The sequence below is a fragment of the Hyperolius riggenbachi genome, chromosome 7, assembly GCF_040937935.1.
Source record: "Hyperolius riggenbachi isolate aHypRig1 chromosome 7, aHypRig1.pri, whole genome shotgun sequence".
NCBI lineage: Eukaryota > Metazoa > Chordata > Amphibia > Anura > Hyperoliidae > Hyperolius > Hyperolius riggenbachi.
In genome coordinates, this window is record NC_090652.1 from 217,385,953 (window position 1) to 217,458,041 (window position 72,089).

Consider the following 72,089-nt stretch of genomic DNA (forward strand, 5'->3'; position numbering starts at 1 on the left):
ATCTCCCCTACCCTTTTCCTACTTGGTCTTTGAGCCATGCTTGAGAAATTCTCCCCCCCCCCTCCCTCTCTCCATAGTCTGACTTCACCTAATTGCTCACTGCATGGCAATGCTATTTCCATTCTGCTAACAGGTAACCTTGGTTAGAAATGGCCTTATTTATTAGGACAATGTGAAGAGTAAGTTGCAAAAAGGGGTATCCCATGCAAGCCACCCAGATTATAGTTTACGGTCCTCGGATCAATTCAGACATGATTTCTAGTTGATGTCTATGAAGTCCTGCATTTCCCACATCTCATGTTGTTCATAGTGCATGTGAAAGGAGGGACACAAATCACACTGGAAGAGTGGTAGGTGACATAAAGGCACTAGATAATTAGGAGCCTGCTTTTAGACTCACATCTGTACATGTACATTGGGGACGAACCTTGGAGGCATTGTAATGCTGGGGAACAATATGTTGGGGGGGGGGGGGAGGGGCTAGAAAGCAGTGACACACAACTCTAAGCATTGAAAATCTGGGAAATAATACCAGGGTAACTAAAAATCTATGATAGAACTTTATAGGAACTGGAGAGCAGGGGAAAAAAGTATGACAGAAGAATGTGGAGGTAGGGTAGAGGTTTTGTGTGTGTGTGTGGTCGTGTGTGGTAGTGTGTGGTCCATACAACCTTGATGGCAGTCCTGTATCGATGATCAAAATCAATAAAAATAAATTTTCATTTCTTAATTTTCCCCTATACTGTATTTGCAATTACAATATGCATGTCCACAATTGTGATATTGTGCTTGGTTTTGCTGGCTCACTAAATCCCAATTTCCCTTCCTACCTACCTACCTACATGTTCTAGTAGCAAATGGCACAAGCACACAAAGTGGGATTAAACCCCTCCAACAGGGAAAGATATAGCAATAATAAAATAAAACATTGAGGAAATTGCATAACCTTATTGGAAAATTGGCAGTATTTAGCAGAGAGAAGATTCAGGGAAATCAAGTTTAAATTAAGGCAGTGAAAAGGATTGAAAGAGGACCTAAGCTCTTGCACAGCTCACAATGAAAAGTATTTATTCCTCCTATAGTTGCTAAAGAAATTCACTTTTCTGTGTTCGTTTAGGCAGATCAACCTGCTTAATTAGTTCCTATAAGGAACTATGAACAGACTGCAGGAGAGCTCTTCCTAGGCAGCTCTCCATATAGTAAACACTGAAGCTTAACTTCCTGTGGTACTGTACCCCCCCCCTCCCAAAAAAAAAAGTTTAACTTACCTGGTGCTTCTACTGGTCCCCCGCAGACGTCCTGTTCCCATGCCAGGACAAAACGATCCTCTGGTCCTCACCCTGGCTCACTTCCATTTTTTTGCAACTTTAATGTCGCAAACTACTGCGCCTGTGTCTTTGCTCACATCACCAAAATCATCATGCGTAGGCAAGTACACTCCCGGAAACATAAGCGGGAGCGAGGATGTGTGCGGCCAGGCGCAGTGGCTTGCGACATTAAAAACCGCAAGTGAGCTGCAGTGGGGGACTGGAGGATTGTTCTTTCCCGGCACAGGACGTCTGTGGGGGACAGGTAGAAGCCCCAGGTAAGTTAAACACTTTTTTGGGGGGGGGCGCCTTACAGTACTCATTTAACTCTTTTAGTGCCTTCTGCAACAGTGAAACTAAGTAGAATGTCATTTTTTTTCCTTAGGATGTCCATAAATTGTAAATGTTTTCCTATAAAGGCTATCATGCTGTGTCTAATCTTTTAGATCAGAGAGGAAGTTTTGAGTTTTACTTTGTGTTCTATAAATAGTCAGCACTGTAACCTATTACCATTATTTCAAAGACAAAATGACAAGAATAAGAAAACAGTGATTAGTCGGTCTTCTATTCCTCACCAGCCTTTAAATATAAGAAGCTGGTGATAACATTTAAAACCATTAAAACAACAATTAAACAGAAAAATATGCTCTGTGCCAGTTTATTTAAAATACTGTATAAATAGGCCTCTTAGTGTATGGCTAAAACTGGGTATTTTCCCTATATGTTAAGCAGCAACAAGGAACATTTATTTTGATTTAGCGATTTAACCATATTTACAACACAGTGCTGACAGTGTCAAAGTCTTTGGTTATCTGAGTGCTGGGTAGAGACTTCAGGTACTCCAAATGTCTCCTGGCATCCTCTTGGTTGTGTCTGACATAATAAACCACATAGGTTATAACCATGGTGAACCAGCCAAACATAGTAATGAACATGGCCACATCAGTCGTTCTGTGGTGAATGTTACAAAAGTTTATTCCAGAGTCCAAAACCTGGATCAGTGGTTTACCCACATATTCCTCCAGGACAGAAGTTTGGCAGGAAATGTCATTGACTGTATCTGGATCCAAGTTCAGCTCCCTCAACATTTCTTGAAGGCTGCAATCACAGTGCAGGGGATTATTAGACAGACGGATTTTGCCTTTCAAATTGGCCAAGGTTTCTTTGGGGATCGTGTGAATCTGATTTCCAGACAGATCTAACAACCTTAAACCATCAGCAACTCCTTTAAAAGCTGACTGCTCAATTTTCTCAATGGAGTTTCTGGAAAGATCCAGCTCTTGTAGATAGAAAAGGTCTTTAAAAGCATTGTTTGGTACCTGATTGATCCTGTTAGCATCTAGCTTCAGGGAGACTGTATCCATAGGAAGGTCTATAGGTATCTCTTCCAGGTTTCTGGAGCTGCAGGTGACAATCATGCCGGCACTACTTTCTGAGCACTGACAGCTCTTAGGGCAAGAAGCAATGACTTGAAAATGAACAAGAAGCAGCAGCAGTCCTTGGTGGAAAAGAAATTCTGAACACTTGTGTGAATGATCAGTTGGCTGCATCCTGGTGGGCTACAAATGCATTATGTTCAGTATTACACCCCGACTCTTCATCTGAGCCCAGCAGTTCACCCTTCTATGCAGCTAAGCCATTAGCTCAGCAGGTTTTCTTCCGTCTGCGAATGTGAAGAATAACTGTTTCTGCAACAGCCTGAAAAACAAACACAAAGGCAATGGATGTTTGTCTGAGGTTATGTTTCAAAATATTCTCAATGAATAATTCTGTGAAGAAAATATTAGTCACCTGAATCTGACTTTTCTCAATAAATAAGAAATACAAGTCTTGAATTCTATTTTTTTTTAGTAGTGAACCGTTTATCCATGATTGTAGATTTTTAAGAGGTTTTAAACACTTACATTCCACATCCCGAGAAAGATCCAGTACCAGAGATTGATAGCCACATCCTGCACTAAATACTGATAACTACATCCTGCACCTGAGATTGATAAATGGATCCTGTATTGAAGACTGACAGTTACATCATGGACCTGACACTGATATCTACATCTCATACCTGAGACTTATAACTACATCCTGCTGCTCCTGAAACTGACTGATAGCTATATCCTATACATGGGACTAAAAGCTCCTATCTGTATCAAAGACTGATAGCCAGTACTTGAGACTTATAGCTACGCACTGCACCTGAGAATGATAGTTGCATCCTGTACCCAAAACTGACAGCTGTGTCTGACAGCCACATCCTATACTCGAAACTGATAGCCACATCCAGCATTGAGACTGATAGCCGCAGGTCCGATTCTCTGATGAAGTAAGGTGAAACCTTTGCATAAGGTGCAGAGATTATAGGGGCAGCATTTTTGTACTGTGTTTACACTAAGAGCATGCAGTCAGAGTAGGAAGAGAAGCGAAAGGAGAGCGAGGTGAAGAGGTCAACATTGGGGAAAAGCAGCTTGTAGTGCTGTGTGAGGAGTCTGACAGTGAGTGAGGAGGAAGGAGAGCAGCAGTGTTTTATGTGACTTGCACAGCAGAAGGGAGGAGGTGGCACTGCTGTCCTGACTGAGGAGGAATGGAGTGGCTGAAGGTGAGCAGTTTGTGTGTCACAGACTCACAGCCAGCCAGTGTGCTATTGTGTTGAGCTGTAGCATGTCATGTAAGAACATTAAATGAAGCAGAGTAAATTATCGGGTGCTGCACGATAATTCCAAATTGGGAAGGGGGGGAGGCACATCCTTGCAAGTTTGCCTCAGGCAGCAAAAAGTCTAGAACTGGCCCTGGATAGCTGCATCCTGCATCTGAGCCTGATAACTAGATCCTGCAACCGAGACTGGTAGCCACATCCTGTAACTGAGACTGATAGGGACATCCTGCACCTAAGACTGATAGCCATGTCCTGTACTTGAGACCTATAACTACGCACTGCACCTGAGAATGATTGTTTCATCCTGTATCCAAGACTGACAGCTGTACCCTGCAGATATGTCTGATGGCCACATCCTGCACCTGAGACTCATAGCTACATCCTGTGCCCGAGGCTGATAACCACATCTTGCATCTGAGGATGTGCGCACACACAGTGCACTGCAGTGAAGAGCAGGGTGTGGCCACAATCAGAGCCGGGACAAGGTCCTCCTGCACCCAAGGCTGAGACCTCAAAGTGCACCCCTCCATCCCTCCCACCCCAGCCGTTACACACACTGATTGCTATTAGACTAAGAGGCGCCCCAGGGCCCCCAACACCTTAATCTTCAGTTATCTGGCTTGCAGACACTGTCATGCATCCCCTTTTTCTTATTTCTCTCTGCTTTAAACACAATAGGGGAATGACAGCTGAGTGAGCTGTGCGCCCCCTCCTACACTGCGCCCTGGGGCTGCAGCCTCTCTCACCTCTGCCTCGGCCCGGCCTTGACCACAATAGCTTGTGGATTGGGCTAAATACTGGGCATATGGTAATATAAATATTCGTGAATACAAATTACATTCTGTAGGCGCTGCATTATTGTCAATTATTAATTGTATCATTGATATTATTATAATTGTATTATTGTCATTATTATCAATGTGCCATACACTTTTTACCCATGCATTATGAGCCTGCAAGCATCTCTGCTCCTTATCCTTAGTGTCACACATCAAAATGTAACCATAAAAGGGAAGAAATAAAAGCGGATACAACGTATCGTGCTAAGCAAGCACAACAGGAAAATTCCAGTAATGTGCATATGTTAGTAATAAGCAAATGCATCAATTACAGTCGAGGAATATATACAGGAATAGTATTAGGCAGTTTATAGTAGCAGGCAAGTAACAATTAGTAGATTCCAGTGGTAGAAAAATCGTATCAGTTTGATTCTAGTGGCAGGCAATTAGTGACTGGTAGATACTTATGGCAGACAGTGGTGCAATAATGGGGGATAAAGATGTTGCGACTGCACCGGGGCCCTTGGACCAGAGGGCCCACTAGAGGCCCTCCCTCAACCCCAGTATTCGCTCTTCAATTGTGCTATTCTGGTAATGATCAATTCTATAAATAGTGGCAATCATTGATTGTTCCCCTCCTCTGCTTACTCCTCTCATACTGTGGATGTCCTTGGCAGGTTTTATGGTACCATATAATTTATGTATAACCTGCTTGGGGACCCAATATAAGACTTGCACTGGGGCTCAAAGCTCCTCAGCTATGCCACTGGTGGCAGGCGAGTAGTAGTAGCAATTGGTAGATGCAATTGCCAGTTGGTAGTCATAGTTAGTCTAGTGGAGAGTATGTATTGAGCAGTAGATGCCAGGCAGGCTGGTACTGGTAGCGATCGGTAGAATTTTAGTGGCAGGCAGTAGGTGGCAAGCAGTCATAGAAAGTGCTTTGACACATTCAAGGTACTAGGTATAAGCAGTTGGTGCTCGACAAGTAGTATTTGCTAAGTATGTGTGGGTGCCAAGTAGGAGTTATTGGAAAGCAGCAGGAAGTGGAAATTGGTAATGGATGCTACATTGCACTGGGTGCTGTAGGTGGTAAGCAATAAGTTGCTGTAAGTGCTAAGCTGTAGTGGTTACTAAGTCACTGTGGTTTTGCTAAAAGGTGCAACACCGAAATCAGCAATGTGGGCAGAAGGGCAGGCAATGTCAAAAGTCAGACAGTCCAGGTCACTTTAACAGTAAATATAAAAATGAGCAGAGCTTCATGTCCAAACAAGCTGGTCAGAACAATGCGCTTCTGCCATTGTTTGGAGGGGTTTAAAGGGAATCTGAACCAAGTAAAATTATTTAACCATTTCAGCCCGCGGGTGGTTTTCACCTTATGGACAAGAGGAATTTTCACATTTCAGTGTTTCTCCCATTCATTCCTCAATAACTTTATCAATACTTATCACAACAAAATGATCTATACCTTGGTTTTTTCCACTACCAATTAGGCTATCTTTGGGTGTTACATTATGCTAAGAATTATTTTATTCTAAATGCATTTTAACAGGAATAATAAGAAAAAAATAGAAAAAAAATAATTTCCCAGTTTTCGGCCATTATAGTTTTAACATGAAACATTCTTCTGTGGATAAAAGCTACATATTTTATTTGACCATTTGTTCTGATTATTGCAACATTTAAATTATATCCCTAGTACAATGTTTGGTGACAATGTTTTATTCGGAAATGAAGGTGCATTTTTTTTCAGTTTTACATTCATCCCTATCTACAAGCCCAAAATTAAAAAATGATATACCCTCTTGTCATACATATTAAAGAAAATTCAGTCCCTAATGCCTGTAGGTGTAATTTTACTATTTGGCCACAAAATGTCCTTTGGCATTACACAGGACTTCCTATAAGCGTACAATAAGTACTCTACATAGGAAGCAATTTGTTACTACGCAACTAAGGAAGTGACACAGGCATCCATTGATGCTGTGATCACGGTGGCCTGGAGGAGAGATGAATGATTCATTAATCTAACGATTGGCGGTGGTAAACGGTGGAAATCGTCAAGTGGGAGGCAGCGCGGTAGTTGTATTTAAGAATAATCACTGTTTTTGATCAAAAACTGTGATTATTCTCAGTGGACAAGAATGGATTGGCTCAGGGGACTTTGTTGCCGGCAACATCGCAATCGCGGGCTTCTGCCCGCACGTTTGCGCACACAGCCCCCCAAACTGCAGGGACGTGACTAGTGCATCCCTGTGGCTGTAGCAGCTGCTGCTGCGGACGCAAGGCTCATGTCCCCAGTAGCAGAAATGGTTAAAATAAACACATGATGTACCTGCAAATGAATATTACATACTCACCTAGCCGTAAGTTCCTCTCAGAAGCTCACCAAGATTTTTTCAGAACTGAAATATATCATTTCCTGTCAGTTATAACTGAATGGACAACTGATGAGCAAGGTAAAGTCCATGTTTCCCAGGAAGTTGTTATGGGGTAATGGACATTTTCAAAATGGAGGACGGAGAATTCCATGCATCAGTGGACAAACAGGACGCGGGTGAGGAGAAAGAAATTGATGAGTAGACTATATGGGAGGTATGTATGATGTGCGCATGCTAATTTTGACTTTTAATTTTCAGTACAGATTTGCTTTAAGTATTAGGGAATGCCTAGACATGATGTCATTTCTGGCACAGGGGCAGTCCATTACGCACCCTTGGGTTACTGGAAATGTGCAATGATATTAAATGCATGTGCATAACCCTTGCTAAGAGCATAAAGTTCTGAACAGGTACATGCACACTAGTGGAATCACACATATGGTTCAGGTGCTGATAAACAAATATTCTCTATTCATTTCAGTGGAGCTGATTGCAGCTCTTGATGAGCAGAGAGTCACGGTAGACTGCTATTCATTGAACGCTGCCCACAGGTTGCCCGCCGGGCAGGACACAGTAGTACCACTTAACCAGGCAGTCTCTGAGTGAAATGAGCTGAAGGATTACTGCATGTTATACTTTGGCTTACTAAATCAGGCCCAATGCACCTAATTTAGGCTTTAGCAAAGACTAATGTATTCTTGGTTCCTTTTTTAGCACATAGTATATAGAACTGGTGAGGGAAGAACCTGAAGACTTTTATGCAGCTGGACTCTGTATTCTTAGGCACACTATTCTAAATATAGATCCCTTTGGCTTTGAAAATCTGTATAGTACCAATTAAGGCCCTTTTGCCTTCTGCTGAGTTTTCTGGTCATTTGTATTCAATCTGATTCTTAGCAGCGCTCCGACTCTCTTACATCTGCTCTGCTGCCACAGCTCTGTACATAAAGTCTGTAGTTTTTGCCATGTAATGTGAAGCTTCTCTAACAAAATCCTGAAGCTGAAAGCAGCCTGTTTCATTAAGAAAGAGCGAAAGAAAATCTCTCGTCTGATGCTGCAAACTCATTATAGACACCAAAACAGTTACTGTTCTCTCTCCTTTCATGTTTATGATACCAAATCCTAGAATAATAATAAACCTGGATTAGCTACAGCATTCATTATTTCTTTCATCTTTGAATATAAATAGTTTATAATTTGAATAAGGAACGAAACCAGCAGAATGACTATTTACATGGATGATTGTCCTTAAAACAAGTTCTTCTCCTAATTAGACTTCAGGTTTATAAGAATACATACAATGTAATCCAGAACTCAGGCTCTTAGAATCATTCCAACCATATTAAGATAGCCTGGCCTTATGCGAGCCTTTCATGCAAGAGGAACTGCCCCAGAGCACTATGGGAGATCAGGTGTTGTTTCTGTTTATTTCACACCAAACACCCCACAATGAACCACCTTGCTAGCCATTAGAGCCCATTCACACTGGGGCGATTCGCAGGCATATACCGCCAAACGCCGGAGATCGCTAGCACTTTGAAAAGCGCTAGTGTAATTTAAAAGTATGTAGCACTGATCTCACTGTAGTAACTGCCAGTGATCCACGATTTGCAGTACACAAGCGTGGTGCATCGCTTTTTTTGCGGTTTTAGAGCAATGGCGATTGAAATGGTAAAAAAAAGTGAACCACGATAACTCAATAATCACAAAACTGTACAGTGAAAAATATGCAAAAACAGGAAATAATCCACGTCGCAAAACGCTAGTGATCCCCAGTGTGAATGGGCCCTAAGGATGCCGCCATCTGTGATAAAGTTAAGAATATAATTCAGGATCAGAAAAGATTTTACGATGGGTAAAAAATCACTGACTAAGTACTTTATAAGGTGAAAGTAAATAATAAGCAATTTTATTTATTAAAGTGAACCAAGTTAAAAAAAAAAATTGCCCGTTTTACTTGCCTGGAGCTTCTTCTATCCCCTGAAGTCTTCCTGGTCCCTCGCCATCTAACGCTTAGACAGTCCGCTGTATCCCTCTGTAATCCATCAGACTGACGGGTTGCATTTTTTTGCTTACTGTGCAAGCACAGAGCGATTCCGCCCATGTGAGAGCAATAGAGGACATGGGCATCACAGGGTCACACATCCAGCGTTGGTGGGGGACATCGGAGGAATGGCGGGATGACAGCGAGGGAATAGGAAGATTTCAGGGGTCTGAAAGAAGCCCCGGCTAAGTAAATAGGCATTTTTTTTTTTTTTGGTTCATTTTTTTTTAAATATAATTGCTTATTTACAATTTGACGTTATAAATTATTTAGTCAGTGTCTCTTTACCTATCCATTGCAAAAAAACAGATGGCAGCATCCTTACTGATGGCAAGGTGATTGTCTGTGGGGTGTTTTGGTAATATTTTTTTATTTCTTGGGCCGGTTTCTTTTAAGTTAAATTCAGTTGCTGTTGCACTAAATCTAAGAACCTGACTTACACAAGCCAATATTTTCTTACAGACAAACCATGAACCAGTCTTAACCTAAACAGTGGCAGGTGCTGTTGGTAATTCTAAGGGTTCTTTCACATCAAAGCTTGCGTTTGGAAAAGCTAAAAGCGTGCGTTTTGCTGTTTGCGTTTTTCTGCGTTTTTCATGCATTTTTAATGCGTTTTTAATCCGTTACAGCACATAGGAAAACGCAGGTGAAGTTACTGTTTTTTTGACTTCCAACTGTAACTGTGTGCGTTGAAACATTTTAAAAACGCATGCTCTTCTTGGAGCTTGCGTTTTACATTGAAACGCAAACACAAGCGTCGGATGATTAAAAGCTCCGGGGAGCGTCGAAACGCAACGCACAAAATTTCAGTGTTAGATGTGAAAGGTAAAATGAAAGTCTAATCAGTTTAGTTCCACTTGAGGCTCTGCTTATTATCGTATTTGCCATTGTTATTATTGTATTATTGTATTTACCCATTGATTGGACATGAGCTTTTCTACCAACTGATTGAAAGTGGACAACTTTGGCTGATTAAAAATGACCATGAAACAATCTTTCTATTGATCAAAGGGATTCAACACCATGGTAAATATCACCTGGTAAATTATGCTATACTATGTGGAAGTGCAAACAATCAATCAGTGTAATGTTACAGGAGCAGAAATACCGCCTGAATAAAAGTCTAAATGGAAGAGCCACCATTTGTGTATTTTGTATTATACTGTATTCTATGTATTCTACTTTCTGCGCCCAGCAGTATTCCCGCAGTTTCTATGAATCTGCCCATGATGATCACTTTTAACAGGCTCCTCTCACAAGGCTTTGAAAAAAAAAATGTAATTTAGAGACTGAGCATGTCGTATTACTAAGTATATACAGGTTTGCATTTTTTTTATATGTGTAGCATGACTTCTTATCACGTAAAGGGCCCTATTCATAATCCAAATTAAATCCTTTGGATAAATATTTCCCTATGATCATGATTGCAGGAAGTACCGTAATACAAATTTGAATAAGCTGCTGTGAGAGTTGTATTGGTTCACGGATTTGAACCAATGGGAATTGTTGTTGGGAATTGCTGGCTCTTCGCTTGGTGGTGGGAATGTGGAAAGAACAAATAGTGAGGTAATGGTCCTTCGGTGAAAAGCAGGAACATAAATGAAGGATGGAAAAGAGATGGGAAAAAAGAACACTTAGAACTATTTCAGGAAAAAATTTATACAATTTTTACTTATTTTGGTAATTATGTAATAGGTCATCGGGTCTGTGTGTGTGTGTGTTTGGGGGGTTGGGTTAGTTAGCTGTAGGCATCAGTGCAAAATCAGTTAGGGCTAGGCATTGGTGGGGGGAATCAATTTGCGTTAGGTATCGTGGGGGGGGATAAGTCGGTTAGGGATGGGCATCGATAGAGGGAGGGCTTTGTGTGAGAATTGGGTTTGGTCTAGCAATAGTAAAATATCAGTAACATTTTATTTACCTCTGTATGAAAGTAGAATATCAGTAGTTTTATATTCTACTAGTGGCTATTTACCAATGCCAAAATGTGTTCTTTTTTTTATGTACACATAATAAACACCCTGAGAGTCAGTACAGCAAGGTCTTGATTAACTATACAGTGTCTGGTAAACAACGCTATGTCAGTATATCACTGTAAACAGTGGATCGTGATCAGGTGATGAAGCAGTATTTCCATACTGCCTTCTTAACCCTCCTGGCGGTTTGGCAAAATCCGCCAGGGGGCAGCAAATAGGTTTTTTAAAAAAAATGTTTTTTTTTCATGTAGCGAGACGAGGTCTCGCTACATGATAGCCGCTGCTCAGCGGCATCCCCCCAGCCCCTCCGATCGCCGCCGGCGATCAGAGATCAGGAGATCCCGTTCAAAGAACGGGATCTCCTGGAGGGCTTCCCCCGTCGCCATGGCGACGGGGCGGGATGACGTCACCGACGTCGTGACGTCAAAGGGGACTCCGATCCACCCCACGGCGCTGCCTGGCACTGATTGGCCAGGCAGCGCACGGGGTCTGGGGGGGGGGCGGCTGCGGCGACGCGTATAGCGGCAGATCGGCGGGTAGCGGCGGCGATCGGGCACTGCACGCAGCTAGCAAAGTGCTAGCTGCGTGCAGCAAAAAAAAAATTATGCAAATCGGCCCAGCGGGGCCTGAGCGGTGCCTCCCGGCGACATAGCCCATGCTCAGCACGGGCTTACCGCCAGGGAGGTTAAAGGACTTCCAAGGCGAACATCAAAATCTATTCATTTTTTACTCACCTGTGGCTCCTTCTTGCCCCAAGGCTCATTTCCTCATCGCAGCCCCAGTTATCTTCGGTGTCCCTGCTGGCCGCCCGCAATGATGGTGACCAGCTAGCAGGGTCTGCTCTTCTGCGCCTCCGTGGGCACTCGTGCCCAAGTGTCCCCGTCATCTTTCTATTCCATGGTCCATTACAACACAGAGATGTGAATACACTCCTATGATGGCATGGGCTGTGTGTTCACATCCAGCAACACTGTACTCAGCAGCACAGGTCCTTATTCCATTCAAATTTTCTCCTAAGTTTTCTCCTAGGTGATATTTTTAAACTTGTCAATAGAGATGTGGCGAACGGTTCCCGTACCGTTCGCCGGCGAACATCTCTAAATCCATGGGCCATGAGTGACGTCACGCTCATGCGCAGAGAGTGCCCGGCAACGGGAGCGCGATCTAGGACGCGCTCCGCCGGGCAGCGCAGGCGTACTACTCCGGGTCATTGCGACCCGGAAGTAGTAAGAGGCCCAGAGAGGTTCGCCAGGCGAACTGTTCGGCCCAACACTACTTGTCAATAAAATGTCTTTTAAGCCACCAGAAAGCAAGAAAATATTGCAAATAATTTTGGCAGCATCTTTTCACCTATGTTTCAATATGTTTTCAGTTGAAAAGTGCTGGAAAGATATTTTAAATAGAGGATGAAAAATTATCTCCTAGGAGAAAACCTGGGTGAAAAAGTTACCGGTAATTGCATATGGGCCCTTGTCACTTAAATGCCTTTCAAGCCACCACCAAGCAAGATAGTACTTACTACATTTTAACAGTATTTTTTCACCTACTTTTTGGTAATTTTTGGAGTGCTGAAAAGTTTATTTTAAACAGGAGGTGAAAAATAATCCATATGAGGAAACTACAGAGGAATTTAGGATTGAACTTCAATCCAATCAATAGCTGATAACCCCTTTCCCATGAGAAATCTTTACCTTTTCTCAAACAGATCATCAAGGGGATTGTATGGCTAATATTGTGGTGAAACCCCTCTTACAGTGTGATGTCATGATCAAGGTCCGGACAGTTTTCTGTCTGTCAAGCTCATTGCATTGTGGGAAATAATGGCTTTTTCCAACTGCCAAGCAAGCAATATCCCCCTCTGTGCATATAACTCTTAGTAACGAACATTCCACACAGATCACCTGGCAGAACTAAAGATGTCACCACCCGTGGTAGATCAGGGAGAGTAAGGGCCCGTTCTCACTTGACAGGGAATCGCGCGATTCCCACTCTAGGCAAACCGCTAGCGGTTTTTAAAAAAACGCTACAACATGTAACACATGGCAGTGTTCTCACCGTTAACCGGCAACGTGTTACATGCAGCGCTTTGCTGGCGGTCAGCGATTAGCGTTTAGCAATCGCGAATAGCATGCACAGCACCCCTAATCGTGATCGCTACAAAACCGCCGCAGTGTCCAGTGATTTTTTTTTCCGTTAATCGTGGGAAAATCACTCCCGCAAAACTGCGGTTTTAGATGTGAGCGGGCCCTAAAGATTTTACAAGGGGCAAACAATGACTAATTAATATAGAAAATAATTTTGTAAAGAATAAGCAATTTTATTTATTATGTTAATTTAGCTACAGTTTCCTCTTAAGGAGGAAAAGTGAATTGGATAAGGGCCTATAATAATGCAAATGCAGTATAACTCCTTAAAAAATATTTTAAATTTTTTTTTTTTTTTTTATAAAACAAGGGTTAAATGAGGAACAGAACATAAAATACAAAGTTGAATAATGCACAGTAATCAAGATACCTTATGAAATAAATGGGCCTCAATCAGATGTTATATTTAATTTTGTACTTACACTAGAAATAGGTCAACAAGAAAAATATAGGCCCTCCACTTGATATTACTGTATTTTTTGGACTATAAGACTTTTTTTTTTTTCTCTTCCAAAAGTGGGGAGAAAAAGTCACTGCGTCTTATAGTCCAAATGCAGGGAGTTCCTGACCTGTGAACGCCTGCCAATACGAACCTCTAACCCGGCGCAATGTTGGGGACTCCCTGTACTGTGCCCATGCAGAGGAGGACGCGGGGACAAACTGAGGACAAAGGGGGACACAAAGGGGCCTAGAGGAGGACACAAGGAGGATAGAGGCAGACACATGGGGGAGGTACAAAGGGGGCATAATCAACAATATGCCCCTTCACCATGTATGCACCAGGTTTAGTATATATTTTTTTTCCCCTGGTTTATGTTCTCTAAACCTAGATGCGTCTTATGGTCAGGAGCATCTTATAGTCTGAAACATACAGTATTTGAAACTTTTCCATTACTAGGGACATGCTTATGCCTGTTTCTTAGGATTTACTGTACATCCAGCTTAAACCTGCAGCCCTCTACCAAACCCTAATCACTATTTGCTCTAATACTCTAATCTCTGCTCTGCCTGTTCAGTAAGCCAGGACTTTTTCAGTAGAAGACCTTGGGCAAGTCTCCCTAACACTGCTACTGCCTATAGAGTGCGTCCTAGTGGCTGCTGCTCTGGCGCTTTGAGTCCGCAAGGAGAAAAGCGCGATATAAATGTTCTGTGTTTGTTTGTTTGTTAATACAATATTTACCTACCCAAACCACCATGTGCTGCTAAGCTGTACCTTTCTAAGAGGTTGAACAAGTTTATTACCAATGCACAGAATCAATAAGATGAAATGTAGATGCTAGATATTGGCATCTTAGCCTACAAGCTCTTATCTTCAGGGAAAATCCTAAGACTTGTTTCCAAACAAGACCTCTTTAAAGAATGTATATCCCATAGGAATGAAAGTAAAAATAACATTGATCTGTGTAGATGCTGGTCTTTAATGCTTAAACGCCATTCATCTCAGCATTGGTGAAAACATTTAATGTTAAGCACTGGTTCAATAAATGTCACTTGTCATGGAATCTGCTGGAGGTTTTTGGCAATAAATACCCTGCAAATGCAGAATACACTGAGGACTTCAGCACAATGCACAGAGGATCCAGAAGTAATGCCGGCATTCTGTGGCTCTCATGTGTTCTTGTATTTTAGAACAGTTCAATTAATTCACCTTCAGCAGTGATGTTTATATTTCCTACACCTCAACTCTTACAAAACTCCACTTTGGCTCCTTTCACACTATGAACATTGCAATGCAACAGAGCAGAAAACCATACAGTGACACACAATGAAAGTGAGAGGAGTGAGTGAAATAAGAGAAGTGAGCACCCTCTCAGTCCGCTCGCTGGAAGAAGGTACCACTCTACTCCGTTCTATAATTGGAGGGGGGATCAGGAGAAGGCACAATAATGCATAGCGATGGGCGTGGGAGAGAAAAAGAGGGTAAGGTGGAAAGGGTTTTAGCAGGGGAGTCCATCTGGCAGAAGTTACACCCCTGGTCACTATGAGTCGAAGCAATTATGCTGTGCCCTCTTTAATGGCCCCTATGCTGTGCTTACCTTATAGTATCCCTTATGCTATGCCCCCTCATAGTGGAACCTATACCGTGCCCCCTTCTAGTGGCTGAGCACCCCTTAAGCCTCAAACTTGCCAGATGAAATTCAACCGAGGCAGTTGATAACAACTCATCTACAGCTTCTTCAGACACCCCTTGGCCAGCAATCCGCCTGGCGGATCTCTCTGGCTGAGGGATAGCCTGACGTCAAACCTGCTTTGCGCCGTCGGCCATCCGTCCTCCCATAGCAACAGAACACATGGTTAGTCAGTAGGCTAGTGATGTGTCTGCCCTGAAAAGTCACCCTAGGGATTGGATCCCAATCCCCTCTGGACAACATGTCTCCTGCATGTGTACAAGGCAATTACTGGTCCCTATGATGTGCCCCCTTTATGGTGGCCCCTATGCAGTGCATCCCTTATTGTAAGCCTCTGTGCTGACCTCTCAATCACTACAGACTGCAGATCCCTGGAGGAGGAGGGTGGACTGGACATCATGGAGCCATTCCCTGATTAGTCCTTCATTGATCCCTGGGGCACCATGGTCTTTGTGCTCATTAATTGATGAGGACATACATCTTCATCCCTGAGGCTTAGATGAAATTTCAGAGGACATAGATATATACTGTCCACTAAAAAGAAACTGATTAAAATCATTGATTTTATGGAGCTATGGACTGTGTCTTAACTGCAGAGGTAAATTAAAGGGCATATTTTACTATGAATTTGATTTTATTTTCCATAGGTTCTACAATTTTAAGCATTGCTTTCACTTTTACTCAGCAATGTATCAGTTCTGTTCATACATTTTGTTTTGTTCTCTTATCCCTTTGCCAGACATAAAGCCAGGCTTCCCTTGCGTGTGTGATCCATCAGGATGTCAGCAATTTTTTTTACAAGCTATACTTACACTCTTGTGTGGAGAGCGAACTGGTGAAAGGTGCTTCATATGATATAGGGTTCAAGCCTTTGACCAGGGTTCAAATCCTGGCTCAAGCCCATATGTAAAAACAATAAGGAGTCTGTCAGCAAGACTCCCCATTGCTCCTGGTTGTGCTTTGAGTCTGCAGGGAGAAAGGAGTGATATAAATGTCATATGTGTGGTCTATTGCTCGACTATTTCTAGAGTGGTTTTCCTTTCCTTTCTAGAGTGTTTTCCTTTGATCTGCAGGGTCTCTCCCCCCCTCTTGCTCTCTACAGGCTGTCTGCCCTCTCCCCCTACTGTGGCATTTTGCCGCTTACCCCACACCATATTGCTTTGCTTAGGTGAGATTGGAAAGGATTTTTATTCTATTACATTGAAAATATCAGACAATCATATTTGGTGAACGATGTTGATCAAACTTGCTAGCCAGTAATTGATTGCAGTTGGAGAGGTGACTGTGCAATGGAGATGAGTTCATCAGGGGGCGCTCCAACTAAGACAGAGGATGATTTTGTGAGGACCCAGATGGATAACAATAAGTGGAATGCCCATTACATGGATTGTGGAGCATTAAAGAAAGTATTTTAAGTCTTTGCGAGAATGGATAAGTTGTACTAATTGAAACCTAATATCTGTGTTTTCCTATTTTGCCCTGTGTCCCTTTCACGTCTATCTTCAGACACATGGAAGTGGAGACAATGCCCCTGTGCCATGATGTTGGCCAAGAGAACTTTTTGTTTTGGGTGGAAAAGGCTTGGCCAATGGCCACAACCTCCCTTCCTTCCTCTTGCAAGGTACCACCTGACACCTTTTCATGGTAGAGGAGAGTTGGGGAAGGCAGCTTGCTTGCTGCCCACAGTTTCATGGCTACTGATGATGGACACCTAGACAATGGTCTGGTTGGAAGCTAAATGGAAACCCAATGCCTTTTTTTTTCTGTAATGCCACATGCCCCGATATACTGTGTGTTGGGGGCTCATTTATATATTTGGTGATAACAAGCTGATGAGCAGCAAAGTTCAAACACCTACCTGCTTCATTAAATTTGCTTAATTATAGCTGTTTGCATTTCATTTCATGTTTCCTACAACACATATTTTACTTCACTTTTTTACTTGATATACAGATATTGACACTGATGAATAACAAAACAAACAAACCATCAAAAGTGGTGTGTGTGGAGATGGTGAACATGTCAAGTTGTAAGACAGAAAAAAATACATACATATGAAATCGGCGCCGGTAGACTTGGGCGCAGGATACTGCCAGTATATGGCTGATCCTGCTTCTGCACAAGTCCGGGCCGTGTTAATTACTATTCCCCCTCCAGGCCGCCATGGATAGTGGGGGAATGATATAATTTGGCTTCCAGTGATTGCTGGAAGCTGAATTATTGTGTTTTAAAAGTAACTTCAGCTCCGTCTTGTGACGGCGCCGACGTTACTCACTGAGCGCCGCTATAGATGTAATTCCTATTACCGTCTATGATGGCTCCGGCTGCGCCCAAATCTTCCTGTGCTGAAAAGCACTGCTCCAAAAAAAACTGTAATGATTCTGCTTTGTGAAATTGTACCCTAAAAGGTAATTTCCTGCCAATACAGTCACAGTTTTTCTTTTTTTTTTTTTTTTTTAAATAGACTTTAGTGCCTTGCTTTAAATAAATTAAATATGAAAAAGTTTATAAAAAATGGTCTTTGTAGTTTTGAAACATTCAAAGGAAAGTACTACTTCCCTGCTCACACCCAGTCAGGTTTAGTCACATGGGCATGCAGTGGGGAGAGTGAGCGTTTGGTTTGCTCCCTGCTGACATGGCTCCCTGCTGACTCATTAGTCTGTCTGGAGGCACGGCCTCACACTGACTGGGAGGTGGGAGTGAGCAGACAGCTGAATGTTGCTGAGGTGCAACTGAAGAGCTGAGGGTTGGTGAAGCAGTTATTATTCTTTTATATTATGGCCTCAATTCGCTAAGCAGTTTAGACTAGTCTACAGATGGTTTTTAGTCTTCTGATGGTTTGGTGTAATGTTTTAGACCTGTTTTTAGACCTGGTCTAACATTCAGTAATTACACAATTCACAAAGGCAAACAAGAAGTAACCACCCCCACTTTTTCTGACAGAGATTAGACCAGCTGATTTCTGTAGGTAAAGTAATTCTGTGAGGTATTTTAGATGGTGAGTATGGAACATTTTGAATTAATTATGCAGGAGTTTAATTGTATGCAGAGGAGAGCTCATCAAAGAAGAAGGATGTCAGTCATGGCTGCTCGTTTGTGCACCTTTTGATAATTTCCATGGGCGTCCACAGAACATTTTCCAGGGGGGGCAAAAAGTGGGGAGCAAAAAGCGTGGCGTACGCGCGCCGCAAATTTGGGTTGGTGTAAAATGGAGCTACGACATAAAATGGGTGTGGTCATGAACCAGAATGTGGGTGTGGTCGTGGGTGGAGACAAGTTTACATGAACTAAGCAATGGTAGGACATTAGATTAGGACAGTGGTGGCGAACCTTTTGGAGGTCGAGTGTCCAAACTGCAAAGTCATTTTACTATCACAAAGTGCCAACAGCAATTTAAACTAAATACAAGCGTTTTAACTCCTACATGAACATTATGGAAAATTAAGTTGAAAATAAACTGTGAAGATAAACAATTTCATCCATCGTACTCCTGAAAAAAATTATTCATTTTTTTTTAGAACCTCCCAGTTTCATTTTCTGTTTTAAAAAGCGGAAAAAGTAGGTTTAATGCTATTGTCTCATATGATGATGATTCAGCTTTTTCCATAGTCTCGCAGTTAGCAATCATGTGACCCCCAACAAGACAAATTCAGCAATCATGAGCCCCCCCCCCCCCCCCCATCAAGACAAATTCAGCAATCATGAGGCCCCCAACATGACCAACTCAGCAATCATGAGGCCCCCAACAAGACAAATTCAGCAATCATGAGGCCCCCAACAAGACAAATTCAGCAATCATGAGGCCCCCAACAAGACAAATTCAGCAATCTTGAGGCCCCCAACAAATCATGAGGCCCCCAACAAGACAAAGTCAGTAACCATGAGGCCCGCAACAAGACAAATTCAGCAGTCATGAGGCACATAAATAGACAGCTTTTCACATAAATAGGCAGAATGCCCCCTTAATATGTAGACACCTCTCACCTGGCAGCAGTTCCCCAAAATACACTCAATCTGACAGCAGTGGTTCCCCAAAAATAGGTAGCCCCAGGTCTATAGGTGTCCCCAGAATAGGTGGCCAGCGGTATAGATGTCCCCAGAACTGGTAGCCAGGGGTAGAGATGTCCCCAGAACAGGTAGGCAGGGGTATATGTCCCCAGTATATGTAGGCAGGGGTATATGTCCCCAGTATATGTAGGCAGGGGTATATGTCCCCAGTATATGTAGGCAGGGGTATATGTCCCAGTATATGTAGGCAGGGGTATATGTCCCAGTATATGTAGGCAGGGGTATATGTCCCAGTATATGTAGCCAGGGGGATATGTCCCAGTGTAAGTAGGCAGGGGGTATATGTCCCAGTGTAAGTAGGCAGGGGGTATATGTCCCAGTATATGTAGGCAGGGGGTATATGTCCCAGTATATGTAGGCAGGGGGTATATGTCCCAGTATATGTAGGCAGGGGGTATATGTCCCAGTATATGTAGGCAGGGGGTATATGTCCCAGTATATGTAGGCAGGGGTATATGTCCCAGTATATGTAGGCAGGGGAATATGTCCCAGTATATGTAGGCAGGGGGATATGTCCCAGTATATGTAGGCAGGGGGTATATGTCCCAGTATATGTAGCCAGGGGGATATGTCCCAGTATATGTAGGCAGGGGTATATGTCCCCAGTATATGTAGGCAGGGGGTATATGTCCCAGTATATGTAGCCAGGGGGATATGTCCCAGTATATGTAGCCAGGGGGATATGTCCCAGTATATGTAGCCAGGGGGATATGTCCCAGTATATGTAGCCAGGGGGATATGTCCCAGTGTATGTAGGCAGGGGGTATATGTCCCAGTGTATGTAGGCAGGGGGTATATGTCCCAGTATATGTAGGCAGGGGGTATATGTCCCAGTATATGTAGGCAGGGGGTATATGTCCCAGTATATGTAGGCAGGGGGTATATGTCTCAGTATATGTAGGCAGGGGTATATGTCCCAGTATATGTAGGCAGGGGTATATGTCCCAGTATATGTAGGCAGGGGTATATGTCCCAGTATATGTAGGCAGGGGTATATGTCCCAGTATATGTAGGCAGGGGTATATGTCCCAGTATATGTAGGCAGGGGTATATGTGGGCACTCACCTTAGGGGGCTCTCCCTCCCTCTCTCGCTCTCCCCTCCAGAGTCCGGAATGAAGTGTGCAGCGGCTAGCAGCGGGCGGAACTTACCTCCTCTCGTCGCACGCGCCGGATGGATTAGCCGCTACTCTGGTCTGATGCAGACCAGAGTGCGGCACCAGAACTTCCGGTGCAGGAGCGAGACGAGGTAAGTTCCGCCCGCTGCCAGCCGCTGCACACTTCATTCCGGAGGGGACAGCGAGGGAGAGAGCCCCCTAAGGTGAGGGAAGGGGGGGGGGGAGACGTCCGCCCTTCCCCACTGTGCCCATAGCTCTCTCTCTTCTCTGCGCTGTTCCCCTCCTGCTGGCTGCACGGGCACGCGGCCAGGGGGGGGGGCAGCGGGGGGCCAGGCTCGGGCAGATGCCCGGTTTTGCCGTATGTGCGGACGCCCATGATCATTTCCCCTGCTTTACCCACCTAATTACCAAATGTTTTTACCAGGTCTAAAACATTTGGTAATAGTGAATTCCCCTTTGATGCAACTGACCAAACTATCAGTAGACTAAAAACCATCTGTAGACTAGTCTAAACTGCTTGGTGAATTGAGGCCTATGTGAAAAACTGCAAAAAATGTGTTAATTCTTTTTGTACCAATCTGTGAGGTTCTCATTTAGAATCAAAGTTTCAGCAGAATACTATATTCAGAGACCTCCCTTAAGACCTATTCTAGAGAACATAATTCTAATGAAACCTCTCGCTTGCAGAAGGTCAGTTTAGTTCTTATCTAGCAAATTGTTGAGTCCTTTCTAGGGCTGGCACAGCATGTAGAACAACATTTACATGAAAAGCAGGGAACAAGCCAACGGAACACCAAGTTTTTAGTCTGGGGTTCTGGACCTGGTGGCGGTGATTGAAATCTACGCCCTGTTTTGATTCTCTAATACCTGCTAGGGCGTGGATTTCACCTCACCGCCACGTGTTTGACGCTTTCGTCACTCCTGCCAATCTCGTCGCTCTCTGCTCGCCACAGCTCACTCACCCTGCCGTCTCTATGATAGCAGAGCCCCATGAGCCAGTCAAGAGCCAATTTCATTGGTTCCTGACCCTATAATTAATGTAAGCAACTCCCATTGGCTTACATTGATAACACAGTCAGGAGCCAATGAAAGCTGCTCCTGATTGGCTCACAGTGCTCTGCCATCATAGAGATGGCAGAGTGGGTGGTCTAAGGCTCTGGGGTGCGGTGTGGATGGCGGTAGTGTGCGGCGATTCGTCAGTATTCGGTGGTTTCTGGTACCAGCGGTCTATGGTCCTTAAGGGGGCAGAGGCTGCTGGAACTTAAGTGGTTAAAGAAACCCAGAAACGGATATTAACAAAAGAATGTGACCTCTTCGAAGCTACAGATGACTGAGGACATCCAGGGAGCACCAAAATGAGTGTCAAGATCCTCTTTGGTGCTCTTGTAAGTAAAAAAAATTAATACATTACCACATTTAACTCAAAACGCGTATAAGCTGATGTACCCACTTTTCCCTAAAAAAAAAAAAAAAAAAACACAGGAAAAGGTGACTCGTGTATAAGCCCCCTCCCCAGTATAGCCCCCTTCACAGTAGCCATATGTGCTCCCAGTACAAATCAGCCCCCACCTCATAGCCAGATGTGCCCCAAGGCTGATACAGCTGTCTCAAGATGCCACTGGATGGCGTCATAGAAATGAGACACAGCGATTGCCACACAGGAAGAATTACATCTTACAGAAGATCATTACACTGCTGAGACGTTGCTTGCACGCTCCACTCCACAAGCCAGGGGACACAGATAGTCTTGAACACTTGAGCACTCTGCACACCATGTTGCAGGGGATTGGAGAATGGACCCAGCAGGGAGCCAGCTGGCAAGAGCAGGATCACTAGTGCAAGATCCTTACAATCCCCTGTCAGTAACAAAACCTGCTCCAACAACCGTTCTGCTCCAATAACTTGCATACAAGCCAAGAGGGTAACTTTTCAGCACATTTTTTGTGCTGAAAAATTAGGCTTATACGCGAGTATATAAGGTACTGCATTGATTTTAATGCACTTTTGTATTTACTGACATGTTAAAGGTGTGTACGCACGCCAGACAGTTCTCACCTAAGGTGGCTATTTAGAGTCATCTCTGACAAGAATCTAGTATGTGCGTGGTGGCCCTGATGTGTTGGTGAGGGATCCAGACTGCCAGATCATATCATCCTAGGGCAGCCAAGGTCATTGTTCTCTTACTCAGCCCACCCGTTCCATTGTACGTTCCACTGTCATCCCTTTGCCTTCTCTATAGCAGCAGAATGCATCGCTAGCCTGCAGAATAGTGATATGTCTGTACAGCACTTGGCCCTGAACTGTCTCCTGAGAAATCCTGTCCTGAACCCTACATGTGACTGCCTTATAACATATCTACACGCCTTTAGGGATTAGTATGTAATCAATAATACATTTAAAAAAATGCTTTGTTTGCCTATCCTGAACTCTTTTGCTAAAATTGTAGTTTATTCCACAACACAGCCTGATAGCCTTTATATTATGTTGATTAAATATGGCTGAATGCAAGATGGTTCGAAAAAGCTTTTCATTTTCTGCTTGTAATACAATATCTCTATAATGGTGTTTACCATTTCTTCTAATGAGGGAGAAGCGCGCACTAGAAGGTGAATGTGGTCAGCTTGCTAATAATTCCTATTTTTCATAAGTTTTGTAACTTGAAAGCCCATCCAGGGTCAAAAAAACAAAATACAAAATATACCATTATGTTTCATCCAACAAGTTATTATGAAAATCTCCCCTTTTGCGAGGCTTAAATCGTAAAAATGTTTACATAAAAAAATACAAAAGCACACACAAACACTAAGCAGTTCTTTCTGGTCTTATACCAGCCAGTGGTTTGCTAGTGTTCGGTAGCGGCGGTAAAGAGGAACCCCCCCTCGCTTCCCCCTAGAAATTACACCTGAGCATGGTAAGTTGCAAAAGGGCAAAAATCCTCTTCTCTTCCCTTCCCCACTTGCAAACATGGCTTTGGATGTCTTTTTGTCCTATTGTGTAATTTTGGAAGCTTCCTCTAATAATAAGTAGGTCTAGATTTATGACCCCATTCCTTTTTGGCAATTGGCATATGAAAAAAAAACGTAATTAAAAAAATACAAATAAAATATTTAATTTTATTTTTTCATCTAAACTCCAGTAAATTTTGTATTACAATTTGCTTGAGGGCCCTTTCACACTGGCGTATTGCGGTGGCCTGCTTTCACCGCGCTACACCAATGAAAGTCTTTTGGGCATTTCATACCGACGCGGTATGACACGATGCGACAGAAGTGATGTTTTCGCTGCATCCCCGACGTGAACGATACCTACATTACCATTGTTTAGTGCGGCGGACTGGAAGTCGTGTAAGTCTATAGCGATGGGTAAATAAAAAAAACAACAACCTTGCATTAGTGTTGGGACACGCATGCGCAGAAGCGTATTTTAGCAATACACTTCCACCTTCCTTCAGGCACAGGAAGTGAGCACTACAGAGCCTCACTTCCTGCTTGGCCTGCTCCCCGAAGGCTTGTTTTTGGCAGCTTGTTTTTGTTTTTTCTAAATAGCTAATACAGTGGTTGAGGGTGAGCCCCTCTGACCCAATGGCCCAGGTGCGGTCACAACCTCTGCGCCCCCTATGCTACACCACTGCCCTTGCTTTCCCTTCCCCCTCAGACAGTCAGCCTTTATCCTTACTTTCTTGTTCTCTCCCACCTAACCAGCACCCTTAATTAGCAATCATTTATTTCCTACTAACCCAACACACTGAGTTGACAGTCATTTTTTCCTAACAATTATGCCATTGCTATTAATGATGATATCTGCATGTCATTTACATTATTTGCTTCTCATTTATATCTGATAGCTGTTGACATGTGCCCATCAATGGTATTATCTACATGCCATTGGTATCGTTCTTCTGTTAGTAATATCTACATGCCATTTACATGATGTCTGACTTCTGTTGGTAGTATTTTTACTTCATTGATATCAACCTGTTCTTGTTACAGAATTGGAAATTTCGTGTCATACGTAAAACTGCCTGTTGCTGGTATTTTTTTTGTATGAAATGGCTTTATCTGCATGTCAATGATATTTGACTGTCATTGGCATTACAATGGTATACTAAGTGGATAAAAAAATGTAGCACATTAACACAACCGCTTCATAATTCTACGATTGGGGTCTATTATTGTTTAACCACTTCAGGGCCAAGCCAAATTGTATAATTCTATTATGCCTTTGCTAAAGTTGATTGATCTTGGGCAATTTTTAGTCTACCCAAACATATTTAGTTTATTTTTTCAGGACAAATAGGGCTTTCTTATTATATCACTTCAAGAGACTCTGAAGCGAGAATAATTCTCGCTTCAGAGCTCATGGTTAGCAGGGGCATGTGTGCCCCTGCTAAACCGCTGCTATAGCACCGCTAAACGGGGGTCCCTTCACCCCCAAACCCCCACTGCAACACTTGGTCGCAGACTTGGTCGCTCCTGGAGGCAGGGCTAACTGCTGCAGCCCTGCCTCCAGTCGCGTCCATCAGTGGCGCATCGCCGCCTCTCCCCCACCCCTCTCAGTGAAGGAAGACTGAGAGGGGCGGGGGAGAGGCGGAGATACGCGCTGACAGATGCGCGTGGGGCAGGGCTGCGGCGGTTAGCCCTGCCCCAACCAGGAAGCGCTCCCCCGCTGAAACGAGGGGATTTGGGGGATTAGGGACCCCCGTTAAGCCGTGGGATAGCGGCGGTTTAGCAGGGGCACACGTGCCCCTGCTATCTATGAGGTCTGAAGCGAGATTTATTCTCGCTTCAGACTCTCTTTAATTATTGTAAATCTGGAATTTGCTTGTGTTTTAAAAAAATCATATGCTTAAAAAAAAAAAAAAATTCAACCAAAAATATGTAAATCTCTCAAATTGCAGCAGTAAAACTTTCAGAAACTGATTATTCTATATGTTGTCTGTGCAGAGATGTCAAAATTATGTAGATTATTTCTTTTTTTAGGTACATTGCAGGGGCACTAAATAGAGGTAGAAATTAGGATTTTAAGCGAAAAAGTGATAATTATGCGTTCCTAGTGATCAGGAGCCAATCAAAATCGCTCCTCATTCATTCCAGAGGGTGTCAGCTGTCAAAGTACACAAGATTGGTACACAAGTAAAAATCTACAATGTTTAAGTGGGGTTATATGTTCCTAAACTCTTGCACACGTCTGACAATATTAGTTTGAGTGATATAATATCTAGCAAATCGGTCATGTTTTATTCTTTTAGATACACTGTTGCACTTTGTTGAGTATAATGTATAGATTCTCACTTAGCATATGATGTACCTGCAGATTTGTCCCTATTTTCTTCTTTTATGTATAATGATTGAATGATGGAAGCTGTTCTTGCTTTATTCATTTATAAAATAGAGTATAAAAAAAAAAATCTACAATGTGTCAGAAACTAGCATAGACAAGACGTAGATTTTAATATGCATGGTCCTGAAGTGGTTAAGATGAGGTTATATTTTTATATATAACCTATAACCTTATTCATTTATTGACATGAAAACTGTTTAGTTATTATTTATTTAATTTTGAGGCAATGTTGCCCAGTCCACATTGTTCTCCACAATAAATCTTATGAACTTACTATATATGATTATATTTAATCATTCAATTATTTTATATATTACTAGTCCTAAGCCCCCCCCCCCCCCCCCCGCACTGGTCTCTCTCTCTTAGCTTAGCCAAGCGCATACAGCGTGCACCACACATGCGCGCGCGCACAGGCCCGCCCCCCTTTGGGACCCGTCCTCCTCTGCCCCCCGTCATCCCCCCCAGCTCTCTTGAGTGTCTCTGCGTCCCTCCTTGCACATGTGCAGTGCAAAAAAGCACTGACACAGGGACAAAACAGGACGCAGAGACCCAGGCAAATTATATAAAGAGATCTTTAAAGGTATTTATTTTTGCTCCATTGTATACATTTTGTATAAAATGTAATTACCTGCCCTGTTAATGATATTAGGCTTGCACCATATATTATTAGCTGGTACCAGCACTTGAGATGATGCTCGCCACTTAGAACAGCTTAGATGCGAGTCGCACGCTGACATTTTTGGAAGCGGATTGCTCCACTATTTCTGGCAAACCAGTAATAAAAATGGCACTTGACAATACAATCATATGATCAGGTCTTTGGGACACAAGTCATGTATTTGCTTTAGTTTGATTGGCTGATTAGCCAGGAAGAGAGGAGGGACCGGGCTACTGAGCATTCCAGTACGTGGCTAGTAGCAGACATTATACTGGCCATGCCAGAGTGGACAGAATATTTGAATAAGTAATGTAATGCTGTGAATACACCATAATTTTTTTTTTATTTTTTTTTTCCAGCAGATAGGTGGTTCGGTAGATAATTTCCAACATGTCTGATTTGATCTTCAATCGTTTTTCTGATCGATTTCTCATAAAAGTGAACGTAAATAAATGAGAAAACATTAGAGAATCGAGTGGGAAATCAACTGAAAAATCACATTGTGAAAAATTGTTCGGACAGGAAATTGACCGTAACCGAAAAAACGCATTGTGTGTATCCAGCATAAGTAGGTATAGACCTAAATAGTCATAAAATTGATTAATATTTCCATATTTCTGTCACAGCTATCATCAGAATCAGTAAGAAAAAAAATTGTGCCACATATAGGGCACTTGAAGTGTACCCAAGGTGGCGTGTCATGATGAGATAGATATGGTATGTGTCTGTACAGTGCCAAGCATACAAATAACTAGTTTGCTCCTTCTGTTCTTTTTCTACCTGAAAGAGTTAAAGTTTTAGGGTTGCAAGTGACAGTTTCTCTCCAGTCCGAACCTAGTCGGACTATAGCATAATCCTCACAGATAAGCAAATACAGCCATAGAACTCTTTTCTGCAAAGAAGACAAGACAAAGAACATTTATATTGTGCTTTTCTCTAGGCAGTCTCAAAGCGTCAGAACTGGAGCCACTATGGCACATTCTATAGGCAGTAGCAGTGTTACAGAGTCCTGCCTAAGGTCTCTTAACCTTCCTGGCGGTAAGCCCGAGCTAAGCTCGGGCTATGCCGCCGGAAGGCACCGCTCAGGCCGCGCTGGGCCGATTTGCATAATTTTTTTTGCTACACGCAGCTAGCACTTTGCTAGCTGCGTGTGCAATGCGATCGCCGTCGCTATTCGCCGCGGCCGCCCCCCCCCCGGACCTTGTGCGCTGCCTGGCCAATCAGTGCCAGGCAGCGCTGTGGGGTGGATCGGAGTCCCCTTTGACGTCACGACATCGGTGACGTCATCCCGCCCGTCGCCGTGGCGACGGGGGAAGCCCTCCAGGACATCCCGTTCTTTGAACGGGATCTCCTGATCTCCGATCGCCGGAGGCGATCGGAGGGGCTGGGGGAATGCCGCTGAGCAGCGGCTATCATGTAGCGAGACCTTGTCTCGCTACATGAAAAAAGAAAAAACATTTTTTAAAAATGACTTTGCTGCCCCCTGGCGGATTTTGATAAACCGCCAGGAGGGTTAATAAATAGGTGCTGGTTTACTAAACAGGAAGAGCTGAGATTCGAGCCCTGGTCTCCTGTGTCAGAGACATAGGCTTCAATTCATCAAAGGGTGTTCGATAACAAAACCCCAGTCCTTAAAATACCGCATTCGGTATTTTACACTTCACTGTGCTAATTCATCAATATTTTCCCATGTGTGGTAGAGGTTCGTTAAGTTACCGAACTACTAGGCTTCAATTCATCAAAGGCTGTTCGATAACAGCAGAGTGGTGCAGAGCAGCTTGGAATGTCCATGTGTTGTTACAAGCTGATAACAATAGAAGGCATCCAGACATCCCTTTAGATGTAAAGGTGTTATAGTTACTGTTATTTATACTGCCTCTGCTGCTCTGAATCTGTCGATCAGTCTTTCTTAACATTTTATTTATTTGCCACAACGTAGATGAACTTCCTGGAGACATTACAAATGCCATGCTTGGTGATTTCACCACCAGCATCTTTGCATTATCAAACAGGGCCTGAAAGGGTTACACCACCGAAGGGAATCTGGGGATATATTTTGACCCGTTCTCTCTGCTCACTGCTTGGGGGGTCTGAAAGCTTGTGTGGAGAAGCCTGTGTGACCTATCAGCTGCACTTGCAGGAGAACAGGGGCTGTTTCTATTGGCTGCCTGCTCCTGCTAATCATGAAAACATTCACACAGAAGGCTTTCGAAGCCTGTAACGACAGGGGAGAGCTTGAGATAAACACCGAATGTGTTATCGAATGTGGGAACCTTGATGAATTAACATTTGTTGAGCACATGTCGGTAATTTATCTCATTGCTGTGTCATTTCAGCTTCTCATTCGGTAACAGCTTTGATGAATTAACATTTTCTAAAGTGCTTCGTTAAGTCAGCTGTTTTCAGCATTACCGAATGCGGTAATGCTTGATGAATTGAAGCCATAGCCCTTAACCCAATACACTATCCAGCCAATGAAAAATCTTCTGAGTATAGGGGATAGTTAGCAAAAAAAAAAAAAGTCAATAATTCATATATTTTAGCTTCTGGGACACTTTCAGGAGTAGGAGGATAGACATAATTGTTGTTCTCATAAATTTCTTTTCCCCTTGGGTTTTCTTTAAAGTTAATATGAAGCCTATATTAAAATAAAAACAGATACTTACCCAAGGAGAGGGAAAGCTCTGGGTCCTAATGAGCCTTCCCATTCTCCTCCCGGTGTCCTCGTTCTCCCACAGGTTCCACGGTTTGAATCTCCCGCCGCCGGAGACTTTGACAGTCTTCGGAAGTGCTCAGGCTTCCGAAGAGCGGCTCTGTACTGCGCATATGTGAGTGCGCCAGAGAGGGAGCTCGTGCGTGTGCATAGTGCGGAGTGGCTTGTCTTCGGAAGCCCAAGTGGTTCCTGAAGGCTGCCGAAGTCTCGCCAACCCGGAAGAGAGCAGTCCACAACCAAATTGGTCAGGTCATGGACTGCTAATGGGGGAGCGAGGGAACTCAGACACGTTCCTTCCTCCTTAGGTAAGTATCTGTCTTTTTATTTTAATATAGGTTTCAGACTCTCTTTAAGAGAACTTCTTGGACCTCTGCAAAAAAAATAAATTGTGCCTTGTACCTTCGGCCTTTTTATGGGAGAATAGCCTTTACCCTCTGATGGTGATCCTGCTTTCTTTAAACATGTATATGTATAGTATTAAATCTAACCTGCTTTGTTGTTTGAATTATATTCAAGCTCAATGAGCTGAGGTATAACTGCTCCTTTTCTTAGGAGACCTCTCACTGTGTAATCTTTATACTCTGTATAATTGTACCAATACGCTAATGAATATTTTCCTTCAGAACACAGCACTCACTAGAAACATGCTGACATTTGGATCTGTCCTAGCTATTAAAATGAAATTCTGAACCTGTCAATTGCTATGCAATTAAGAGGATGACTCGGACACTATCAAGTAATTTTTTCACTAACTACCTGTAAGCTAAATTAAAGGGAATATGTACAGCATTTTATTATTTAATTTAATAACATATTTTTATCAACAATATTTTAAACATTTGATTGTATTCTTATTCGTATGCAAGTATGTAATATTATATTTAGATATTTTGGTATCCAGTATAATGCATGTGCCTACTAAAAGCAAAGTGTCAGTCAACCATTCCTTTCAGGGTCCTTTCACACTGTGGGCCCCTCCTAAGTTTTCTCCTAGGTCAGGGGCGTAAACAATAGGGGATGCAGCACCTGCGGGAGGGCACGAGGCCCGCTTTGAGCCATTGGGGGGGGGGGGGCAGGAGGGGTCGGAGCATGAGGGGAGAGCATTGCACATCAGCGGGGAGTGGAGACAGACCCCCCCCCCTCCCTCACCTCGGGCTCTCCCCTCCTCCATCTATCACTGGCAGCAGCAGCAGGCTGGATACATACCTCCATCCACCGCCGGAGGTTCCGATTTCTAAGTGCTTCGCACTACTTCCTGTTTAAACAGGAAGTAGCATCAGACACTTAGAGAGCGGAACCTCCGGCGGTGGATGGAGGCATGTGTCCTGCCTGCTGCCGCTGCCAGTGATAGATGCAGGAGGGGAGCGCTGAGGGGAGATCCCGAGGTATGGGAGGGGGTGACTGTCCCCCTTCCACGCGGATGTGCGGCCACGCTTTCCCCTCATGCTGCGACCCCTCCTGTCCCCCAAAACGGCCCTGAGCGGGCACTCGGGGGTGGGTGGGCCGGCTCAAATTCTTGCAGAGGGGCCCGGTGACTTCTAGTTACACCCCTGTCCTAGGTGATATTTTCCCTTTTATAAATTAAAATGCTTTTTAACAGCTTCACCACTAAGGGTTTTTTCCCTTAAGGTCCAGAGCAATGTTCACCTTTCACCGCTCCTCCCCTTTCCGCCACCAATTAGGCTTTCTTTGGGTTGTACATTTTGCTAAGAATTATTTAATTCTAAATGCATTTTAACAGGAATAAGGAGAACAAAATGGAAAAAAACTATTTGTAAGTTTTCGACCATTATATTTTTAAAATAAAATGTTCTACTGTGGATAAAACCCACACATTTTATTTGCCCATTTGTCCTGTTATTGCAACATTTAAAATATTCCCCTAGTACAATGTATGGCGACAATATTTTATTTGTAAATAAAGGTGTATTTTTTCTGTTTTGCGTCCATCACGAATTACAAACCTATATAAGAAAAAAAAAAACCCAGTAATATACCATCAAGACATACATATTCAAAAAAAGTTCAGTCCCAGAGGTAACTATTTATGTATTATTTTATATTATTTATATTCTTTTGTTTTAATATGCAAATGTGTTTTTTTTGTAACTATGGGAGAGCGGGGGAAGGTGAGGGGTTAATTTTAATTGTGTATATATACTGTATGTTAATTGAAAGAAAAAATGATGTAGGTGTAAATTTTTAAAATTTGGCCACAAGATGTCCTCACACATTATCTTCACAGTACGCGAACAGGAAGTAAGTGAAATTTGAACCTAGTATCCCAATGTAGCAGGGAAAGATTGCCTACCCTTTTAGCCACGGTGCCACACATGGTGTTATAAAACATTTATATTCTGAACTTCATACAGGATATGCCTAAGTCCATAAAATAAATGAAATAATGATACAATAAACAAACTGATGGTTTGTTAAAACATTTTTAAACATAATGAAAACGACGGGCAAACCAAAGTCTTAAAAATTAAAATTCCCCTGGGCCTGATGGGTATTCAGAGCTTTATTATAAGACCTTCAGTCACCTTTTCATACTTTTCAAGCTGTTTGCTAAAATACTTTTTAGCAGACTTAGGGCCAGTGCACACCAAAAACAGCTAGCGTAAAAGCAAACGCTTAGCGATTTTTAAAGTGATTTTTTTTTAAGGCGATTCTAGGCATGTGTCTAGTGGTTTTTTTGTTTTTTTTGTTTTTTAAGCATGCCTAGCTGGTTCTTGTTCCACGGTTTTTACACCTTAAAGTTCCTGACATTTTTGACACTTTAGCTGTATAGTTTTGATACAGCAGGAACTTTTTAATTATCTATGCCATCTTAGTGATACATGTCTTGTTTTTTTCAGTACAATGTAGGCTTTCTTTGGGTAATATATTTTTCTCCCCAAACTATTTTGTTTTATAGTCCATTTATTGGGAAAAATTAGGCGTAAATGCAGAAAACAAACATTTTTTAATCCAGACCCCCCCCCCCCCCCCTTTCCCCAATTTTCACATCACACGTCCCACAGTTATAAAACATTTACAAATAAATTATTTGGCCCATTCCTAATTAAAATGATACCCCATATGCCACATTTTATTCTAGCTGAGCATGTGGCGGACCATTATCCCCAGTCTGTGTGTCTGTGGTGATCGAATGTGTTCGCTAGGGCGACAGTTCAGGAGGCATAAAGCTGTACAGATGCATCACTAGGCAATGGCAGAGCGTTACATCTGTAGAGCATTGGGGCCTGAAACTTTCACCCTAGTGATTGCATCCATTTATAAACAGGTTTAGGTATTGTAGGGGTTAATAGGCTAATTTTGGGTTAAAAATTAATGGGGAATTAAAAAAAAATACTTTTTTATTTTATTGGGACGGTCACTTTAATTTTTTTTTTTTTTTTTACTTGTACAACTTTTTTTCTAACTTTATTGAATGATTGATAGCAGCAACAATCATTCTCTTGACCATTCACGTGACTGTGCACAAGTGTCACATGCACACGCAGGAGCGCATGTGCATGCACGGCGGCAGACAGCGGGAATTAATGCAGGACGTAGATTCTACGGCCTAGAACACACAGAGGGGCTAATAAGGACGTAGAATCTACGTCCTGAAACCTTGATCGCCTAGTGTTTTTTTTTTTGGAGCGTTTTTGGTGTAGCGTTTTTATATTTTGTTACAGTACAGCTGTAACTGAACAGCTTCTGTAACAAAAACGCTCGGAAAAATCGCTGTGATTTAGCATTATTCAGAGCGATTTTCCACTTTCCTATGCTTAACATTGATTTTGAATCACCTCAGAAATCTGCAAAAATGCTGCAGGACCCAAGTTTGCGTTTGGGGAAAAAATGAATTGCTCTGGTGTGCACCATCCTATTAAAATACACTAGACAAGCAATTTTTAAAGAGCAAGCATTTTTAAAAACTCTCAGAACCGCTCTTAGGCCCAGTGCACACCGAGCGGTTTTTGGAGCGATCCGCCGGCCGCATCCGCCTGGAAAAATGCTTGGCTAATGTATTGCAATGGGATGGTGCACACCGGCGGTTTGAGATTTTTGCCAAGCCGCAAACGCGCCTCCTGCTGCGCGTTTGCGGTTTGCTAAAAAACCTCAAACCGCCGGTGTGCACCACACATTGAAATACAATAGCCAAGCGTTTTCACTGGCTGATGCAGCTGGTGGATCGCATACAAAATCCGCTTGGTGTGCACCCAGCCAAATATCTGCTCTCTGCTCCCAAAACCGCTAGCGTTTTGACGATCTGCTAGCGGTTTTGGTGTGCACTGGGCCTTAGTGTGTACCAGCCCTTATTCAAGTCATCCCCTCTTTAGTCTCCACTTCCCAAACAGGGTTTATCCCTGCTAGACAGCCTGTAGACATTATATTAGCAATGAATATTGTACAATACACCTTGCTGACAAATAATAGTTTGGTGCTTCTGAGCCTTGACCTGGTCAAGGCATTTGAGTCAATTATGAGGGCTAACATCCTAGGATCACTTATTGGCTCTATCGCTTCTTTGATGAAACTCTTAGCCTAGGCCAGTGGTTCTCAACCTTTTTAGCACGTGTACCCCTTCGTGAGTCATCCCTCAGGCTCAGTTGTACACTGCTGCTCCTCAATGTCCCTTGAGCTTTTCAACGGTTAAAATGCAGCTAATTGGGTGATAGCATTTCATTGAAAGACTCCTGCTCTGTCGCTTGACCAATTTCAAACCTGAGTGGGTCTGATTAGTGATACAGATAGACTATATCATGTTCTTTCCTATTCTCAAGAGAAAAACCAACTTGACTTTACCCCAGCTCAGGTACACCTCTTGTTATGTAACTTAACTGTCTTTGCCCTCCTAAAATAAAATATCAACACCAATATGGCAGACTTTTTGCCTGGAACTTTGTTGCTTTGTTGTTGGGTTGGGCTTTATTGTTACACAAAATGTCTCTGGGACTGAAGTTTGACTTTTATTATCACTGTATTATACTCATTTATGCAGTTGCTTATCTGCTTATGTGGAAGACTAAAGTCTTTTTTAGCCTGCATATGTATATGGATGAGAATTGTATCCTGTATATGATTTTGAGTCTTTGGACTCAGTTTGACTGGACACTCTAGTCCTAACTTTTTTCTTATTTTTTGTGTTTTCTAATAAAGCCTTTTTGTACACTAAACATAATGAAAACGAAATTCAAAACAAAAATAGATCTGCAAAAACACACTCAGAGACACACACGTATACACACACTCTCTCTCTCTCTCTCTCTCTCTCTCTCTCTCTCTCTCTCTCTCTCTCTCTCTCTCTCGCGCTCTCTCTCTCTCCAGCTTGCTCTCTCGTGCTCGCTCTCTCTCTCGCTCTCTTGCGCTCGCTCTCTCGCACTCACTCTCTGTCTCTCTTGCTCTATTGCTCGCGCTCGCTCTCTCTCTCGCGCGCACACACACATCCACCCATTTTTATATAGGGGCCCCTTTGCTTTATTGAATGGCAAGTCTTTTCATATAAAACTGACATTAAATATAGAAAAAAGCACCATCTGATCCAGAAGCTCGGAGCTCCCACTGCTCAGTAAAGAATAATTCAATGCATTTTTATTCTGAGCCTATCAGACACTTCCTGGGTCTGTCTTGATATTAGTTCATGATGTGAGTGCATAGTTTGCTGAAAGAGTTGGGAAGGGGGGGCTGCACTGTGAACACTGTATATCTTGCTTGGAAGAGGAGAGACGTGTATCAGTCAGCTGCTGACCTCTGCTGGCCTATCAGCAGGGTGGGAGAGCGGCTTTGTTCATAATATATTATAGTGCACAGTGGGGTCATAGAATAGAGCAGAAGAGCATATGCTGGCTGTTCTGTGCTGTTAGGTTATCTAAACCTCAGGACTGGCTGAAAGGAATTTTTTAAATTTGAGATGAGAATTATGAGAATTCCATTTTACTGCTTAGCATGTATATCTTCACTGACTGAGGGAATCAAATGTAAGTCCCCATGCACTAACTGTTTTTTTTTTTTTTTAAAGCCATGCGATTTGCGATCCAATCATGTTTCTTTTATTTTCCACTATCACAAATGCACTGCGGTTGAGCTGTGATTCATAAAGTGTATGTCGTGTATGCCTACTGTACCCGGTCCAGGAGTATTATATTGGCCAAGAGTGGAAAAGGCCCAGGAGCTTCCCCTGCATCTCTTGAAAAAGTGGCGTGACTTGCCGTGATACCAGTGGAGCCGTCCGCCGGGGCTCCCTCCTCCTCCTCCTCCTCCTCTCCACTCTTGGTTAATATAATATTCCTGGACCGGGTACAGTATTGATCTGTGTGCACCTTCTACACACGTTGGTCTCCTCATCGCCTCTTGTTCACAGCACTTGGTCATTTGGGTTTTGCATTTGTTTGCACGTTATTGATATATAATATATATAGTTGATTGCATCTCTATATTTACTATTAGGTCACTCATATTGAGTTTATATAAGTATTCACGTATGTTTGGTCAATGCTATAGAGCCCGGGTTCTACACCCCTAGGCGGCTCAATACTGAGAACCTTGGGTGTTTATTATAATTATTCCTAGCTCTATTCTATTGTGATGTACATATGGTCATTTATATTGCTGGAGAGGATTATTTTAATTGATTTTATGCTTACTCTTTAGTGTAATTACTGCATTAATAAAATTGTTATACTTTTTGTTAATACATGTGTGGTGCTTTTGGTGGGCCATAATAGTTGGTGCTTTTTTGATCTTATGATTATCTGTGCTCCAGGACACACTATAAGCAGAGTGCAGGGATTTTTCTGTTGTATAACTTATCAGATATGCACACTTCTGCATGCAATGAATTGGCTGTTGCAATAAATGTTTGTTACTGGGATACATGTAAATCGCTACCTGATTTGTTCAGACTTCTGCATAAATCTTGAGCTACAATATTGCAAGAGAAAGTCAAACTATTGCAACAAAAAACTTTTTTTTCTATTATTACTACAAAACTTCAAATACACATAAACATTCTCTCTTTAATAAATAATTTAGAGTGTATTTGGTATTAACCTCCCTGGCGGTGCATTTCTGACTGGAATTATGAGTCAAAAGCGGTACAATTTTTTCCAAGAGTTTTAGGCCTCCAATTCATAAGTCATAACTCATCAAAATATGCCAGAATAAAAGCCTGGTAGACATTCTGCATATAAATAAAAGACTAAAACACACATTTGTTGAATTGATTACATTTATGAGTAAACTTAAATTGTGAAACTGTACAAATAAGGCAGGCAGAGAGTAGTCAAAATCCAGTCAGAAGTCGGTGCAGGCGGCAGAATATACGGTACATAAAATAAATGAAATACACACACACACACACACACACACACACACACACACACACACACACACACACACACACACACACACACACACACACACACACACACACCTCACTTCTATTTCCTACGCCTAAAAAAAGGGTTCTGCTACCCCTACATCGTCACGCCGCAACCACCGCACTGATTGGCCGCCGGCTCCCCAGAAGAATAGCGGGGACATGGGGATCCTGGCCGCCAGAGCAAAGGTAGAAAGCCTTTGGGGAGAAGCCTGGGCCCCGCGCATGATCAGCACTCGAAAGAATGCACGTGCTGTTTTTAGGCAGCACGGGCTTACCGCTATTAGCTGAAAAAGCGGAGCCCGTGCTCAGGTCGGGGTTACTGCCAGGGGGTTAAATATGATCAAAAAACAGACTTCAGTAAAATGTGCTCATAAAGCCTTAATAAACCTTTATTGGGAGTTTTTTAGTTGTACAAAATTTATAAGACCACACCAGTTTGTTTTGAGCACGATTGCTCTTCCTCAAGGCTATTGTACAATCAAAAAGCTCCCAATAAAAACAGCAATAAATAAACTATAGGGCATGGGCACAACATAAAGTCTGGAACTTGAAAGCACCACCCAGATAAACCAGGTCATCTTGTGGACAACTCCAGACCCAGGGTGGGTTTATATGTTGCTTTGAAGTTTTGTACAAATAAAACTGTAGTAGTTTATTGACTTTTTTGATGAATTATATCCTTGCAATATTGTGATCACGCTGAGTGTAGTGGAACACCTTAAGGATATTCTACCGAATCTGTATTTGTCCCTCCCATATGAACCAAACAGAAGGATGAGAATGCTGGGATGTTCTGTACAGTAAGGTACACAAAGACAGTCCAAGCACTGTCCCTTTAACTACTTTATTTATTTGCTCAGACCAAGCTTGCAAACAATGACAGCTTCACATACAGTATATGCAAGATAAATCAAACCTGCAATAGTTGGTGGTGGTGGGGTGAGTGGAAGTCGGGTGACAGGACGGTACATACAGGACAAATCATACATGTTAGGTTAGGGGGGAAGTGTTTGTGAAAATGGTTGCCTGGTAAAAACGCAGGCATCATCTTCCACCCCCATTTACTGGGTGTCGGGCATCCACCCCTCCGATGTACCTATTGGTTCTGTGCAGTAAACTCACTGAATTACAAAGGACTTTGTTTAACACAGAAATGTTATGCAGATTTTTAATAAATGTGGAATTGCCCTTTAAGAGTAGATCCTTTCTATTTGAATCGTTCAATGACCTCTCTGTGACCACCTAACGCCGCTTGATGGCCATAGAGTGGCTCTGTTGTCCCTCAGCGACGTCATATGGGGTAAACTCGCGAGGAGTGAGATTAGACGAGAGTTCGCACGAACGCGAGCTCCCGTCTGTAAACACAGAGGGGCACAGCAATGTTTTGTTTTCTTCTAAAAGAAAAATCATTTATATAGCGCTGACATCTAACACAGCGATGCACAGAGTATTGCTTGTCACTTAACTGTCCCTAGAAGGGGCTCACAATCTAATTCCTATCATAGCCAAATGTCTATGTACAGTATACATGATGTAGTTTATGTATTGTAGTGTAGGGCCAATTTAAAAAGGGGTGGGGGGGAGGGGGAATTAAAAAAAAAAATACAAAACTTCGGTCTCTTTTCATTAATAAAAAAAAAACCTAATAGCAGCAGCAATCAGATACCACCAAAAGAAAGCTCTATTTGTGTGCTAAGCTGTATGACCGAGCAATAAACTGTTAACGTTGTGAAGTGCAGAATTGTAAAAAATGGCCTGGTCACTAGGGGGTATAAACTGCTTGTCCTCAAGTGGTTACATTTTATATGGAAATTAATACATATGAGTCTGTGGTTCTTGTTTGGAGCTGTTCCTGCTGGTGTGATTGGTAAGCTTTGTTAGGCCTGGGACCCAGTACAGTTGCTTTGCGTCAAATCGCTTTGCCAAATTGCAGAGGTGTCACAATTTCCCTGCGATTTTAGCTGCTGAAATTACTGATATGATTGCTCTGGGACCACTCCCAAATACTGCAAGCAGCATTTTGCGGTCGCTCTGCAATCGCAACCCTTCTAGAGGGACCACCCTCCTAGGGATCCACTTATGTAGCCTTTGCCGATCGCCCGCGCACCCAAAAAAAAAAAAAGCACTCCTAGTGGGTCCAAGGCCTCAGTCAAAAAGGGTCTTGTTCTACTGCTTTGAAGTAAAGAAAATAGCTCAACTTTATTTTTAGTAGCTCCAAATAAGGCCAACCAGACAGCAGGCCAAAGGCTTTTGTAAAAGTCTCATTAATTGCAACAATAAAACAAGACTTATACTTTTTTTTGTGTGTGTTTTTCACAAACTAGCCAATGTAGTACCACAATAACACAAATTAAATGCTCATTTGTAGTATTTTATACTATTTACATATAAATAGAATACCAAAATTAAAGCCCAATTCTGTGTAATTCTGTTTTTTTGTTTTTTGTTTTTTTTTTGTCGTCTACCTGTCCTTCTCTATCACCCCAACTAACCTAACTGTGCACCTCACCTCCCCAAATTCCCCTATACTCTCCACTGAGAGTCTTCATCTTTGGGGTGATGCACCCTACCATCTGGGCAGACAGTCCATGGAGACGAAGCACCTCTGAGCTATGATTTAATTACCACTGTCCCAAACTCCTCCCCCCCACACCACACCCATCATCCCTTCCCAAGATCCATTGCCTCACTCCCACATTGTCAAGCCATCTGCTGCATCATTCTCACATCCCCATATATTCATATTCTGGCTATAACAGCAGCCACACCTTCCCTCTGATCAGCAGAACAGGAAGGTGGTAATTGACAAGGAAATCACTTTTTTACTTGAGAAGTTTACTTAAATAGTTCTTTGGCTCTTAATGTGGTACTGTAATAGAATGAGGTAAGACTTTTGTAAGCTTTTAAATTTTAAGTAGCAATGTCAAGTTTTTTTTTTTTTTTAATGGCAGACCTTACTTAACTTTATTATAACTTAACTTTATTATAGTTTATGCTATTGCACCTGAAGCTATCTGTATTGTCTTGGAGTTATCAAACAAGCACCTGGAAATACCTGCTAAGTTCAGAAACCTTGTAGAAGAACTGAATAAATGTAGTCAGCTCAAAGGGCACCTACAACCTCCCCCCGTAGTGTAAGTCTGTATGTGAGCAGCCTTATTATCCTTTAACCATTCCTGCCCACCACTTTCCACTTGGCTGGGGCTTTCCACAGCTGCTCTGATTCTCAGTTCGTCCCCTTTACTGACTGCACGTGTGCACACTGTGAGGCTACCAGTCTGTGGGTATTAATGTACCAACCTAACTGCATAAGCACAAATTAAAATGGTGGGTGTGGCATCATGTGGGATTGTGGCGCTCCCAGGAATGAAATCACAAAATAGGATAGGGGTGGGGCCAACATGTACATTCAGGATTGCCACATGTGTTGCATTAGAACCTATTCACGAAACAAGCAAAATAATCAGGATGAGTATTGGTTCACTTTTAAAGAGAATCCCAGGTGAGAGTTATATGGAGGCTGCCATATTTATATCCTTTTTAGCAATACCAGTTACCTGGCTATCCTTCTTCTGATCCTCTGCCTCTAAATCTTTTAGTCAAAGACTCTGAACAAGCATGTAGCACATCAGGTGTTTCTGACATTGTCATATCTGACAAGATTAGCTGCATGCTTGTTTCTGGTGTACCTCAGACACTGCTGCAGTCAGTTAGAACAGCAGGGCTGCCAGGAAACTGGTATTGTTTAAAATGAAACAAATATGTCAGCCTCCATATCGCTCTCACCTCGGGTTCACTTTAAGGAATATTAGAAACCTTTTCTCCCACATCCCATACCATAATGATCAGTTAATTGATTTCCTCTAATAAAGTTGGACCAAGGGTGTGCTAACAAATCCTACTGTGAATCCTTAGAGGGACCTTACTTTTTTTTTTTAAATTTTCATTATACGCTGTAAAATACTATATAGTATGCTTTGTCAAAACGGGAATATTAACCTAAATATTCATATTAGTAGCTGATAACCTTTCGGGTACGAGCAATAAAATACAATTTTTTAAATCTTTTTTTTTTAGTTCTAAATGCAGAGAAACTTCACAGGATACTTCACATTAATAGAAAATATGTTTAAGGGGTCTTGGACCAGGTTTGCATGCCTTACAAAGCTATCACAATTCTCCTAAAACAATAGCGCTTATCACTATATAACTATATGTATATGTGTGTGTGTGTATATATATATATATATATATATATATATATATATATATATATATATATATATATATATATATGTATGTATATATATGTATGTATATATATATATATATATATATATATATATATATATATATATATATATATATATATATATATATTATATTTATATTTGGTACAGTTAAAATCCCCAAGTGTTGCACCTTGGCACTGTGGTAATACACACATCCTAAAACATTGGAAGATATCATAAAACAAGTGTCTTTTTAACTGTACTGTTCAGTTATACGTTTAGCACATTGCTACTCTATACACAAAACTTGCACAGTATTTAACAATATATTAAGCCATATCTCTGGGACCACAGACGCATGTGACTGTATGAAACAAAATATTTTGGAAAGACAGATGAATTTGAGTCCAGATGGCTATAAAAATTAATAGTAAATTGCACCGGGGTTTGATTCCCTTGCACGATTCATGCAGTCACACAACAGAGAAACATTTGCCAATCCAAGCACTTACCAATGGGTGTTTGCTGAAGGTGTTGTTGATCTGTAACTTCAGAGCATGTCCCTGTGCGATATTCATTCACAAAGTCTTCTGTGCGGAGCTGTACAGTAAGAAGGGAAACCATCAGCAGGCTGAGTCTGACTTGCCAATTCTTCTAGCATGAAACATGACAATTAAAATGGGAATTCACTGCCCCAGTGTAACAAGAGCGACAGAAGCAGCTGGATTCTGATGCTAAACATGTCCAAGGGAATCACAGTGAGCATGAGGATTATCAGTTATTTAACATCACAGCTTGCTCTCCGCCTCTGTCAAACTGCTGGGGAAAAAAATACATGACAATAGAAGCAAAAACAGCCCTGACAGGCAAGACAGCAATGTGCCACAGCAGCTATGTGCAAGTTTCCATACAGAGTGTCAGTACAGTGCACAGCAGGAGGGGGGACAGAAGCAGCCCTCACCTGGTCAGCAGTACTTGTTGCTATTTCCAGAGCTCACACAATCCATTCTGTTTTGCCTACAACACCCATGTAGACACAAACCAATCAGACATCCCAGGGGCAGTAACTGGATCGTGTCTCGTGTTTGTCAGAGGAATTCCGCCTAAATCGCCTTTTTTTTTTTTTTTTTCTGTCAGCAGCAAACGGCTCACAGCACAGTGACACGCAGTAACACTTACCTAATGCATTCTCATGGGACCATTAGTGGAAAGATGCTGAGGAAATCCTTAAAAATGAAAAATAAACTGGAATGGTAATATAAAACATATAACAAAATGGTAAACATTTGAGTGACTTTTTAACATTCCTGTGCTGTATTTTTTTTATTTTTTTTAACAATACACTTTTGCTTGATTAGGGATGAGCGAAAACATCCTCAAACTTCGGGCGGTTATGCAGATTTTCACCGAAGCTATTTGGCGAATTCCATTACAGTTAAAGAGACAAATTTAAAGGATACCAGAACTGGAATTGATATTAAAAATGGGGGGAGCAGGCTAGTGTTGGGCGAACATCTAGATGTTCGGGTTCGGGCCGAACAGGCCGAACATGGCCGCGATGTTCGGGTGTTCGACCCGAACTCCGAACATAATGGAAGTCAATGGGGACCCGAACTTTTGTGCTTTGTAAAGCCTCCTTATATGCTACATACCCCAAATTTACAGGGTATGTGCACCTTGGGAGTGGGTACAAGAGGAAAAAAAAATTTAGCAAAAAGAGCTTATAGTTTTTGAGAAAATCGATTTTAAAGTTTCAAAGGGAAAACTGTCTTTTAAATGCGGGAAATGTCTGTTTTCTTTGCACAGGTAACATGCTTTTTGTCGGCATGCAGTCATAAATGTAATACATATAAGAGGTTCCAGGAAAAGGGACCGGTAATGCTAACCCAGCAGCAGCACACGTGATGGAACAGGAGGAGGGTGGCGCAGGAGGAGAAGGCCACGCTTTGAGACACAACAACCCAGGCCTTGCATGAGGACAAGAAGCGTGCGGATAGCATGCTTTGTACCACCATGCAGTCATAAATGTAATAAAGATAAGTGGTTCAATAAACAGGGACCACGCGGCAACGCTAACCCAGCAGCAGCACACGTGATGGAACAGGAGGAGGCGCAGGAGGAGAAGGCCACGCTTTGTGAGACACAACAACCCAGGCCTTGCATGAGGACAAAAAGCGTGCGGATAGCATGCTTTGTACCGCCATGTAGTCATAAATGTAATAAAGATAAGAGGTTCAATAAACAGGGACCACGCGGCAACGCTAACCCAGCAGCAGCAGCAGCAGCAGCACACGTGATGGAACAGGAGGAGGCGCAGGAGGAGAAGGCCACGCTTTGTGAGACACAACAACCCAGGCCTTGCATGAGGACAAAAAGCGTGCGGATATAGCAGCAATGCTTTTTGCCGCCATGCAGTCATAAATGTAATACAGATGAGAGGTTCAATAAACAGGGACCGGAAACGCTAAACCATCCCAGATGTTCATCGGTCATGTTACTTGGTTGGGGTCCAGGAGTGTTGCGTAGTCGTTTCCAATCCAGGATTGATTCATTTTAATTTGAGTCAGACGGTCTGCATTTTCTGTGGAGAGGCGGATACGCCGATCTGTGATGATGCCTCCGGCAGCACTGAAACAGCGTTCCGACATAACGCTGGCTGCCGGGCAAGCCAGCACCTCTATTGCGTACATTGCCAGTTCGTGCCAGGTGTCTAGCTTCATGCCCGGTTTCAGGTCCAGCGGTGCCAGCCACAAATCCGTCTGTTCCTTTATTCCCCTCCAAATTTCCTCCCCTGTGTGCTGCTTATCCCCAAGGCAGATCAGCTTCAGCAACGCTTGCTGACGCATGCCAACAGCTGTGCTGCACTGCTTCCACGATCCTACTGCTGCTGGTGCTGGGTTAGCATTTCCGGATGAGGTACAGCTTTGAGATGCGTTGGAGGAGAAGGAGTCAGAGAGGTAGGTGCTGCTGTTGTTATCCAGCTGTTTGCGGCGTGGGCAACACCCGCGCCGTAGCAGGTGAGGAATCGCTGCCAGGCTCCACAAGGTTCACCCAGTGCGCGGTAAGGGAGATGTATCGACCCTGGCCGAACGCACTCGTCCAGGTGTCAGTGGTGAGGTGAACCTTGCAGGCAACGGCATTCTTCAAGCTTCGGGTTATTTAGCTGACCACGTGCTCATGCAACTCAGGCACTGCAGAGCGCGCAAAGTGGTAGCGGCTGGGAACCACGTAACGTGGGATGGCCACTGACATCATGCCCTTGAAGCTGTTTGTCTCCACCACTCGATATGGCAGCATTTCGCAGGCCAGAAGCTTGGCTATGCTGGCTGGCTGTTACTGCCACGGCCCGGGGGTCATTTGCTGGCAATTTCCTCTTGTGCTCAAACATCTCAGAAACAGACAACTCAACCGTAGCGCTGCACACCGAAGGGCTGTTGGTTGTTGTGTTTGATGAACACTGGGAGACCTCAAGAGCACTAGTCCGGAAAGTGACAGTGTCAGCATCGTCTGATGTTTGTGAATGTTGTGAACCACGCAATGGCTGGGCTACTGCTGCTGCTGAGGCGGGTCTGGTGGTGAGTCTGGTGAACCCAAGGGAGGCAGTGTTGCTGGTGGTACCCTGTCCTGCCGCGTTTGCCCACAGAGTGGGATGTTTGGATAGAATGTGGCGGCTCATGCTGGTGGTGGAGAGGTTGTTAATACTTTTCCCCCTGCTCAGGCGGGTCTTGCACACCTTGCAAATCGCCATGGTAACATCCTCAGTGCAGTCTTCAAAGAAAGCCCAGACTTTAACTGGCTGAGGACTCGGACCTCGTGCGTGATGTGCTGGTGCTGCTTAACCCACTGCTGGACGCTTGAGAGGTCATCCAAGTAATTATCTGGTCCTGTTCTTTTGGATCTGTGAGGGTTGTTGTCCTGGACAACATGGGCAGTATTGAGTGGGTTTTCTTGGGTGCTCCCCTGTGGCCTGTACGTGAACCGTCAGGGGAAACACCTCTTCCCTTGCCCCTCCCTCTTTCACCGGATTTCTTCCTCATTTCACTTATCCTTAAAGTACACGCTGACTGGCAGCAGTACAGTGGCAGTACAGAAATGCTATACAGTGGTGGGTGAGCGGTGTACCACTATTGTCAGCAGTGACACAGAGCACAATGCTATACAGTGGCGGGTGAGCGGTGTACTACTGTTCCCAGCAGACACAGAGTGGAAGTAAACACAATGCTATATAGTGTGGCTGAGCCGTGTACACAGAGTGGCATTAAACACAATGCTATATAGTCTGCTATATAGTCACCCCGAACAGGGTGATGTTCTGCAGAACCCGAACAGTGGCAAACACTGTTCGCCCAACACTACTGGGAGGGAACGCAGATTTTAGTACCTAAACACACGATACAACATGTTTTCCGGGGTCGGACTCTGAGGCACATACAGATGGTCCCGATCATCATCCTCATCATACAACTCTTCTCCTGAGTCTGACCCACCCACCACCTCTGCCACCCCAACATCCCCAGACACAGACCCCTCATCGTCCTCAACATTAACTTGGGATGCTGGCCTGAGCCAGACCTCCTCCTCCACATCAGGCCCCATCATCTCCTCAATGGCAGCCCTCATTAATCGCTCTGGCGACGGACTGATGGACACAACGTTCTCCTCCGGGGAGGGCTGCTGCTGACCACTGGCTGCTGGGGTGGATGTTATAGCTTGCGTGGGGCGTTGGCTGTTGCTGTTGTTGGGAGTGCTGCTCACAGCGGAGGTCTCTGGGGAACTCATGTTGAGCTCATATAGTGGTTGACGGTGAGTGGAGTATTACTGATCCCAGCAATATACACACTGACTGGCAGAGTACGCAATGCTATATAGTGTGGCTGAGCGAGGTACACAGAGTGGCAGTAAACAGAATGCTATATAGTGTGGCTGAGCGAGCGGTGTACCACTATTCCCAGCAGACACAGAACAGTGAACAGAATGCTATATAGTGTGGCTGAGCGAGCGGTGTACCACTATTCCCAGCAGACACAGAACAGTGAACAGAATGCTATATAGTGTGGATGAGCGAGCGGTGTACCACTATTCCCAGCAGACACAGAACAGTAAACAGAATGCTATATAGTGTGGCTGAGCGAGCGGTGTACCACTATTCCCAGCAGACACAGAACAGTGAACAGAATGCTATATAGTGTGGCTGAGCGAGCGGTGTACCACTATTCCCAGCAGACACAGAACAGTGAACAGAATGCTATATAGTGTGGCTGAGCGAGCGGTGTACTACTGTTCCCAGCAGACACAGAACAGTACACAGAATGCTATATAGTGTGGCTGAACGAGCGGTGTACTACTGTTCCCAGCAGACACAGAACAGTACACAGAATGCTATATAGTGTGGCTGAACGAGCGGTGTACCACTATTCCAAGCAGACACAGAACAGTGAACAGAATGCTATATAGTGTGGCTGAGCGAGCGGTGTACCACTATTCCCAGCAGACACAGAGTGGCAGTAAACAGAATGCTATATAGTGTGGCTGAGCGAGGTACACAGAGTGGCAGTAAACAGAATGCTATATAGTGTGGCTGTGCAAGCGGTGTACTACTATTCCCAGCAGACACAGAGTGGCAGTAAACAGAATGCTATATAGTGTGGCTGAGCGAGGTACACAGAGTGGCAGTAAACAGAATGCTGAGCGAGCGGTGTACTACTATTCCCAGCAGCGACACACAATGACTGGGGGGGACCCTGGCTAGCGTGGCTGGAGCGCGAACTACCCTGCCTGCCTACCCAAAGCTAAACCCACAGACAAATGGCGGAGATATGACGTGGTTCGGGTATTTATTTACCCGAACCACGTGACAGTTCGGCCAATCAGAGCGCGTTCGGGTCCGAACCACGTGACCCGTTCGGCCAATCACAGCGCTAGCCGAACGTTCGGGGAACGTTCGGCCATGCGCTCTTAGTTCGGCCATATGGCCGAACGGTTTGGCCGAGCACCGTCAGGTGTTCGGCCGAACTCGAACATCACCCGAACAGGGTGATGTTCTGCAGAACCCGAACAGTGGCGAACACTGTTCGCCCAACACTAGAGCAGGCATGTATCAGAGGCAGTCCTCATGCCTGCCACTCCACCTATTCTCCTCCTTAGTGTCCTAATACCTCCTCATCGTACTGTTGTGTGCAAGCACAGAGCGCTCCTGGCCAAGGGCGCCTGCACAATACTGCCTGACTCTGGCGACCTGGACTGAGCTGCCGCGGTGGGGGGTGGAGGAGAAGGGGGGTATGGGCTGTGGACATGAGGACTGCCTCTCCCACACGTTTTTAATATCGATTCCATCTCTGGTGTCCTTTAAAGGTTAATAACTAAGCCCTTACATGTTGGAATCCCCAAATGTGCTTGGTACAGTATGTGTAGAAGGACAGTGGCTATGATGGAAAAAATTAAACTTATGACGTATGTGTCATAACTGTGTGGTTTTATAGAAATTTCAATTTTGTGGTTTTTAATAGAAATGTCAATTTTCACACTTACAATTTTGATTGTAATTATGATTTTGCATGTAAACTTGATTTTGTGTTATATTTGCAAATTATGCAAAATTACATTCACGAAATTTACTAGTGTTTTGAACATTTTTTTTTTTTTTTTGCATATATGAGATAGCGCTGCCCAGTGTATAGAACTGCCCATACAGAAATAAACAAATTATATGCAAAGCACTGTTAGTTCTGTTCCTTCTTTTGTATATAGTATCTCAAATGTTCAATTTTAGAAGGCAGAGCTGAGCCACACAGGAGTTTCAAAACCATGTCCCATCTTTATGACTTTTTCATTAATAACTTTTTGTGATCTTTCCATCAACAACGTACTGCAATCTTCATATGACACTGTAGATGATCCACCACCGCACCCGGTTCACATTTGCGTTTTTTCACAGACCACGCCATACGGATCCGGCCATCAGGATCAGGTAAAAACTGTCAGTTTTTACAGCCAGTGTGCTGTAAACTGTCCATTTTCTATTTGTTCCTACGTAGCTGAAAAACTTTCAGTTTCTGGTCCGCTGGGCACAACAGTCTGGGAAAATAGGTACTGCAGCATTTTTTTTTTGTCCGGATAGATGTGAACGGATTTATTGGTTTAACATTGGATCCGCCTGCATACTGGTCCGTTTGTACAGTATACGTTCCACTCCTGTTCCGCTCACCGCTAATGTGAACTGGGCATTACCAAATTCATGGACCTATATGTAGATCGGTGTACACTTTGGAACACTAGTTTGTTCTACACCTCACTGGTACAGTCAGCAGCATCAGCAATGGACCTCAGCTAGGAAATACATACTCGTGTGACAATTGCCTCAAATAAAAAGAACATATATATATTATTAGTGTAAAATTGTACAGTATTTATTGACTATAAAACAGGTATGCACTTACACTTTCCATTAAAAAAAATCCGTATAGAGTTTTAAAACGGTCTCTCCCTTGTATGGTGGGCACTGGCTGGCTCAGCTTGCAATCAAGTGGTCGGTGCGCTAAGACCTCCAGGGCACAGCTGTGTATACTCCCCCTCATGCTCTTTGAGTTACAAGCTCTCACTTCCGCAACCAGACCCCCCCACATGTTTCACCATAAAAAATGTATCAGGGGCTTGGGTCTGGATGCTTCATTGAGAGTTATATACTCCTACTGGCCCTACCCCCCCCCCCTTCCCTATGGTATGCTTCCCTACTGATGCATCCCTTTCTTTCCCTTAAAACAATGGTCCTATTAGCGGATATTGTCTGTCCAAAAAGCTTAAAACGTTTTTCTAAGGCTACACAGTTATGATGCAAAATTGTAATGTGAAGTTTCAAACTATCGTGAAATTAATTTTGCATGTAATTGTAGGTTGAGTAATTTTGCATTGACTCATAATTTCACAAAATATTATTCTATGTGAAAATGCCCATTGACTTCAATCAATTTGGTGGTAATGGATTTTCTCATTCAAAATTGTAGCACATATACTTGGAGAACATAATAAAGGGAAGGGGTATGTAATTTGTCTAACCACATTTCTGATAAAGACACTTCTTAAAATTGTATGAAACTCAGCATTTTTTTCTGTGCGCTAAAAGATTAGTTACAGTCTTAAACTTACTATCACAGAAAAATTGTAGCAGAACAGCATTCAAACAGTTAAACAAAGTACTTAGTTCTTGAGTGGAAAGCTCCTTCCTTCAGTGGAAAGCCTTCTGGTCCCATCTGAAGAGGTATTATCTTTTGTTTACATTCCATTGTCAACATTCCTAGCTGTGCTGATGATGATGAGCTCTCTCTGCTTCTAGTATGGGAAGCAGGAAATTGCAAGAAAAATTAATTGATCTGGTGCACAAATCCCTGAAAGACTCAGTTCACCTCAAGAAAACCTGAGAGAAGGCAGGTTGAAAAATACAAAACATATTAAATTTAGGAACAACTGCCACTCTTCAGAACTTTATGTCAAAAATAGTTTATTGGTAGAAAAATATGTAACAAACACCCCTCTGAGCCACCCTAGCCCCTAAAAAAGCAGGAAATTGCAGTTGAGAAATGATCACAAAAAGATTTTAATATATAAATACAGCATCTATACAATAAAATGCAATGGCAGCTTTTAGGGCAGATAAACTGTACTTTGAGGCCTTGCAATTTGAAAACAGACATTACTTGTGCACAAAAGCAAATATGGTAACTGTATGGGTAATAAAAAGTAGGAAAACACATTTTTATTAAATGCTATGTCAGTGTTTTATCCAACATTAAGCTATAAGAAACTCAATTTTATATATATCAAAAATATCAGTGATTATGATAAACTGATACCAAATGATTACACAAACTAACATTGCACATAACTTTTTCATCAAGAAAGCAAAGTTCCAGCCATGCATATACTTTAAAGATTCAATCTAACCACATGACCATTCCCAATCACAGACTTTCTGTTAAGGACACATATCCAAAGCCCATAGGTAAGGATCAGACAAATGGAGCAGTTCAATCAGCAGGGAGTGAAAGTAGATGCCAGTGAAGCTAGCAGCCAATATGCAGATACAACATGCAGATAAGCAGCAGCATTCGTATGCATTCAATAAGGTGTTTTCCCCTTTAAATTGTATCAAGAGCTGTTACACCAGTCCAGCGTTCATGCAAACAGGTTGCTGAGATGTCACGGAGATGTGGCTGGATAAAGTGTACACTTGTGGAGAAGTTCATAGTGTAGCAGCGTGATAACAGTAAGTCAGCCGTTTGATGCATGCTGGATATGCTGAAGATGCTGGAAAGACACCATTCATGCTAGGCACATTCACCACACTTTATCTCACATTTAAACAGGGGTGGACAAGGGAATCAGGACTCCTCCAACCGACTGGTTTCGCTCATGTTAGACGACATGGCTTAGATACTAAGCGGGCTGAAATCTTCCCCTTATCTTTGCATAAGTTCCATACTTGTATAAGTTAACGGACAGTGTGCTCTGCACACAGACACGTGGATAATAGATAACAAATTAGGTATAGCCAAACTCTAAAACTATTAGTTAGATGAAAAGGCACATCCGAATTAGCAGACTGAAGGGGAAAGAGCATAGTATCTCATCAGCTGGACTAATAAACAATACCAAACTAAAGAAAATCCAATTTTTTTTATCGTATCCAGAAGTAAAGTAATCTTATCCAGTCAGATTGCAAGCAGTGCCAATGTTCATAAAAAGTGCTGCAAGCCTAAATCAGAATTGTGCCCCAAAGGGGCAAGAGTTTGCCATTTACGGTATGTAGCCAGCGGCAATCTTTTTGTTTCAAAATATAATCAAAATTGTTTCTCCGTGCAGAAATACTTACAGGTAAAACTCAAAAAATTTGAACATTGTGCAAAAGTTCAATTATATTCTTAATTCAACTTAAAAGGTGAAACCAATATATGAAATAGACTCATTACATGCAAAGCGAGATATTTCAAGCATTTGTTATAATTTGATGATAATAGCATACAGCTTATGAGAACCCCAAAATCAAAATATTAGACCATTAGAATATTGTGAAAATGTTACATATTCTAGGCTGAAAGTGTCAGACTCTAATCAGCTAATTAATCCAAAACACCAGCAAAGGGTTCCTACTTCATATATTAGATTCACCTTTTAAGTTTAATTACTGAAATAAATTAACTTTTGTTAGATAATCTAATTTTTGGAGTTTAAAATGTAGTTTATATGTGCGCTTTATCTTTTTGCCCCACAGATCACCACCATGGAAGTCCTTATAATGTTGTGCTAGAGGTGTTGTATATTTAATTTCTTTGATGTTTCTTATTTGCTCACCTATCTGAACATGTAATGGCCGTGTGTTCTTTCCAATTTGGTGAAGACCACAGGGGACAGGTGAACATATAGACAAGACCAGCAGCGACACAACTGATGAAGGCCTGGAGTTTTAAAAATTGTATTACCCAAATGTAACGATTTGTGTCAGCAAAGAACAGAATTCTGATTAGGTGATCTGCAGTATCACCTATAATGCAGATATATGCCTGATTATATGGTGATCTGCAGAATCACCTATAATACTGGTATATAAGAAGCTGATGTGACAACAAATAGCAATGAGTGATTGGTGCAACAGTAGTACTGATAGCTTTGACAATGCCTCACCAGAGGAGCTGGTGGGTACTAACAGTACAGTGCCCCTCACCAGAGTCAAGGGCCCTCTGGTGAGAGTATAGTAGTCAGACAGATCGGGTTCGGCAACAGACAGACAGATGCAGTACAAAATCGGGAGGCAGAGACAGGAAGGTATAAGCAAGCAGAGTCGGCAGCAAGATCAGATGGGCAGAGGTACAGAGTCAGCCAGAGTCATGCACAAATAACGCAGTAATGTAAATCTTTAAGGCTATCAAACAATTCCTATCTTGTGTGAAATCCCCGGTTTCCTCCCGGATCAAAGCACACCGGAACTATCTAAGGGTCTGAGCGCTAACACAGAGTATTCGCAACAGCAGACAAGTTGCGAGTGATTCAGCTAGGCTTATGAAGCAGAGGAGACCCCTCTGGCACGCCCCCTCCTATTAGCCAATGAGGAGCGGCGAGCGTCTCCTACACGTCAGCCGACCGGCCGGTCAGCTGATGCGCCTCCTCCCCGCATAAAGGTCCTGTCTGTGCGCACGTGACAAAGCAACCCTATGTGCAACTGACAGACCCATCCCCGGGGTGCTAGACGCCTGAGGCACGGAAACATTGCTAAACAGAGAGCTGGAGGCAGCTGCGGTGGTCGCGCTGTTCACCGCAGCCGCCTCTCCAACGTTTGTTACACCAAATCTGAAAAGGTTGCCATGTGATCCACCAGGGGGCATACCTGACCCCCACATCGTACATACCTTCGGAATGGCTTTCCCTAATCACATGACTCAGGAGGTCCCTTTAAACTCACTTTGCATAAGTTTCTGAGTGAGGATGCCATCTTTGCAGTCATGTGGGGTACCAACTGACAAGGACCTTTATCTCCGGTGAAGTGGTGAGAACGGCAATATTTATTAAGTATATTTTTAAGGGGCTACCAGTGTTAGCAATATGGTGTAAGGATTCAAAGGACTTGGTCACTATTTTTTTTATTCTGCATCTTATGACTTCTACCCATAACCCCTATCAGTATCACAATAATGCACTGTTCGTTTATATACAGTAAATACTTACCATATGTAAAGGGAAAAGTTAATACTTACACTAATAAAAATAACTGTAAAGGACAAGGGGGGAAAAGGAGGGGGAGAGCGCACTGGTTAGCCAACCGTGGAATAATCTCACCTGAGATTCTTGCCGATTAGCCCATATGGGTTAGTCGGCTGAAGAGCTTTTGTTCCACTCAGAACCGGGGACCAGGTCTTTCCAGCGATCTTCCTCCACAAGATGTACTGGCACATATGCTCCTCCGTCCACTGAACTTCAGTCCTGGATCAGATGTATTTGCACTCCTCGCAGATGCTACCTACCGCTATAGGCGGCCGCATTTATGCATAGGAGTGTCTGCACAGAGGTGTCTTGGATGTGCAGGAGGGATCAAGTTTGTGCCTATAATACTCCACGCAGCTCTGAATGCTTTACACTTGTAAGCCACAGGCCCTTTTGCCTGGGATCCGCTGGAGGCCTTGTGATGTTTCTTGGAGCTGTGGGGTCTGGCGGTTTGCGATGGTGGCGGTGAATATGGCTGCTTGAGATTCTTGAGCCTGGCAGAAGGAAGACAGGCAGAAGAAGGATTTCCACATTGCGCTCCACATGGCTCTGCACCTTCCGCCGTATGACGCACTTCCGGTTGGGCGAGGATTGGCCGAGACTTCACTGTTGCTACACAGACCTGGGCGGGAGAAAGATGAAGAAGTGCCTGGGCTGCGCAGAGAGCCATCCAAATCCACAGACCTGCCTGAGAGGGGGACATCAGGTGAGGGTGGCGCGGCCCTGGAGCTGGAGAGCGGGCGATCACCATGGGAACCAGAGGACTTTCCCTTCTTCTTCTTCTCGGGCAAGGCGGTGGTCGGCGGAGCAGCAGAAATTGTGACAGGTAAGCTGGCCAGCAGTTCTTGAACCCACTTCTCCCCACCATGGGCTCCAGCACATAGGCAGACAGCATCAAGTAGATCAACCATGACCGCAATCAATCAAAAACTTGAGTGCCATTAATAAAATAAGAATGCTCAAAAACGTTAAATGCTCAAAAAAGAAAAACAGGATGCTCTGTGACTTGATGTCTCTTCAGAGAATAATCCGATCAGGTGACCTCCAGACTATATATATGACCGTGATCCTGACCTCTGATAGGTCACTCTTGACCAATCCAGCCCACCCACGGGTCAGAGCATCACTCAAGCTCCTCCTCACCAGGCAGAAGTTAGGAAAGTTCCAGAACCTGTCAAGACAGAAAAAACACCCCCCCCCCCAGCAAGTTCCTTCACCCACACAATATTACCTCATACACACACACAGGCATCACCGTGAGGTGCTCCTGTTATGCCACAGTAGCACCTGTACATTCTGTCAAAAGACCAGGCCCTTTTGAGGATTCATTTGAGAATTGTGTGGGCGTATCATCTCTCTCTAAAGAGGAGATATATCTCTTTGGACTCTTTTAAAAAAAAAGCATCATCTGAGCTGCAAATGTGTCTCAATTTCCGAAATTTAGCAATGAAGATTGCTTTGATTTGAGACAGGGGTGACAACTGGTGGCACTGTATTGCCACCAGAGGCTGAATGTTTTAACTTTTACCATTTTTGATCACAGGTTTACTTCAATATAAAACCTGGTACTGTACACCTGGGAAAAGTAAATGATGGGCAGCAATACTAGTTGTATAGTTGTGATAGTTGTATAACTCTAAGGCTGCTTTCACAGTGGGACGTTACAGGCACACGTTAGAGCAGCCTGTAACGCACCCCAACGCACAGCAATGAAAAATCAATGGGCTGTTAAGTGCCCACGTTGCGTTACATTGTAACGCAGCACGTCTACATAATGTACTGCATGCAGTACTTTACACGCGGCTAAGCGGCATTAGACTGTTTGCACATGCTCAGTAGATTTTTTTTTTCATTTTATGGGCGGAGAGGAGGCGGGCAGAGGCTGCTACGTAGCCAGGCACATGGCTACTTATTATTCACTGCACTTGCAGTGTTTACATCCTGGAGTGGCCGCGGATTGGCTGGCGGGACCACGTGATGCGGAGAGCTCAGCTCACGTGGTCTCCTCAGTGCCTCCGACAGAGCAGGCGCACCAAGAGCTGCTTGTAACGCGGCTCTTGGTAGCGTCCTGCTCCAACACCACCAGGCGTTGCGTTAGGGGCACATTATGTGCCCTATAACGTCCCCTAAACGCAACGTCCTGGTGTGTAAGTAGCCTTAACCTCTCAAAATAAAATGTATCTGTTGTTGTCACTCTTGTCACTTCTTGTCTGGACAGGAAATGATAGAAACGTTCTCAAATGGGTGGACTTAACCCCCTAGGTGGGCAACTAACCTTAACCCCCCACCTATCCTTAATCCCAAAGGGCACACAAATTGCGGATACAAATAGTGGCTACAAGCTGCGGTGACAAATAGAGGCTACACATAGAAAACAGCAGCTACAAATTGTGGTCGCTATAGTGGCTATACATAGCAAATAGCAGTTACAAATAGCGGCTGCAATTTGTAGCCGTTATTATAGCGGGCTCCAGTTTAATACTGTGTGCACAAAGATTTCTGTACAGTCGCTAAAATCAAAAGGATAGATAGCTGTTCCCTTTTAAACTTGCAGTGTTTTCCAATGATCCTGCTTTTATAGGAGAGACTTCCCATTTAAATTAGTTTTAACCAAATCACATGTATTACATGTTAGAATTTGTAATCAGTTATTATAAATGTAGTATTGATATGTAATACTTTCAAACCAGTTACCAAATATTTCCTGCCACCCATTTAAGCAAGATATAGCAGTAATCAATAGTGATGAGCAAAATAATAAGCATAAAAGGTAAGATGCTAACCAAGCTAAATGAATAAAGTCCAGTTACCAGGTTTGTATCAAAATCAGAATTAGGGCTCTTTTGCACTGTAAAACAATCACAATTACGCTGCAATCACGTTTCAAACTAATTTCCACTAATGCCATTGCGATTGAGCCACCATACTCCGTATTGGAGCATGCAGCAGAATGACGATTGCGCTCGGGACAAAATCGCAACCCAATTGAATCACACTAATGGAAATGGCCACTGCCTTTTCCATTAGATTTACTGTACCCTGCGTTTTGTGATCGGTTATCGATCGAAATCAGATTGCAAAATGCATGGTAGTGGAAAAGAGCCCTTAAAGCTATGAGAAAGAAAGCATACCATGGTCACACAATCTAGAATTTGGTATGCCAAGGCTGAAGGTCTCAGCAGAGGCGATTGTTGGTAGACGCTTCCGCTGAGTTTCATCTATTGAGTGTACGGAGCTTAAAACTATAAACTGCATCAGAGGCTCAGGGAATCACGAGATTCATCAGCTTTCCCATGATCCATTGTTTGGATCAGATTTTCCTATCCAAAATTACCAATATTTGGCTACGATTTCCCTTTTTCCCAAACGCAAAATGTAAAGTGTTTTGTAATGCTGTTTGGGAAAACAAAACTGCGACAGGTGAATATAACTGAAAGATGTAACAGGGAATAAAGAAATGCCCTCTCATTCTAGACATATACTCTATCATAGCCACCACACATACTATATTAACCAAATTAATGTCTATGCAACCAACAAGCAAAACATAAAAATCATAATGGCAACATTTATAGAATAATCCTGTATGGATGAAGGATAAATGTTTTTTTTTTTCTTCTGTCATCAGAGGTTTTTTATTTAACAAAAGTGCATAAATGTTCAATAAGCACACTACATATGATATATGTACAGTAACAGCAATGAGTACATAACAAGAAAAGCAATTAGGCTGCCAACATCGATTGACATCAATGAGAAACATTTTAACGGTGATGTTAAGGAGAGTGTCATGTTGACATTTAAAGGCAAAAGAAAAGGGTCATAAAGTAGAGGTGTAATGTACATTACGCTGACAGTGAAGACCAACAGATAGCAAAAGTGAATTCAATAAGGGAAAAATAACTCGAGTCAAGATTTAATTTTCAAGATTTTTTATTGGAAGAAGAGATCAATAAAGTAACATTGAACATTTCATTAACTGGTATACATTTTGTTCCAGGTTAAATTAAACTTTTTTATAGTGCGATCGCACATGAGTGCGATCGTGAGCGGCAAGATTTAATCTGTAGTGTTGTTCTGTTGGGGAACTGCGCAAGAAGCAAATACATAAACATCAAAAAATTAAGGAAATGGTAGCACACAAATAATTCATCACTATGTGCAAATCCTTTGCATTTGAGGGTTTTGTGCATGTGCCATCAGTGGTCACTGAATACCATGGCTTACCATTGAGTGTAGTTGAGAACATGCTTTCTGCGAGGATTATTGTGCGCTGCAATTTTGGCTAGTGCAATGCACAAGCTATGCTGGAGCAATCCCACATTCTTTTGATGTGCTGTACTGTTTCAGTATGTGTTGCATTGCAGCATTCACTGCTACTCCTGAGCAGCCATTCAGTGGATGAAGGACAATGCTATTCACTTTCCAGAAAAGTGGCAAGCTTGGATCAGAATATGCGGGAGCAGTACCACATCCATATTGTACAGGTGGGCTGTACCATCTGGGCTGTACTGTGGCTCACTGCAGGATCCGCTTCTCCTCCAGAGGGGATGACTGACATTCTTTGTATAACTGGCAAAGCAATCCAGTACCTGGTAAATGCATACTGAGTAGGAAGGAAACCAATACCATGGACATTACTGATATTCTGCTATTGGGCAGTGGTCATTCCCATAATAAAATAGCTGTAAATGTTACTGATACTTTCCTATCACTAAACCTAACCCTATTCTCTCACAAGCCCTCCCTCTACCGATGCCTAAACCTTTCCCCCACACTGATGCCTAACCCTAACCAAACCCCCCCCCCCCCCCCCCACTGATGCCTATGCCTAGCAACCATCCCCCCTGAAGCCTAACTCACACCACAAACCCCCCTGGTGCCTAACCCTAACTGACCCCCCACCCATGCCTAACCCTAACACCCCCTCTGCTGCATGCCTGACAATATCCTTGCTGCCTTTGCTGCTATACAATAAATATCAGGCAGTGCCCATGTTCATAGCAGCTATAAACAAAAATGTAGGCGCCGCAGGCATCTGATACAAACTGCAGCTGAAAATAGGCAAGGCGCCAAAACTTCTGCAATGCCCCCGTTGCCCACATTTCCAGTTTAAGAGGAGGAGAGCCTGCCTCCCCTGTTGGTGATGGGAAGTGAAGAAACTTTTCCTTACGAGCAGGGATGATCAATGAGATGCAAATTGTTCCGAAATTATGCACATTTTTAGGCAAATGTATGCAGTTTGAAAATGGACCAATCAATTTAAACCCAGGTTTAAATTGATTGGTCCATTTTCAAGCTGCTTATATTTGCGTAAGAATTTGCATAAAATTGCATCAACTCGGATAAATTTGCATATCTGTTATCATCCATACTTACGAGATACAAATGGAAATATAAAAATCAGTGTGCGGAAGTGTTAAAACCTCTGTCAGATTGTCATTACCACCTTGAGAATTTACTCTTTAGAATTATATATATATGTAACGATTGCGGAATTATTTCCGTGGTCAGCGCACAAGATGTGCGCTGACACTGCGGAAATCCTCCACAAGCGTGTAATTAAACAGAACCCAGCTATGGAGCTATGCACCTATAGAGGGAAATTCCCAAGGGCAGATGGAGCTGTGGAGTGCAGCGGAACACTGCCTCTGCCCTGCCACAGATGCCAGCTGGGAATTGTACGAGTTGAAGCAATGTGGGGCAAGATAGCCCTTAAAGAGAGAGAGCACAGATACAGAATGTATGTGTGTCCACCAATCTAGTCGCCACCAAGCGACGGTGAACACACAACAGCGGAAACGAAGCGGAAGAGTGAACACAAGACTGAATCAGACAGAGAACAAGTGTAGCAAGAAAGACATAGCAAATACAATGATCAGAACGTCACAGAAAATAACAAACGCTAGCTAAACGCGAACTCTTCACTCATTCGCAACAGTGAACGCATTAAAGACACAATCACTGCGCGTTATAGGCGCCCAGTGAGAAGCGTGCCACCCTAAATAACCAATGTAACACAAACACGAAAATAGAGAACGTACCAGACAAGACAGAGAGGAGTAGCCGGCAGCAACCGCAGCTCTGGCCTACACTCCCAGACAGAGTACAGAAGGAACCACCGCCACTTACCGCTAGGGTGAATGCGATCCAGACAGACAGACAGATAGATGGGGCTACCAGTAGCAACCGCTGCTCTGGTTAGCACCCCTAAGGCAGAATACAGAAGGAACCACCGCTACGGCGAATGCGATCCCAACAGACAGAACTATTTCCTGTCGACCGCCACTGGCGACAAGACAATCGCAACAGATAGACAGTACAAGGCAAACAGATAATACACCCTGACTACGCTAGAAGGAATGCTAGTGCATTCCCAAGTGATTACTCTAAGATAATCTTAGCAAACAATTAGCAAAGGCTGAGACTCCAGGTAAGTTAGTAGGAACAAACCATTATGACCAGCAAGGAATTCTGGGAAGAAATGGTATTTATACTGCAAGCCATCAAAAAGCAAAAAGCTGTCTGCCTGTGCAGACAGCAGAGCAGATCATTACAATATATAAAAAATATAAACGACACAGGTCATACATTTCCCTACTCTATCCAAATATATAAGGATCTTCTCAAAAAATTAGCATATTGTGATAAAGTTCATTATTTTCTGTAATGTACTGATAAACATTAGACTTTCATATATTTTAGATTCAAATACACACAACTGAAGTAGTTCAAACCTTTTATTGTTTTAATATTGATGATTTTGGCATACAGCTCATGAAAACCCAAATTTCCTATCTCAAAAAATTAGCATATTTCATCCGACCAATAAAAGAAGTGTTTTTAAAACAAAAAAGTCAACCTTCAAATAATTATGTTCAGTTATGCACTCAATACTTGGTCGGGAATCCTTTTGAAGAAATGACTGCTTCAATGCGGCGTGGCATGGAGGCAATCAGCCTGTGGCACTGCTCAGGTGTTATGGAGGCCCACGATGCTTCGATAGTGGCCTTAAGCTCATACAGAGTGTTGGGTCTTGCGTCTCTCAACTTTTTCTTCACAATATCCCACAGATTCTCTATGGGGTTCAGGTCAGGAGAGTTGGCAGGCCAATTGAGCACAGTAATACCATGGTCAGTAAACCATTTACCAGTGGGTTTGGCACTGTGAGCAGGTGCCAGGTCGTGCTGAAAAATGAAATCTTCTTCTCCATAAAGCTTTTCAGCAGATGGAAGCATGAACCTACTTTTGAACCAGAAACAGCGGCAGAAGCACCTGACCTGGGCTACAGAGAAGCAGCACTGGACTGTTGCTCAGTGGTCCAAAGTACTTTTTTCGGATAAAAGCAACTTTTACATGTCATTCGGAAATCAAGGTGCCAGAGTCTGGAGGAAGACTGGGGAGAGGGAAATGCCAAAATGTCTGAAGTCCAGTGTCAAGTACCCACAGTCAGTGATGGTCTGGGGTGCCATGTCAGCTGCTGGTGTTGGTCCACTCTGTTTTATCAAGGGCAGGGTCAATGCAGCTAGCTATCAGGAGATTTTGGAGCACTTCATGCTTCCATCTGCTGAAAAGCTTTATGGAGATGAAGATTTCATTTTTCAGCATGACCTGGCACCTGCTCACAGTGCCAAAACCACTGGTATATGGTTTACTGACCATGGTATTACTGTGCTCAATTGGCCTGCCAACTCTCCTGACCTGAACCCCATAGAGAATCTGTGGGATATTGTGAAGAGAAAGTTGAGAGACGCAAGACCCAACACTCTGTATGAGCTTAAGGCCGCTATCGAAGCATCGTGAGCCTCCATAACACCTGAGCAGTGCCACAGGCTAAATGCCTCCATGCCACGCCGCATTGAGGCAGTCATTTCTGCAAAAGGATTCCCGACCAAGTATTGAGTGCATAACTGAACATAAGTATTTGAAGGTTGACTTTTTTTTTAATTTTTAAAAACCCTTTTCTTGGTTGGATGAAATATGCTAATTTTTTGAGATCGGAAATTTGGGTTTTCATGAGCTGTATGCCAAAATCATCAATATTGAAACAATAAAAGGTTTGAACTACTTCAGTTGTGTGTATTTGAATCTAAAATATATGAAAGTCTAATGTTTATCAGTGCATTACAGAAAATGATGAACTTTATCACAATATGCTAATTTTTTGAGAAGATCCTGTATATCCACTTTTATGCAAAATAATAAAGTAAATATTTCTGCCCCTTGAGTCTGCTCTATTTCTTTACTCTGTATACAGGGTAAATATTTCCTTCATCACATCACTGTAAAAGTGTTATCTTTTAAGTGAAACACAATCACTTCAGAATCCAGCTCTCACATCTCTTACAGCTTCTCATCTGTAAACAAGAGGTTTTCTTTGTACTCGGATAAACATTTTCAGCAACATCAGTGTATCAAGCTTTCTTGTTCCTGGCATCCCCTGTGAACATCCATTCGTGATATTGAGCTGGTAAAAGAAGTTAAGTAATGCACATTTTAATTATGTTTACAATGCAATCTACATTCATCATTCTTGTCTGCTCTGTAACAGGCTATTGGACATTAGAATGGCAAATGAAAGGCATAACGCTTTGTACTTTGGAGGCATAACGCTCCAGGAACTGAAGCATCAGACCACGGAAGTGTATAAATACATATCTAGATGTATTGTGTGACATGAACAATTTAATTAACACTCAAACAAGCACTTATATTGGAAAATGCTGAATTTGTATACTTAACTATTAGCAGGGGTGAGCCTGGGGTGCCTGGCACCGGGGTGCAAGATTTTCTCTGGCGCCTATGGGAGTAGTTAAATGAACCACGCCCAACCACATAACCACACCCATGTCATGCCTAATCATACCCACATCTTCCACCTCTTTAAGCATGCATGTGATACCCCATTCCTACCCCTCTTCCATGGGCTTGCTCCTGGCTGGCTTTGGCTGCCTGAGAGAGTCTGCTAGTCTCTGGACTGACTCAGGCTGAGAGGCTCTGCGAGTGCGACGCAGTCACACACTGCGTATTTATGGCTGCCTGCGGCCACCCTACTCTCGCTCGCTGTCGTCGGCTCCTCCCCCCCGCCAAGCCCAAGTGTGAGGTGGGCTGCCTGTATCTTTCCCGTTGCGCCGCGCAGCCTGCCAGTGTTGCCAACCTTTCACATTATTTTTTTACTGACAAATACCTAAAAATTTACTGACAAAAGATTTTTACTGACAAAATTTCCCCACTAAATGCACATTAGAGACACCATTTCACCAGTAAATGCACGTAATGACAGACAGCCTTTCATCAGCATATGGACATAATGAGAGACAGCTTTTCCCCAGTAAATGCACATAAGAGACAGCTTTTTCCCAGTAAATGCACATAAGAGACTGCTTTTCACCAGTAAATGCACATAAGAGACAGCTTTTCACCAGCAAATCAAACAAACAAACACAGAACATTTATATCGCGCTTTTCTCCCGGCGGACTCAAAGCGCCAGAGCTGCAGCCACTAGGACGCGCTCTATAGGCAGTAGCAGTGTTAGGGAGACTTGCCAAAGGTCTCCTACTGAATAGGTGCTGGCTTACTGAACAGGCAGAGCCAAGATTCGAACCCTGGTCTCCCACGTCAGAGGCAGAGCCCTTAACCATTGCACCATCCAGCCATGCACATAAGAGACAGCTTTTCACCAGTAAATGCACATAAGAGACAGCTTTTCCCCAGTAAATGCACATAAGAGACAGCTTTTCACCAGCAAATGCACATAAGAGACCGCTTTTCACCAGTAAATGCACATAAGAGACAGCTTTTCACCAGTAAATGCACATAAGAGACAGCTTTTCACCAGTAAATGCACATAATGACAAACAGCCAGTGTCCCCAGTATATGTAGCCAGCCTGGACCCCCTTTAGGTAGTGAGCGACAGGGAGCCCTGTTTAGGTAGTGAGCGACAGGGAGCCCTTTAGGTAGTGAGTGACAGACCCCTTTAGGTAGTGAGTGACAGGGACCGCTTTAGGTAGTGAGTGACAGGGATCCCTTTAGGTAGTAAATGACAGGGACCCCCTTTAGGTAGTGACAGGGACCCCTTTAGGTAGTGAGTGACAGGGACCCCTTTAGGTAGTGAGTGACAGGGACCCCTTTAGGTAGTAACAGGGACCCCCTTTAGGCAGTGAGTGACAGGGACCCCCTTTAGGCAGTGAGTGACAGGGACCACTTTAGGCAGTGAGTGACAGGGACCCCCTTTAGGCAGTGAGTGACAGGGACCCCCTTTAGGCAGTGAGTGACAGGGACCACTTTAGGCTGAGTGACAGGGACCACTTTAGGCTGAGTGACAGGGACCCCTTTAGGCAGTGAGTGACAGGGAGCCCTTTAGGCAGTGAGTGACAGGGAGCCCTTTAGGCAGTGAGTGGCAGGGAGCCCTTTAGGCAGTGAGTGGCAGGGAGCCCTTTAGGCAGTGAGTGACAGGGACCCCTTTAGGCAGTGAGTGACAGGGAGCACTTTAGGTAGTGAGTGACAGGGAGCCTTTAGGCAGTGAGTGACAGGGAGCCCTTTAGGCAGTGAGTGGCAGGGAGCCCTTTAGGCAGTGAGTGACAGGGAGCCCTTTAGGTAGTGAGTGACAGGGACCCCCTTTAGGCAGTGAGTGACAGGGACCCCCTTTAGGCAGTGAGTGACAGGGACCCCCTTTAGGCAGTGAGTGACAGGGACCCCCTTTAGGCAGTGAGTGACAGGGACCCCCTTTAGGCAGTAAGTGACAGGGACCCCCTTTAGGCAGTGAGTGACAGGGAGCCCCTTTAGGCAGTGAGTCCCTTTAGGCAGTGAGTGACAGGGAGCCCCTTTAGGCAGTGAGTGACAGGGAGCCCCTTTAGGCAGTGAGTGACAGGGAGCCCTTTAGGCAGTGAGTGACAGGGAGCCCTTTAGGCAGTGAGTGACAGGGAGCCCTTTAGGCAGTGAGTGACAGGGAGCCCTTTAGGCAGTGAGTGACAGGGAGCCCTTTAGGCAGTGAGTGACAGGGAGCCCTTTAGGCAGTGAGTGACAGGGACCCCCGTTTAGGCAGTGACAGGGACCCCTGTAGGTAGTGAGTGACAGGGACCCCCGTTTAGGCAGTGAGTGACAGGGACCCCTGTAGGTAGTGAGTGACAGGGACCCCTGTAGGTAGTGACAGGGACCCCTTTAGGCAGTGAGTGACAGGGACCCCCGTTTAGGCAGTGAGTGACAGGAACCTCCGTTTAGGCAGTGAGTGACAGGGACCCCCGTTTAGGCAGTGAGTGACAGGGACCCCCGTTTAGGCAGTGAGTGACAGGGACCCCCGTTTAGGCAGTGAGTGACAGGGACCCCCGTTTAGGCAGTGAGCGACAGGGACCCCCGTGTAGCAGTGAGTGACAGGGACCCCCCCCCTCTAGCCGCCGCCGCTCCCCCCTCACCTGGCAGTGTAGTCAGACCTCAGGATCAGCTGCGACCCGACCAGTAAGAGCGGGCGCCGGACGCACCAGCTCTATATGCGGAAGTGATGTCACTTCCGCATATCAGTGCGGTGCGCTAGGTCCTAGCGCCCGCACTATTGGTCGCTGCCTGATCGAGGTCTGACGCGGCGGTGGCTAGAGGGAGGGAGAGAGAGGGAGAGGCGGCCAGAGGGGGCGAGCGGCGGCCGGCACCTGTCGGAGACAGGCGCCTGGGTGCAATGCACCCGCAGCACCCGCCCAGGCGCGGCCCTGACTATTAGGCATACCTGGATTTAACCATTTCTCTGGGCAAACCCCCAACAGTCAAGCAAACCTGACTGGGAATGGGGGTACTGGATCAGAAAACATTAAGCTCCTCGGCATTACGTTTCTACTGGATTTCTGTGCAAAACATTTTTTATTTAATTTTTCTAACCTTTTTTCCTGTAACTTACCAAAACGTGTCAAGCAAGGGTCTAGTATACACTCAAGTATAATAAAAGCTTGAAACATAAAATTAAATCAAAACTGAATGTCATAATTATTCCCCAAAATAAATCTCTGATCATTTACACCTCAGAGCTATAGCCTCTCAACCAGCACTAATACAAATGTAGAGGTGGCCATTCATTAAGAGATGATGGGCAGATTCAACCAAGAGACAAATCTCTCTGATTGAATATGAATATAGAGAGAGATCTGGTTGCTGCCCATATACTGCAGGCCGATTCCCTATCAATTTCAGAATGAAATCTCTTGGGAATCTGCGGAGCCTGCCGCCTTGCCGCTGTCTGTGTACGAATGTAGCCCCAGTGTGTGCATTTATATATTACCTATCCTGTGTCGCCCACCCCATAGTGCCCATCCGTCTTTACAATAACCTCCGCAGTTATTGTATTGAATTCAATACAAAAAAAATAAAATAAATTAGTTTGCCGCCAGATGTTGATGCTGCTGCGTGACCTTGGCGACATCAACACTGATCGCCGAGGAACATGTCACTATCGGAAGGTACAATAGGAGAGATCAGCACACAAATGATGAGTATAAGATGACTCGATTATGAGGTTTAGGTGTTCCCCAGTAGTATAGAAATTCAAGTACAGGTGTGGTTAGTATAGGAATCAAGGTACAGGTGTGGCCAGTATAAGAAGCCTGGTACAGGTGTAGCCAGTATAGGTAGCCAGGTACAGGTGTGACCAGTATAGTTAGCCAAGTACAGGTGTAGCCAGTATAGGTAGCCAGGTCTCATCTTTTTTTTTTTTTTTTTTCCTGCCCATCACCATTACAAGCGCCAGGGAGGTTAACATGGGGAAGAGTTAGAGTTTAGGCAAAAAGCACGATACTAGTAAGGACTGAGTATGTGTGCCAAGCACCTGTCACCTCCCCAATTACTAGTGTGAAGATGATGGCTTCCTTGTACCTTTGTTGCTTGCACATGAACTTGCAGATGAATGGTAGGGAGGAGGGTGGAGGAGATGGCATGGCTGCATTGCACAACTCAAGGAGGCATGTACCTTAATTACGGGATGGTGGACTGGTATACATCTAAAAGGGGAGACTGGTAAAATGGGCATGAGGCAATGCCCATAGTAGTAATATTGGTAATTTTACCAAGATTTTACTGTCCCCAATACTACAATAGTAAAATATCAGTACAGTACTTATACTGATATTCTACTATGCCATCACATAATTCTCACACTATGCAAAACAGAAAACAGAAATTTGCCTTCTTAAAAACAGAAGGTATCTGCAATAATTCAGGTTGGAGTGAACTTTGAGTTGTCCCACAAAGTATCGTTGCTGAATATGCAAGTTGTCCCTGAAAGCTAAACACGCTTCCAGAACCGCTGGAATGCAAATGATGTGTCAATTTGTTAAATTTACAGAGCCGTACTAATCCAACATGCATTGCATGCAAACTTTTTTGGATTGGTTGATCCTCATTAGTGCAATTGCTTGAATTATAATGTCTCTACGGGGTAGCACTTGAAACACCCAGAGTTACAGATTGCCCAGCAAGCAATGAACTAGAACTCCTAGGAGTGTGTTAGGGGCTGAAAATGACCAACAAGCCCTGTAGTGTTTTTAGTAAGAGTGCTTTTCGATCCCTTTTAGCCCTTTACACACTCCTAGGAGTTCTGGTTCACTATGAGCTTCCTGGGCCATTTGTAACAATAATTCTCACACTAACCCTCCCTTGTCTTCACCTAATACTAGCCTTCCTCCACCTACTCCTCATACTAACCTACCTCCTATATATGCCTAACACTAACCCCCCTTCCCGCAAGCTGTCAATTAAAAAGCTGGAGTTTGGCTACAGTGAAGCTGAACTCTGGCGCACTAGTGCTCCCAGCAGAAAGCTAGACGAGCGGCTACAACACTACTCAAAGCCACAGCCTGACTATTCACCAAGTTGGCTGTAAAACCACTTATTGCAGAGGCTGTAAAGCTGCTAAAGTCACTGCAGCTTGATAATTAACCTGGGCGACTGTAAAGCCGCTAATTACAGCGGATGTAAAAGCCGCTCAAATCAACTAGCCAAAGTTCGCCTTTAGTGGCACACACCTATGACCAAATTACTCACCTGGTGCCGCCATAGGGGCGGCGGACTGTGCATTATTTACATGAATATGTAGGGACTATGTATTACAGTCCTGTTATAACAAAATACTGTCTGTTTTCACATAGTATCCTGTACTGACCTTTATCTGCTTCCTGACCACCTAACGCAGGACTGTGGCGGGAGAGCGGTTCTCTCGTTCCTCCGTGACACATATGAGATTTGACAGGAGCTCACAGCGCTGACATCTTACACAGCGCTGTGCAGAGTATAGTCTTGTCACTTAACTGTCCCTCGAAGCCTGAAGTCTCTTTAATAAACTAAAAAACTTTATTTTCACACACCAAACTACTTACAACTGTAGCTCTTGCATAAAGTCATTTCTCAAGGGTATCCTCTCACAGCCACCCAGTGGTCTCCCTGGAACACAATGGTACATTCAGTCAAGTAGCATAATATATATCCCCAATAAAGGGGGAGCGCATATCCCACGATCCCAGAGCAATTCAATTTAGGCCTCATTTCCATCTATGCGCTTCTGTACGCTTTTCAGCAACATGTATCAATCTGTAACATTGATGTGCTGATAAAAAGCGGATAGAAGCGCACTAAGTGGAAACAAGGCTAGTCCTGACCAGGTAAGCTGCCAGCAGCAAACCGGAGACTGAAAACAAATCAAATAGAAGAGAGGGAGAGAGAGTGGAGACCAGAGGAGCTCCCAGTGTATGTAAAGTACCAATGGTGGGGGTCACAAATAAAATGAATGGCTCTCATCTTATGTGATGGCTGCATCTGTCAGCATGTGAGCATGTGCCATTTAGACTCGGGCTAAAGTGTCAGCAGGGTTAGCAGGATTTGTTGCTTTAACACCAAAATCGATAGCAAAATGTATCTTCTCCATTGGACAACATGAGACCACGAGACTGGATAGATAGATCTGCAGCCCTTAACCTATGAGGAATGTACGGAGTGCATGCGATTTTGTGAATGAATTTAATGTCAGTGATCACAATTTAAAACTTTTTATTCTGACATAAAATAAATGTAGTACAATCTAAAGGGTAACTCGTTTCACGAGGGACAACCCTGCTTCTTCAGACCTTGAAAAATTACCTTGTACATTCACAATGCACAGACATTTCAGCCCCTACAATTAAAAAAGATTAAACAAATCATTCTTGCTAGCTTCATTGGATATTACTTAAAGGGAACCTTAACTGAAGCAAAAAGAGTTTAACTTACCTAGGGCATCTATCATCCCCCTGTAGCCGCCCTGTGCCTGCACTGTCACTGACTCCCACTGTGCCCCTCTTCCGGCTTGTTGACTCGGCAAGTCGACTGCCACTGTGCATGTAGAAGCCCTGGCCACGCACTTCCTTGATTGTGCTCCCATCCTTGTCCTGGAGCTATCTGCGTATGCGTAGTAGAGATTTCCCTGTACTGCCTACTCCCGTCCATGGAAGCACGATCATGAGGCACGCAGACCAGGGCCACGCATCCAGAAGAAAGGACGCTGCAGGGGACCAGAGGATCTTTCAGTGATGGCACGGGCGCAGGACGGCTGCAGGGGGCTGGTAGAAGCCCCAGGTAAGTTAAACTCATTTTTTTTAGGTTCACTTTAAAAGTAATAAAATCAACTGTAAATATAAAAGATATAAGTGTACAATAAAATTTTTTTTAAAATGTGTTTTTGTCTGTTATAATAATCAACTTACCATATTTTTATATGATGCATTTTTTCAAGTCCCTGCATCTTATAGTGCGAATACATGGAGTCCCTGACCTACGAATGTACGATCACCCGCTGATACAAACAGATGACCCAATGCGATGCCATGGACTCGCTGTATTGACTTTGTGTCCTGCGCTCACCCTGTAGGAAATAATCAGCGGCAGCCGCTATCACTCATCCCCATCCAGTGAGCTTGCGGCAATCGGCTGCTTCTGTCTCTCTCACTCCTTTCCCCTTTGCTAATTAAATTTGCAGAGTGGGAGCGGATTAGGCCATTGGGAACATCGAGAACACCTCCGATACGGAGGGGACAACCGCTAATTGCTGCAGACACTCAGGATGAGGTGAATGATAGTGGCTGCCACTGATTACTTCCTACAGGGGGAGCAAAGGACATGGGGACACAGAGGGGATCAGGAGGCAGACACAGAAGGGAGGAGGGGGCAGACGCAGAGGGGATCAGGAGATAGGCACAAAGGAGGGCAGTAGGCAGATACAGAGGGGATCAGGAGGCAGCCACAGAGGGGGACAGAAGGAAGCCACAGAGGGAAATAGGAGGCAGACACAGAGGGGATCAGGAAGCCGACACAGAGGGGTGAAGGAGGCAAACATACAGGAGGACAGGGGGCAGACACTGAGGGGACAGGAGGCTGACACACAGGACAACAGGGTGCAGACACTGAGGGGGACAGGAGGTGAACACGGAGGGAGACAGGAGGAGGACAAAAAAGGGGACAGGAAGAGGACACCAAGGGGGGACAGGAGGAGGACAAAAGGGGGGACAGGAGCGGTACACTATGGGGACAGGAGGAGGACAACAATTGGGAGAACATCTACTGTACAAGATGCCCCTGGACAATGAACTCACCAGGTTTAGTATATTTTTTTCCCCCTGATTTTTGCCCTCTTAACCTAGGTGCATCCTACAGTCCCAAAATATGGTAATCATCTGAAATCATGCAATTTAAATCAAATTCTTATTCATATCAATAGCTTGTATGGTTTTAAAATTAAAAATCCATTCACCGTGTGTGTGTGTGTGTGTGTGTGTTTTGTTACTTAATTTTAATTGAACACTCTTTATTCTCCAAATTGCTGTTCAACCCTTATAAACTCCAAACTGCTTTGGTCGGCATTATACTACTTTTTTTAAAAAATGGTTAGTGATACTGTGTATTGTTACTCCTTTTTGATCATGCAAATGTGCTCAGCAATTCTTGCCTTTAGCATACGTGTTGTATGTCCAATGTACTGTATTCCACATTTACATTTTAATAAGTAAATTACATTTTTACTGTTGCATGTAATAATTTCCTTAATTTGGTGCTCTTTTTTTTTTGTTACCGTTGATTGAAAACAAAGCTTTTCTTCTCTTTGCTTCTCATTACCTGACAAGCAATACAATGCACGCACCTATGGAAACCCCTATTACTCAATCATATCTGTTTCTTAGCTAGGAATAAACTTATTTTCAAATTGCTAGCTTTTCTAAAAACCTGTATTTTTTTGTTTTATTTTTTTTAAAAAAAGGGAAAAGAAAGACAGATCTGAGAGGCAAAAAGGTCTCCTTTACATAACAAAGGTGTCTTACTTTGTCAAGAGACAATAGGGGGATGGAAGGCTGGGTAAAGCTTGAGTGGAGTTCTTATGCACTAATTAAATGAGGTAGAGATATGTGCCATAACTGATAACTGCAGTGGAACATGTATACTAATTATGAGGAGATGGAGGCAGCCTTATTACAGGAGGGAATTACTGCTGGATATATTGCAGATTACTGCATGCCTAATTGTGTAAACATACCTGAGGCTTGTGTGAATAAGCACTGTGTTGTGACTTGCTAAACCTATTTTCCTTCCCTCTGCTACTGAAAGTTGTTAATGGGCAGAGGGAAGCCCTGTAAGTGTGGTGGTCCCCCCAAATGTGTATACCAGCCATCTATAGCCATTGATAGTGGTTAGGGGCACCTTGTAAGTAAAAGTACCACAGCTTCCTCCTCACAAAGCACTACTGGTGGGTAGAGGAGCTCGTATTACATACCCTGACACAGTGTGGTTGCCAGGATTACGGTTCTAAAGGTTTATGGTGCTATTCAATCTTCCATAAATGCAGACACCCCCCCCCCCCCCTTATACATACACACACACACACACACACACACACACCAAGGAGTTTACTAGATCTTCCACGTTGTTCCACTTCCAAAGTGTTTAAAAGTGGAATCAATAAAATTACTAGTTGTTATATAGTATTTTCTCATCTGCAACCCTTTTTTTGACTTAACGGATGTAGAAAGCTCTGTTGCACTTCTTGCCGCCCTGCTGGCTTCCCTTTTTTGATATGGAAGGTTTTAAAATTGCATGTGCCATGCTATATGTATGTCCTTATGCACAGGCATGTGACCAGATGATATATAGTGTATTGCTTTGAGGAAGGCGCAAAGTGTTGCCCTAAATGTTTACAATGCAACTATATCCCTGGATGTAATGGACACTGCTCAGAATCAGAATCCGCTTTATTCGCAGAGAACATCTGACTACCTACACTGGGCTGAGGGGGGCAGAGGGAGGACATAATTTCTTGCACTGGGCAGGGCCTAATACATAAACCAGAAGAAACACAATGACCAGAAAACTGATATACAGGATCTTCTCAAAAAATTAGCATATTGTGATAAAGTTCATTATTTTCTGTAATGTACTGATAAACTTTAGACTTTCATATATTTTAGATTCATTACACCCAACTGAAGTAGTTCAAGCCTTTTTATTGTTTTAATATTGATGATTTTGGCATACAGCTCATGAAAACCCAAAATTCCTATCAAAAAATTAGCATATTTCATCCGACCAATAAAAGAAAAGTGTTTTTAAAACAAAAAAGTCAACCTTCAAATAATTATGTTCAGTTATGCACTCAATACTTGGTCGGGAATCCTTTTGCAGAAATGACTGCTTCAATGCAGCGTGGTATGGAGGCAATCAGCCTGTGGCACTGCTCAGGTGTTATGGAGGCCCAGGATGCTTCGATAGCAGCCTTAAGCTCATCCAGAGTGTTGGGTCTTGCGTCTCTCAACTTTCTCTTCACAATATCCCACAGATTCTCTATGGGGTTCAGGTCAGGAGAGTTGGCAGGCCAATTGAGCACAGTAATACCATGGTCAGTAAACCATTTACCAGTGGTTTTGGCACTGTGAGCAGGTGCCAGGTCGTGCTGAAAAATGAAATCTTCTTCTCCATAAAGCTTTTCAGCAGATGAAAGCATGAAGTGCTCCAAAATCTCCTGATAGCTAGCTGCATTGACCCTGCCCTTGATCAAACACAGTGGACCAACACCAGCAGCTGACATGGCACCCCAGACCATCATTGACTGTGGGTACTTGACCCTGGACTTCAGGCATTTTGGCATTTCCCTCTCCCCAGTCTTCCTCCAGACTCTGTCTCTGGCACCTTGATTTCCGAATGACATGTAAAAGTTGCTTTCATCCGAAAAAAAGTACTTTGGACCACTGAGCAACAGTCCAGTGCTGCTTCTCTGTAGCCCAGGTCAGACGCCTCTGCCCTTGTTTCTGGTTCAAAAGTGGGTTCATACTTCCATCTGCTGAAAAGCTTTATGGAGATGAAGATTTCATTTTTCAGCACAACCTGGCACCTGCTCACAGTGCCAAAACCACTGGTAAATGGTTTACTGACCATGGTATTACTGTGCT

At 43.5% G+C, this 72,089-nt stretch overlaps 1 protein-coding gene across 1 annotated transcript; it reads right to left on the reverse strand.

The window, feature by feature from the left end:
- Positions 1–1,994: 1,994 nt before the first annotated feature.
- LRRC3 (leucine rich repeat containing 3) lies at positions 1,995–41,950 on the reverse strand. Its single transcript, XM_068246951.1, has 3 exons — positions 41,865–41,950; positions 41,416–41,503; positions 1,995–3,005 (listed from the first exon to the last, which is right to left on the reverse strand). The coding sequence occupies exon 3, from the start codon at positions 2,855–2,857 to the stop codon at positions 2,081–2,083; it is 777 nt and encodes a 258-aa protein (XP_068103052.1). The 5' UTR covers positions 2,858–3,005; positions 41,416–41,503; positions 41,865–41,950; the 3' UTR covers positions 1,995–2,080.
- Positions 41,951–72,089: the final 30,139 nt, after the last annotated feature.

What these genes read in the sequence shown, in the direction of transcription:
- LRRC3 (XM_068246951.1), bottom strand. Translation starts at nt 2,857, where the DNA reads ATGCAGCCAACTGATCATTCACACAAGTGTTCAGAATTTCTTTTCCAC.